The sequence below is a fragment of the Chelmon rostratus genome, chromosome 20, assembly GCF_017976325.1.
Source record: "Chelmon rostratus isolate fCheRos1 chromosome 20, fCheRos1.pri, whole genome shotgun sequence".
NCBI classification, from domain to species: domain Eukaryota; kingdom Metazoa; phylum Chordata; class Actinopteri; order Chaetodontiformes; family Chaetodontidae; genus Chelmon; species Chelmon rostratus.
The window spans coordinates 1729051-1800986 of NC_055677.1; the positions used below are offsets into that span (position 1 = coordinate 1729051).

A 71936-nucleotide genomic window follows, 5' to 3' on the forward strand; every position below is an offset into this window, starting at 1 on the left:
CTGTGTGTCGATGCAGACGAGTTGATGAGTTTTGTATTTACTGAAATGATTATTTATGTCCTAAAGTCTTATTTATTTCATATTGGCATATTTAAGTTCTATAGAAAGCATCTGTGATGTTTTCAGTCCAGCGTGGGAGCTGCTGCTGTCCAGCTAGCTCAGCTCTGACTTACAGAATGATGACTTGAGTCGTAGTTAGCTTTACTCGCTGTTTCCTGTGGCTCTTCACACCATCTGACGCAGACTGAGTGAAAACTACCTGTAAGACAGAAGAGACACAATCACCAGTTTGTTGGCAACATGTGTGTTTTTCCTGCTGTAAATACATGAAAATAAAACATTTTTTTTTCAAACAAATCAAACACATTTCAATGGAAGTAATGTTTTTAACAAACAATCAAATTCTTTATTTCCATCTTTGCCTCTGTAGCATTTCCAGTGTGGATTAGAGTGTTTATAGAAGAGCATGTGGACAGATTCAGCTGACTTCCTCCAATGACGAACAGGAAGTGATCTTTGTGAACCCAGAACTCCTGAAGCAGGACAAACACTTGTCAAAATAAAAGTCTATCAAAATAAAAGTCCATCCAACATTATGTTTTAAAGGCAAAACACCTGTCTGAGCATGTTTCATAAAATGACTCATGATTATTATGAATAAGAAGAAACAGACGAAAATGAAAGTAGCAGAAGTAACAACACGTCTGATTTGATCGTTATTCCAGACTTGAGTGAGATGAGCAGCATGTTATTGATCTGTGTTGACATGAACAGCTGTATGAATGTTGTGGTGACATTTGGATGATGTCTGTAGAATCTGACATTATGATGATCCACAATAACACAATGACAAAGTCACTGGACTGATTTTAGGGCAAAGCTCATTGATTAGGACAGAGTCATGTTGAGCTGCACATTTACAACCTGAACACATCTGATTGGATTAGAAATGGATTTTTATCTTCATCATTTATTCTTTATTCAGGTTGAGGAACTGCAGTTTGTCAGAGATCAGCTGTGCTTCTCTGGCCTCAGCTCTGAAGTCCAACCCCTCCCATCTGACAGAACTGGACCTGAGTGGAAACGAGCTGCAGGATTCAGGAGTGAAGCTGCTGTCTGCTGGACTGGAGAGTCCAGACTGTAGACTGAAGACTCTGAGGTCAGTTCACTGACTCTCTGTTACTATTGTCGATCTTAAATATTAATAATAAACTTTATTGATAAAAGACCTTTTGTACAAAACATGCAGCTCAAAGTGTTTTACATTGAAAACAGAATAAAAACAGGAAACAGAAAATGAATTGAAAGAACGCAGGTAAAGATAAAAGCTGAGTGTTGCAGAGAAAGCAAAACATGTGACAGATCAACTATGAAAAGAGACATTTAAAAACAGAATGAAAATATGTTTAATAAACAACTGAAGCTCATTTCTGTTCAGACACAACTTCCATCAGTCACGTTTTAAATGAGCTTTTGTTGATATTTTCATGTTTGTTGAAGTAAATTTAGTCTTCAGTCACAAAGATTTGTGCTTCTTAAAGAAAGTGTAGAAAATGTTGACTGTTAGTTGTTCAAGTCAATGAATGTTGATGATTTTTGGTAAATGTTCACATCTGGATCCAGAAGATCCTCTGAACTAATATTTGTTTCAATTGATCAAGTTGACTTGATGAAGTGGAAATATTTCTTTAGTTTCTGATGATTTGAATGTGTTTTCACAAAAAATGACTGATGATTGATATTGATCCTTCAGAACACACACACACACACACACACACACACACACACACACACACACACACACACACTCACACACACACTCACACACACAGAGGAACAAATACACACACACACACACACACACACAGAGGAACACGCACACTCACTCACTCACACACACAGGAACACATACACGCACGCACGCACACACACACACACACACACACACACACAGCTGTTTAAAGGATCAATATGTGGACTTGAGTGAGATGAGCAGCATGTTATTGATCTGTGTTGACATGAACAGCTGTATGAATGTTGTGGTGACATTTGGATGATGTCTGTAGAATCTGACATTATGATGATCCACAATAACACAATGACAAAGTCACTGGACTGATTTTAGGGCAAAGCTCATTGATTAGGACAGAGTCATGTTGAGCTGCACATTTACAACCTGAACACATCTGATTGGATTAGAAATGGATTTTTATCTTCATCATTTATTCTTTATTCAGGTTGATTGGCTGCAGTTTGTCAGAGATCAGCTGTGCTTCTCTGGCCTCAGCTCTGAAGTCCAACCCCTCCCATCTGACAGAACTGGACTTGAGAGGAAACGACCTGCAGGATTCAGGAGTGAAGCTGCTGTCTGCTGGACTGGAGAGTCCAGACTGTAGACTGAAGACTCTGAGGTCAGTAGAGGGTTGGAGTCAGTCCATGCTGGTCTCAGCAGGTTTGTTCTAAACACAGTTAGTATCAAAGCACAGATCCAGTATTTCCTGTAAACCTCCAACCTTCTCAGCAGCTGCTTTCCTCAGTGAAGCTGTGAGAGGAGAATGGTGACAGGCTTCAGGATTGGACAGATACACAGAGAGAGAGAACAGTCAGCCAATCAGAGGAGTCAGAATCTTGTTGTGATCATGTGTTTGAGTTGATGTGCAGACGACTGTTGTTGTTGTGTTCATGTCTACAGGAAATAAAGCTGGATTACAGCTGACAGCATCACAAGCTGTATAGAGACAGAGGTCCTCCTTCATCAAACTGTCGTACCATCAAATCTGATCTCAAACTGTTTGTTCTCTCATTTCAGCACTAAAGAATTGATCAGTTAATGTTTGTCACAGCTCTCAGATCAGTGTGACTGAAGCCTGCAAATCTCTGGCTCTCATTTCAAAGAACCATCATTACATTTAGTAACCATGTGGCCGGTGTATGAAAACGTATGAGTGTCTGTAAGTGAGTGAACATCGGCTAAATACTGGCTAACAGTACTTTTTGACTTGGTTAACGTCGACCCATCAAACACAACGCTGTGTTGTTTGTGTAAAATGGGTGAAACATGGAATGAAATGTAGAACTTCTGCAGCAGAACCTCACAGTGGGTGTGATTAGCCTCGTTAAAAACTGCTGAATATTAACTTCATATAATTAGTAGAGTGGCTGAAGTATAGTGTGATAAACTGAGAGGAGTCGGGGGCAGCTAATATTTCATTGATACTTACTTCACTGTCAGGATTTTATTTCCACGGCACTTGACCAGCATCGAGCACAAAGGGCTTTCAAATAAAACACAATGATGGAATATTAAGAAAAATAAAAAATAGAACGACAATATTAAAACTGAGCATTAAAACAAAGCAAGAAGAGAAAACAGTGACGTTAAAACACGTCACGGTCATGTCTGTATACTCTTCATCAGATTTCCACAGAGAGGAACATGTTCATATATAGCTGATCCCTGTCTGTCAGACCAGCTGTACCAGTATATATATGCATCTGTCCATTTGTCCCAATATTTTTATAACAGACTCCATATTTACATGTTTGTCCTGTGATATTTCTAAAGTAGATGAAATATTCAGATGTGACTGAGACTCTGGTTGTTAGCAGCTTTGAACCTTAACAGCAGTAAATGCATCATTCCAGTGAACAGTGAATATCTGTGTCTCTGCAGTGATGATGCGTTCAGGGACTCTCAGCACTTTATTTCCACTGTGTACTTGAGTGAAATGTGCAGAGTAAACAGGCTTGATGGCCAAAGTGTCTGCAGGTGTGTGAGCTTCCAGCTCAGTGTGTTCACTCCAACACGTTAACATGAGAGCTGAGAGGAAGCTGGCTACGCTACACAGCCGCTCCACTTCTGGTCTGAACAGGACTGAAGTCCCTGCTGCCCTTTATACTGGATGTGCTGCATCACTGACTGCCAGCTGATGAAGGAGTCTCTGTAAACTCTGATTCATGACTTCTGTTGTCTGTCTTCTTCTCTCATCAGATGGAAGTGATCGTGATCGAGCGTGAGCGATCAGAAAGGTGATTGGCTGAGAGCCGATCGGCTGCGTCCTGATGATCCAGAGAGGTTGAAGCAGCAGCAGCAGCTTGTGGGTGGAGAGGCTCTGACTGGGCCATGTTACTGGGAGGTAGAGTGGAGAGGAGAGTTTCATCCAGCAGTGACTGACAGAGGAACCACAACAAGTGGAGATGAGTGTCAGTGCTGCAGTGTGAACTGCTCTGAGATCAGCTCCACTGTCAGACACAGTGTCCAGTCCAGCATCCTCCCTGTGTGTTGCTGTGGATGTGACAGAGTATCATCAGTGTATCTGGACTGCTGTGCTGCTGCTCTGTCCTCCTACACAGTCTCTGCAGACACTCCTCCACTCCTTCTGCTCCTCACTCTCACACCTCCTCCACCTGGAACCTGGATCTGGACTTTTTCCTGTGCTTTTTTATTCTTTCAGATATTCCGATCTCAAAGTTCTGATTCTGACAACATGACTGTAGATCAACATTTATTTAAACTGTTTTGCTTTCCTTTGCATTCTCGAGGAATGATGTTAATTGCAGTTAATTTCCACATGATATTTCTGATGAATTTTGGAAGTGGATGTGAAAAAGCAGCATCCAGCCTTCTTGTATAAAGTGGCCTCTCTGAGGTTCTGGAGTGGGTTGCACCAGCTATGCACAAGCTCAGCCTTAGTCTGAATGTAATGTGTAACTTAGTACGGATTAATAATGTTTTCAGGATTGCAGCAGCTGAAATTGTTCCAGCATCATAAGTTACAACTGAAATCTTCCACTTTGTCCTGAGTAGTTCTAAAGTCAGCTGCTCGATCGTGGTTGGCATGGAGAATCGTTTTGAAAGGTGGGATAATTTGGAGGATGAGGAGGAGTGAATTATATGATGGATTACACCCCTTTGTCATTCATGATGACTTTGATTTATTCTGGAGCTTTTGTTTTGCACCAGCAGAGATGCAGATGCCGGTTTCCCCACATCAGAGGACAACATGAACGACTTTGTAAACAGGAAGAGATACCACTGAATCAGCACACAGATTGAGTGTGATGCTGACCTTGTTATTACAAATCCTGCGATCAAACGGCACGAACTCCATCTTTGATCTGAGAGACCTACATGCACTCAAAGAGGAGCTCTCGGTCTGGCCGTGCCGGTCAGTGAACTCTGCACTCATTAACAACACGTTCTTATATTTGTGGCTTGGATATTATGTATGTATGCTCGTTACTGAACTTCTGCCACTTTTAAACTTTTAGTGTGTCTCTTTTGTTGTGTTTGTGATCTGTGCTTTCATTTGTTCACTTGCTGAAAAATGAATGAAGTTAAAAACAAAGTGTTGGATCTAAACAGTCACGTGGAGCTTGAATCATTGACGCTTCTCTCAGCTTCATCTGCTGATGTCAGCAACATGTCATCATTATTCTTTAAATGGAGCAGGCTTTCTTTGCCTTTGATTCTTTGATTTCCCTGTTTGACCCACTCACAGATGATGTTGGTGTCTTTTGACCTTCAAAGCGTTCATTTAATATGAGTGTGTTGTATAATTCTGACTTTTGTCAACAGTAGTGAAACAGTAAAGACCTGTCAGTCAAATCTGACTATTTACATGTTGTTGGGGTGCATTCAGTCTTATTCTCCCTGCTCCACCCAAACCACACCTCCCCTCTACACCTCTCCCACTCTCTCCAAACTAATACAACACTTTAGAAAGCAAAGAATTGTATTCTCCTCTTCAAATCGAATATGTTCACAGCCATCACAACATGTCAGCATGAATTGATTTCAGATAAAGTGTCAAATTTCAGTTCCTGTATGATATTTAATCTTTCATTTCTAGTTTTTCAAAAGAGTTAAAGAAGTCAAAGAGTGACAGCTGGAGGTGTAACTGTAACAGATTGAGTGAAACAGATAATAAAAATATTTGTTAATAAAAACAGTCACATGAGTTTAAAAACAAGGGAATTCATGTATAAATAGGTCATAATTTTGAATGCAAATCTATAAAAAATAATCCTGTGAAGAAGGTTAAAACATTTAATTCCTGTGAAAAATGGTTGAAATATTTAAAAAGGTTAACATGGTTAAAAACTTTGTGAAACATATGAAGATACTTACCTGCAGTCAGAGTTGATCTGTGATCTACCTGTTGAGCCTTTTTTGAAAGCTTGTGATTGATTAGCTATGCCTGCAGAGGCCGGAAGGGGGAGCTCTCGGCCAGGACGCCTCATTGTCAAAGAAGCTGCCAGAGAGGAAGAATCGTGTCCGAGCATCTTTATTAATATCTTCCCTTTTCAGGTACGAAATGAGTATTTATGCTGTCAGACTTTGAAATGTGTTTGCTGAGTTGTTTTGTGTGTGTTTTGTTGAACTCAGCCGAGATGTTGAGTGTTTTAGAAGCGTTATTTCGATGTTTAGACTCTTAATTGGTTCACTGTTTAGCAGCTAGCTAAACTGTGTTCCCCCAACACGGAGCGGCGCGAGGCTAGCATGGATGCTACACACACTGTGTGTTTTCAGTGTGTTCAGCTGAGTAAGAGACACGTGCAGTTTGAGGTTACTAATGAACAGGTGTGCTTAACTTTTACTCACCTTATGTGGGATTAATAATAATGTGTGTGATAAGAAACAAGAAACACGTCGAATAGAAGAGACACATGACAATTAATGTTTTACATATTTGGGTGTGAGTTTGTTGATTAATTAATGGAATTTTTCTTCAACACTTACCTGTTTATTCACCTGTCAAAGAAAAGAAGAAGAGTATGTTGTAAGTTGACTTTGAAAATAGAGTGAAAGTGTATGTTTTGAAATGTATTGTTATTATTTTATTGTATAGTGAAATAAATTTTGTACCTGTGTAAATAATTCATGTTGTCCATGAAGCTGCCAGAGAGGAAGCATATTGTTTCCTTTTCAGGGGAAACATAACCAGCAGAGGTGAACACCACAGAAGAAATCCAGCTCCAGTGTAACTGTCTCAAGTCTCTGTGATTTAGACCTGGACTTCACTCTTTTAGGATCATTTATGGAAGTACTGGGTAGGACTGAAACTATCCGACCCACATGCCCCCACAGCACTCATCTGACCGTGGAATAATCACATGCTTTATATCGTGTTGTTGTTTGTAACTGGACTTATTGTTTGTCACTGTGAACAAAATAAATGTAAGAGCTGCTCTGATTGGTCAGCACACGCTGTCTCTCCTGGTTTCTCTTCCACAGTTTTGTTGTGCGTTTAGTTGCCGAGCCACGCGTGCACACACTCGACTGCAGTTACCGTGGCGACAGTGAGACTTTTCCTCAGCGCAGCCACATCTTGATTGACTTCCTGCCGTCACGGTTTCTCTGCAGCTCTGCGTCCGACCCGCTGAGTTGGTTTCAGAGGTTTTGGAGCAGCGGTGACTCGTCCTCAGACTCCGGCAGCAGGTCAGTCTTCACTCTTTCACTGTTTTTTCCTCTGCAGCAGCTCCAGCAGCTCACTCTGAGGCTCAAGAGCACTTGAGCGGTTCAGCTTGTTCAACAGGAGGATTTCCAGTCAGGAGTCTCAAACGTGACTTGACGATGACAGAATGATTTTTTTACACTTTGAGTGAATGAAAATCATTATTAAGTCGTTCTTTTTTCAATATTCTGACTCATGTGCAGCGATTTTTCCTTTAAAATGTGTTAAATCGTGTTTTATGTGACAGTTGCATGAACATTTGAGAAGAAAGAAAAGCTTCTGTCACCGTTTGAGTGAGTGGATGTTGGAAATGTTTCATCTGGATGTGTCTCGACGGTCAGATGGCAGATCCAGACTCTCCAGCTGAGGTTTCACAGAGGGGGCAGGAGCTCGTTGTTCCCCCTGCTGGCGGCTCTGAACCTGGGCTGAACGGCTGCGCTCCTTCCCTGCGCACAGAGCTCCAGGCGGGGGGGCAGGAGGTCCGGGACGGCCCCGGAGGAGAAGAAGAAGAGGACGAGGAGGGAGGAGCAGACGGAGCCTTTACCAAACCCGGACCTCCTCTGCTGCAGCTCTGCAGAGGTACAGATAACACACTGATTCATAAAGTGAGCCTGCAGTCAAAGTGTGTATTAAAACTGATGATCCTGAACACTGAGGCTGATGCTGTTACCTCCACTGATCATCAGTTATTGTTATTATTGACCTGCTGCTTCACAGTAAAAGCTACCTGTGATGACTGAGTCTAAATCTTTTAACTCTTGTTTTACTCCTAACGTGACTTTAACTGCAGGAACACGACTGATATCACCACCACTGATGAGCTGTCTCTTCCTATGAATGGATTTCATGCACCGACAGCGTTTCAGGAAACAAATATTATCAATACAGTTGATTTTTTTAGCAAACAGTTTTCACTGTGTTGTTGTCACTCTCTGTCTGTTCTTGTACATTTTGTGGTTTTTAAGACTTTGGACTGAAGCGTTGAAGCCAAACTTAGCAGCGAGCGCAGCTGTGAGGCCGACGGCTGCTGATTTTATTGTCTTTATTTTTCCATCAATGGCAGAAGAACAAAATGTAAAATAAAAGAGTGAAAGCAGAATGGTGTGACTGTGTGTTCGGGCACTTCTTCATGTGTTTCTGGTGTTTTTCTGGTTTTCTTTTTGTTTATTTTTGGTGCATTTCCACTGTTTTCTGGTGCGATCCTCAGATGCGACTGGCGATCCTCTCAGGTCTGGGATGTCCCGTCACTTCTCCACATTTGACATGATTTCTCTGAATATCTGTAAAGAAATAAGTTTTCCTGCCTGCCGGCCTGCGCACAGTGAGAGCAGTGACAGACGAGAGTCGGCTCATTTTAAATCAATTAAATATGTTTTAGTCATTATTTTATGTCACTTTATATTGAACGCTTTAGTAGTGAGCAGAGTTCTCAGCGGGATCATGTAGAGTGAGCAGGTTCCTTCTCTGTCATCCCGTCGAGGTTTATTTCTTCATAGGAACCTGCTCACTCTACATGATCCCTTTCTTATCAGTTTTGACCCATTACTGAGGTTGTTGCCTCAGAGTGAGAAACATTTTCAGCAGACAGAACTGATCCAAGCTGAGGTCCAACAGCTGCAGCAGGATTATCCAGCGCCTCCACGGGGAGTCCAAACAGGTGAGATCCGGATGAGGGTTGGAGTGGTGGGTTTTCACACTTGCGTCTCACCAGGAGAGCAAACAGGCAAGGCACAACCGAGGGTGGCTGACTGGATCACCTGAGCACAAAACACACCTGTGCTCAATCAGAGGAGAGACGGGCCCAACCTGTCGGGCCGCCCTGGAGTGATGTCACTGACTAGACAAACAAGAAACACAAGGAAGGAAAAATAGGAGTACAGAAGGAGGGACTGCAGATCTCCACACAGGATCGCTGGTAAATATGAACATATATGTTAATAATTAAGAAAGCACCAGAGCAGTCATGACCCTGAAGAACTAAGAACCAGGTTCTTTAAAGCAACTGCTGCACCGACTTAAAACATTTGTTGCTGCTAATTGTGAAATCCAAATCAGTTTTTTCAGGGACTTGTTCCTGACCACTGAACTGAGTGAATCAGATTTATTGGACTATATGTTGAGACTTGTCTTTATTCAGATGGAGGCAGCTGTGGAGTATTTTTCTCATGACGGCTTCTGTTGTAGTTCCAGCGTTTCTTTTAAAGCTGGCCTCTGTTCCAAAAGTCTCTTTCAGATAGTTTGATTTTTTTAAAGTGTGAACATGAGGATGTCGATGTAGACTTTGAGGCTGAGAGCGAGCATCAGTATCTGTGTGCAGGCTGTTAGTCTGCTATCAGCAGCAGAGGGAGGAGAACTCAAAGGACCGATGATGTCGTAGGACTGTTCACTTTATTGTAAAAGAGCTTTTTAAACAGTGGAGTCCAAGAGCTTTAGGTAACCATCAGTTAGTCCAACAGTATGTAAAGTTAGCGTGTACATTAGGGATGTGGAGATTCACCGATTCATATCGGTGGTCCGATATAAACGTTTGCGATGCGACTGCACCGGTAGAATGAACGTGCATCGGATATAATTTACGGGTGAATTCGCGGTGCATCTCTTCTAGCCTGTCTACACCGGCAAATCCCATTGTTAAATCGACTATTTCTATCTATGTTCTAGTATTTTCAAGGCAACCTGAATGCACCATCGCGTCCCCAGGCAGTGACGCAAGCAGGTGTTGTACACAACAGACAAACGAGGCAAACGAGAAAGACGATAGCCGCAACGAGATATTTAATGCACCAAAAAAAGACACATTAATCAAACGTGTGGCAATACTTTGGGTTTTTTTAAGCGAGGGGGTCAGCTAGACAAGACGCACGCAATTTGCAAACAATGCAGTTCGGCTATCAAGTACGTCGGCAGCACGACGCAACAAGCGTTCCCTCTGAACGAGTGTTCAGTACCGCCGGTGACATAGTAATAATAATAATAATAATAATAATAATAATACATTTTATTTGGAAGCGCCTTTCAGAACACTCAAGGACACTTTACAGAGCGGGTAAAACACAAATAACACAAGATAAATACAAGCAGAATAAAAATAAAAAAAAATAGTGACTGCTCAGCGCAGTTTGCTATTCCCAGAACATGTAGACCAGTTAATTAAGTTATTTCTAAAGAAAAACCTGAAACTAAGCCATATGAGGTAAATCAGTGAGGTGTTTGCAGTAAATGGCATTGTTTGATTGCCAGTAGTTGATGTTTTTTGCTTACATTGTGAGCAGTTAAGAAAGACTTGTTAGGAAATGTTATTTATTGTTCAATTTCTTATAGAAATTACACCAATACGTTTTCCTCCTAATACACAGGAGCACTATGGACATTGCACTTTGGAAAGAAATACCTCTATTTGAGCCCCTTGGTGAGAGTATTGTTTACAGCAGCTGTTACTGGCTGCCAGTTATAGTTTTATTTTTTTACACTTGATTCTGTAAAACATTGTTATTTGATTTTCATTCTTTGTGAGAAATCAGTCAACTTACTGAAACAAGCACATCATTCTGGCAGACAGTAGTATGTGTTGCTGGTCATGTTATCTGCACTATTCACATGGTTAATACTGTGCTTTCTGAAACTGTTTAACTGTGAAGTTTTATACATTTTGTATAATTATAGAGACAGAGAACATAATTGGGAGTTAGGAGTGCTAATTATAAATACAACTGAATGCTCTGTCTACTGAAATATGTCTTTTTTAAAATATGATTTATTGGTTACTCCATAAAAAAACAAATATTAAATACATCCCTCAAATTGATACAGAGAGTAAAGCAGAATTGTGCTATTGAGGTAAAAAACCTGATGTTACTATTACGCTCTCATACTGCAACTAACTGTATTGAATGATCACATCATATCGAAACATCCTTTTATAGTTAAGTCATATCGTTATCAAATCATTTTTGAATCGCATCGTATCGTGAGCAGGAGTGAATCGTATCGCATTGTATCGACGGGAGCTTCAGTGTATCGTAACTGTATCGTATCGGTGTCAGCGCATCGAGATGCATACCGAATCGGCCTCAGTGGTGGAGATATACAACCCTAGTGTACATGTTCATCAAGAAGGAGATCAGGTCTGGTGTTAATTAGTCCACATTTTAAGAAATTAATTATTTTAAATATATTCATAAATTATGAAGTTTTTTCACTCTAGACATGGTGACGGCCCTCAAATCATTAGTGTCGTATTAGAAAAAATAAACATGAGAATCTAAATTTATTTATCACCTCCACACATTTTTGGATTTGAAAGATGAATATCAGCTTTCTGATTGGCCACGTAATTACTCCTAATTATCCATTTTCATGATCATCCATGAAATTCCTGATGATGTTCCTGTAGTTTTCTGTCTTTGTCAGTTAAATATTCAGCAGCTTCATCTTTCATGAGTCTCTGACTGAACTTCTTCAGGCTGACAATCAAATGTGGGCCAGCTTCTCTTTCCTGTCCTGAGTGCATGAGCTGAGTCTGTGAGATGAGTTTTCAGTCCAGCCTGGTAACAAGGCTCAGTGTCAGCAGCATTACACATAGACAGACATCAGTATAACATGACACAACAAATCATAATTCACTGTGTTCATCAGCTGGGAGAGAAAACTGCTTGTTCAGGAACATGTTGCATTCAGGGCACAGCTATATTCTGGTATATTTTAGTGTCCCAGTAGTTCCAGTTTGAGCCTTTAATGTCGAACCATCAATAAATTTCACCGAGCAAAGAGTTGAGTTTTCAGAAACATGAGTTGTTGCAGTGGCGCCAACTTTAAATCACTTTAGTTGGAATGGAAACTGATGATTATTACAGCAAAACCCATTTTAATTCAGTCTGTTCATGAACACATCAGGTTAAACAGCTGATCTGTGAGCAGCACACACACACACACACACACACACACACACACACACAGGTAGGCTGGGAGGTGACTTCCTGTAAATGACGAGGGGAGGAGCAACACTGATCCAGGTGATCGAGGCTCATGAGAACAGGGAGGGAATCCTGAAAGAGAAACTAAAGTCAAAGAGTTCAGACTCCATGTTGAGTGAACAGAGGAGGACGAGAAGTGAAGCTGAAGCAGGTGAGTGTTAATCCAACGTTTCATGACTTTACTGTTAAAGTGTGAGTCAGTTTCCTTCCTGTGGACTGTAGAGGACACAAATGTTAAACTGTGTATGTGTTGCTTCCTGTTCTCTTAGTCTTGTGTCTTAATTCTTGTGTTCTGAGCTCACCGTCAGCGTCACTGTTTTACTCTCAGACTGACCTCAGATCAGAAGATGATGGAGGAAGAGGAGGACAGAGTTAAGTCTTCAGCATCCAGCTGTCTGTCTATGAAGAGTGACCGGTCCAAAGGTCGTCCTCCAGACTTCAGCCATGAACCTGGACCCTCAGACACAAAGTGAGAGAAACACTATTAACTCATTTCTACGACTCACTTTCAGTGACTTCTGTCAGCGCCATGTTTTTTAAATTGTTTTCACATTTCATTAGTGGCACGAGGCAACGCAAGAGCCACTCGCCTCCATAGCTAAAAGCTATAGAGGCGAGTGGCTCGAGCGTAGCATAGCATACGTTATCCCACGCATTTTTCTTCCCATTTTTCATCTTCCGCCAGAATTTCGGCGCATAACTAGTCCCGCAGCTTTGAGAAAACCCTCGCAAACTATATATCAAAATGAATGTCTTTTATAGCTCTTTCGTCAATAATTCGCAAAGTTGTTCGCAAAAAACTGTGAAGAATTTCCCATAAGAAATGAATGGGGAAATTTCCTCAAATTTCAGCCTTTTTCAATTGTCCCCAGCTCGGCCATACTTTCTCCTAGAGACTTCATTCAAACTTTAAACGTAGATAATTTTGTCGGCTCAAAATGAACCTCGGCACATTTTTTGATATCTCTTACGGTTTTCGAGCTATGACCATCTGAAGACCATCAAGTTTCTCACAAAAATGCTCAGAATCTCTCCCCCTAGAGTGGATGACATCATCAGTTAGAGTGAAAGAGCCAGTGAGAAATCGCCTGAAATTTTTTTCTAAAACTGCCGTAGAATCCAAACGGTGAATAGACACATAATTTTTGGATCTTTTTGTAGAGTAACCTTTCTTCTTTCATCAAAGTTCAATTTTAAAGGGTTAGCCCCCACCAAATTTAAATAAAGAGGGATCTTGCACCAGCTGCCCTGCACACACATCTTCAGGACAACCAGCCTGAGAATGATTAAAACCATTAAGATCAAAGCCCTTCCTTGAACTGCCACCTTATTGTGGTGGAGGGGTTTGAGTACCCAGATGATCCTAGGAGCTATGTTGTCTGGGGCTTATTGCCCCTGGTAGGGTCTCCCAAGGCAAACAGGTCCTAGGTGATGGGTCAGACGAAAAGCGGTTCCACAGCCCCTATGAAAATAAATAGAACAAGGACCATTACGTCGCCCGAATTGGCATTACTGGGGCCCCACCCTGGAGCCAGGCCTGGGGTTGGGGCTCGCAGGCGAGCTCCAGTAGGCCCATCACCCATAGGAGGGATCAGAAGGGGCCGATGCGGTGGGATTTGGGTAGTAGTCGTGGGCGGGGGCCCCGATGGCCCAATCCCTGGACTCAGAATCTGGCAATGGGGACATGGAATGTCACCTCGCTGGGGGGGAAGGAGCCCGAGCTAGTGCGGGAGGTTGAGCGGTACCGGCAAGAGATAGTCGGGCTCACCTCAACGCACAGTCTGGGTTCTGGAACCCAACTCCTTGAGAGAGGCTGGACTCTCTTCTACTCTGGTGTTGCCCGCGGTGAGAGGCGGCGGGCTGGTGTGGGCTTGCTTATGGCTCCCCACCTTAGCCGCCATGTGTTGGAGTTTTCCCCGGTGAATGAGAGGGTTGCTGCCCTACGACTTCGGGTTGGGGACAGGTGCCTCACCGTTGTTTCGGTGTAGTACCCACCCTTCTTGGAGTCTGTGGGAGGGGTGCTGGAAAGTGCTCTGACTGGGGACTCTGTCGTTCTACTGGGGGACTTCAACGCTCACGTGATGCAGCGACAGTGTAACCTGGAGGGGAGTGATTGGGAGGAACGGCCTCCCCGATCAGAACGAGCGGTGTTCTGTTATTGGACTTCTGTGCTCGTCACAGTTTGTCCATAGCGAACACCATGTTCAAGCATAAGAGTGTCCATCAGTGCACGTGGCACCAGGACACTCTAGGCCGAAGGTCAATGATCGACTTTGTGGTCGTGTCATCTGACCTTCGGCCATATGTCTTGGACACTCGGGTGAAGAGAGGGGCTGAGCTGTCAACTGATCACCACCTGGTGTTGAGTTGGATCCGCTGGCAGAGGAGAAAGCTGGACAGACTTGGCAGGCCCAAACGGGTAGTGAGGGTCTGTTGGGAACGTCTGGCGGAACCCTCTGTCAGAGGGGTTTCAACTCGCACCTCCAGGAGAGCTTTGACCAAATCCCGAGAGAGGTTGGAGACATTGAGTCTGAATGGACCATGTTCTCCACCTCCATTGTTGACGCAGCTGTTCGGAGCTGTGGCCGTAAGGTCTCTGGTGCCTGTCGTGGCGGCAGTCCCCGAACCCGGTGGTGGACACCGGAAGTAAGGGATGCCGTCAAGCTGAAGAAGGAGTCCTATCGAGTGTGGTTGGTTCGTGGGACTCCTGAGGCAGCTGACGGGTACCGGCAGGCCAAGCGTGCTGCGGCACAGGCAGTTGTTGAAGCAAAAACTCGGGTATGGGAAAAGTTCGGGGAGGAGGACTATCGGTCGGCCACAAAGAAGGAGGAAGCAGTACCCTGCCAACACTGTTTACAGTGGAGGTGGGGAGCTGTTGACCTCGACTGGGGATATTGTCAGGCAGTGGAAAGAGTACTTTGAGGATCTCCTCAATCCCATTGCCATGCCTTCCGTAGAGGAAACAGGGGCTGGGGACCCAGAGGTTGGCTCATCCATCACTCAGGCTGAGGTCACCGAGGTAGTTCGGAAGCTCCTCGGCGGCAAGGCACCAGGGGTGGATGAGATCCGCCCTGAGTACCTCAAGTCTCTGGATGTTGTCGGGCTGTCTTGGTTGACACGCCTTTGCAACATCGCGTTGCAGTTGGGGACAGTGCCCCTGGACTGGCAGACCGGGGTGGTGGTCCCTCTATTCAAAAAGGGGGACCGGAGGTTATGCTCCAACTACAGGGGGATCACACTTCTCAGCCTCCCTGGTAAAGTCTATTCCAGGGTGCTGGAGAGGAGAATTCGGCCGATAGTCAAACCTCGGGTTTAGGATGAACAATGCGGTTTTCGTCCTGGTCGTGGAACACTGGACGAGCTCTACACCCTACGCAGGGTGCTTGAGGGTTCGTGGGAGTTTGCCCAACCAGTACACATGTGTTTTGTGGACTTGGAGAAGGTCTCTGTATGACCGGAGCAGGAGCTTGGTTCGCATTGCCGGCAGTAAGTCACACTTGTTCCCAGTGCATGTTGGACCCCGGCAGGGCTGCCCTTTGTCACCGGTTCTGTTCATTATTTTTATGGACAGAATTTCTAGGCGCAGCCAAGGGCCGGAGGGAGTCTGGTTTGGGGACCACAGGATTTCATCTCTGCTTTTTGCGGATGATGTTGTCCTGTTGGCTTCTTCAAACCAGGACCTCCAGCATGTGTTGGGGCGGTTTGCAGCCGAGTGGGAAGCGGCCGGGATGAGAATCAGCACCTCCAAGTCCGAGGCCATGGTTCTCGACCGGAAAAGGGTGGCTTGTCCCCTCTGGGTTGGAAGAGAGCTCCTGCCTCAAGTGGAGGAGTTCAAGTATCTTGAGGTCTTGTTCACGAGTGAGGGAAGGATGGAGCATGAGATTGACAGGTGGATCGGTGCGGCAGCAGCAGTAATGCAGTCGTTGTACCGGTCTGTCGTGGTGAAGAAGGAGCTGAGCCGAAAGGCAAAGCTCTCGATTTACCTGTCAATCTACGTTCCTACCCTCACTTATGTTCATGAACTTTGGGTCATGACCGAAAGAACGAGATCTCGGATACAAGCGGCTGAAATGAGTTTCCTCCGCAGGGTGGCGGGGCGCTCCCTTAGTGATAGGGTGAGGAGCTCTGTCACTCGGGAGGAGCTCAGAGTAGAGCCGCTGCTCCTCCACATTGAGAGGAGCCAGCTGAGGTGTGTTAGCTCCGTTAGTGTTAGCTCTGTTAGCTCCGTTAGCATTAGCTCCGTTAGCTCGGTTAGCGCCGTTAGCTCTGTTAGTAAAAGGAAACTTTGGATGATAATAGAGATGGTTCATTTCCATTCAATTCATTCATGTTTATTGATTCAGTTAATAAGACCAGCAGCCCCCTCGTGCCACTGTCAAAATTTCAGCGGCGCCAGAATTGTCTAGTTGTTTTTATTGTTTTCATTTTGTGGTTTTGTATTAAAAATGTTACTAAAAATGTGTTTTTAAATTTAACAAACGTGTTTTGTTTTTAGTTTTTTTTCACTTTATTATTATTAATTATTCTCTGATTTACTGAAACACACACATGCACATGCAACATGCAGTGAGACACACAGGTGCAGTGGGCTGCTGCATCAGGCGTCCGGGGGAGCATATGGAGTGCCTTGCTCAAGGGCACATCAGCCGGCTAATGGAGGGGGGGAGTAGATACTCCACCACACCTAAGTTTCTCTGCCAGTCCGGTGGGGGAATCGATCGGTCACAAGCCGCTTCTCCAACCTCTAGGCCACGGCTGCCCCCTGTTTTGTGACATGAAGAGAAATCATTGGAGGCATCTTCATCTTAGAATGTGTGACAGCTGTCAGTCACAGAGAAAAGCTCTGATCTAATCTAAGAGGACTAATGCAGACTTTTAAAGGTCCTCATTATGGACAGGAGCAGCAGTTTGTGTTTTTAGAGCTTCATGAATGGTTTTCATCAGAGAATTGATCAAGGATTCATGTGATAGAAATAAAAACATGTTGGTGTTTGCAGAGTTCAGTACAGCAGACAGAGAGCAGAGTCTCCAGCATCCAGCTGTCTGTCAATGAAGAGTGACCGATCCAAAGATTATCCTCCATACTTCAGCCATGAACCTGGACCCTCAGACACAAAGTGAGACTCTGTTTTTACTGCAAACTGACCTGATGGGAGATGATGCATTGAGGATGAAGATAAAATATCTAGATTTCTATTCATGATGCAGAACTTTTGGTGCAGAAAGTGTTTCAAACTCAGATCGACCTTATTTTATTTCTGCAGTAAAACTGTTGAGAAGCTTCATTTCAGCATTTACACCTCAGGAACATTCATATATTTCTGCCCTCACATTGAAGCTGCTGTGAACATTTGCAACGATTCAGAATGTGAAAGAATCTGCTTCACATGTGAAATTCACTTTCTCATATTTGATCTGAGAATCATTTATTGGTTTGACTCTTCATCAGATCAGCTGTTATGACCAGATGCATGTTGAATCACTTTGTGTCATAATTGTACAACATATGATAAAAAGTGATTTGTAGAAGAGCTTTGCTCACCGTGATCAACACTTTGAATCATTAGTAAGTGAACCTTTGAGTTCAGACTCTCTCCATCAGATATTGTTCCTAAAGGTCAGGAACAAACATCCATGGACAGAACTTGTGTAAAAGTCATCAGCGCACGAGAAAGAGACACTTCTAATGTCAGTTTAAAGTGAACTAACACAGCGTCGCACAAATCTTCATATTTTCAACAACCATCAGTGATTGAGTTTAGTTATAAAGAAATGTCTTTCAGAGAGAGGAAGAGGAGTCATGTTTCTGTGGAGGAGCAGCCGTCCTGCTGTGTTTTGTGTCAGGACGTCCTGAAGGATCCAGTCTCTACCAGCTGTGGACACTGGTTCTGCAGACAGTGCATCACCTCATACTGGGACCAGTCTGCTTCATCAGGAGACTCCTCCTGTCCCCGGTGTGGAGACAGATCCAGAACGAGAGCTGGACTGCAGACAGCCAGTCAGACCTGTACTGTGCAAAGTAAGACTGTCCATCCACACATGTTGAAACTGTGACCTTCTACAATTCATGACATTTATTTTACAATGAGAGCATTCAACACAAAAACTGCAAGAAACATGTGAGAACATCATCTTCATCAAATACGCTGAACTGCTCCAAGTGCTACATTTAGTTTCTGAGTTTTCAGGCTGACGGCTTGAACATTGGACCACTTTCACACCAAAGTGATCAGGTGTATGCAGGGTTTGTAAACGCAGGTAAACGTGCATTCAGAGTCAGGAATGAACTGGAAACACATGGTGGTTTCTTCAAAATCTTTCCTGAGATGATGATGATGATGATGAGATAGAAATGGAGTGCCACCAGTTGCCAGTTGTGTCTGATGTCAGGCAATATTTACATGCTAATGTCTGGAGCTTCATCATCATCGCATCAGAAAAGCAGCAAAAGTGATCGTCCACCTGGGCGTCACGTTTCCACCGCTGCCGATCGGAGCCGGAGCCCATAAATACACCCAACGACTGCAGAGTCGTTTGAACTGGGAATGGATGCTGATTGAACCCTTTCACACTGAAGACAAAGCCAGATGTTCGTGGCTCTTAGTGGGTTTTTGTCCAGTGTGAAAGAGGCTTCAGTGAAACACTAATATGGTTCTCACTTCAACAAGTAGACGGTGACCAGATTAGACTGCTGGGAGTTGCTTCGATTTGCTGCTGAGTTAAATGATTCATTGCCTTTTTCTTAGAAAAGTGACAAATTCACACAATCTCAACTGAGAAACCACAGTCAGTCAGTCAAATATGGAGCTCAGTGGAGGAGAATGAGGTGTAGCAGTGCAGCAGAATCACTCGGTCGATCTCCACCCCGACTCTGAAGGGTGGGTTAGCTGAAGGTGTCAGGTCACATTCTGAGAGGAGAAAGTCTGTCTGTTGAATCTCAGGTGAGTCTCTTGGTCTTGGTGTCCTTGGAGACAGAGACAGTCCGACTGTATCAGCTGCACAGCACAGCCATCCCAGTGAGACAGAGAGTTTGTCATATTACCTTTCAGGCCTAATGAAGAAAAATTCCCTCAGTTACCACATGAGCTTGTAAACGCTGCAGTCTGGACAGTATTAAAGCACCATGAAGCATAAAGTCAGGTATTATTGATGATAACTCACATTGTCAGAGACGCACACTGTTGGAACAGAAGATACTGATAACAAAGACTGAATAGTGGAGCAGCTGAGTGGGTGGAGTAACTGTCCACATGGTAAAGTCTACCACTTAAGTTAATTTAAACACAAGATACTTGTGCTCAAAAAGAGGATTCATTCTCAGTGAAGAACCTTGGAGCCCTAATCTGCCTCTATACCTGCCAAAGAGCAGTGATTCCTAACACGTCTCTGGGGTCATCAGGTGGAAACCTCCCTTCAACGGTGTTTCGCCTACTTAGTCCCACGACACCTCCAGGAGGCTAGGCGGTGAACTCCGGCATCCCAGAGTCACCCCCCCTATTGCCAGTTCACACTGCTCCTACACAATCCAAACAGCACTGCCACGTTCAACTGACCCAGAGATGTTCCAGGTAGTGGCCAGTACTAATGCTACCATTTAGCTAATGCTAATGCTAACCGCTAAGAAGAATAGAAGAAGACAATACAGTTCCGATGCCACCATTTAGCTAATGCTAATGCTAAATGCTACCCGCTATCTACTAAGAGGAACAGAAGAAGACAATACAGCTAGATTCACCTATACTTTATTGTTAACTGCTAGATGCCAATACTAACTGCTAAGATACTATCATACTACCACCGCTTTAGCTATTGTTAGCTGCTACAATGCTACTACAGGCCTAGATGTCACATGTAACTGCCAACTGCCGCACTACCATCATCTACCCCTGCCTCTCACCAACTGCACCAATAAAAGCGGGGTGGGAATACAAACCCTGGTTCGGGTAGGGGGTAGAAAGTAAAGAGGTAGAGTCAACGATGAAAGCAGGGATCGGCTACAGACCCTTGTTCGGGTAGGGGGTAGAAAGTTTAGAGGGTGCTGAAGGTGGAGGCCTAAACCACAGACTAGATTTAACAGCCTCTTCTAACATTTCCTTCAAGAAGCAAACAAAACAGGAAAACAACCAAAAAAGAACAAAACAAGCCAACTCTGTATCTTACAACGCAAACTCACCTGAACAGGCCACATGGTCCCAAAGAGAGACTCTAGCTGGGCACACCCCCACCTTTTCTAAACTTCCTCTTACTGGATCTCTTCCTATTGGGAGAGCGAGAAGATGGGGCGGGGAAAGCAGAGCAGAGGTGTCTTGTTCAGACTTTAACCTCTTCTCCTGCCGGATTAGGCATGCATGTCCTCTGCCCCCCCCCCCCCCCCCACCGCCCCTATTTCACCCCCCAACTACTATTATTTCTCCTGATCCATATCGACTGACTAGACCTAGCAGCCTCATCTGACATCTCCCTCACTGTCTTCCTTAAATTTTGCCCTTGCACTCCCAGCTCCCTCAACAGTGAAACAGCTGACCCTGCAACAAAACCTCTACACCCCACTTCAACCGGACAGACCCTGGTCTTCCATCCCCTCTACTCAGATTCTGTCTTTAAATCTGCATACTTAGTCTTCTTCCTTTCATAAGCTGCCTCCACTGAACTTTCCCAAGGGACTGTTAACTCAATAAAACACACAGTCTTTTTACTCATGGGCCATAAGACAATGTCCGGCCTCAGATTACTATAAACTATTTCCTGGGGCACAACTAGCTTTCCTCCCAAGTCGACCTGCATTTGCCAATCATCAGCCCCTACCAGGCAGCCACCTACCTGCCTTCTCCCTGACTTAGCAGCTCTATTTTTCTCCCCCTCTCGAACAAACTGCACACCTAACCTCTCCTTTCTAGAACTTCCAGAATTCACCTGTTTCCTTCTCTCTTCAGTGCCTGCGGCTAAGCTTCTCAGCACCTGATTATGCCGCCATGTATACCGGCCTTGTGATAAGCTAATTCTACAACCTGACAAAATGTGTTTTAAGCTTGCTGTACCTGAGCAGAGTGGGCACGATTGATCGCCCTGTACCCAGAGACTTAGGTTCTGCGGGGTTGGCAACTGCTTTTGCCCCCCTTAACAACTCCTCCTGCCTACGCACCTGTTCCACTACAAGCTTTCTTTTCTCCTTTAGACCTGCTTTATTCCACACTGGTTTGCCTGGGCCAAGCCCCAAGCCTCCCCGGCCAAATTGAACATTTCCTACTATTTCTGCATGCCTAAGAGCTGCCTCTGCCTCCTGCACTGCTGCCCCTGGGTTCCATTTCCTCCCCCCAGAAGGGTTCGGAACCACATTGCTAACTAACATGTCCTTACTCCCAGATAATAAAAGTTCTGTCCTAACCTTAGTGCATTTAAACTCCTCTGTTAGACTGGTTACTGCAGCTGAAGCATTCCTTTCCCATACAAAGCTACATTGCTTTAGCACCTGGGAGCACCCAACCATTTTCTAATATAAGAGCTAACTAGCCTTTCCATTCTCTCTGCTACAGATAATGGGACTTCATATACTGACATTGGCCACATTAACCTAGGATACAAGCCAAACTGCAAGCACCACAACCTCAGTTTTCCTGGGAGCCCTGATTTATCTATTCTCTCCAGCCCTTCTGCAACATCCTTTCTAAATTGCACAACCTGTTCAACATCATTCAGGTCCACATTGTACCACCGTCCTAGACTCTTGACTGATTTCTCCCTAATTGTTGGGATTTCCTCACCATCTATAGCAGGGGTGGGCAAACTTTTTCACTTGTGGGCCACAAAGGGTTCTAAAATTTGACTGGGGGGCCGGACCAGGAGCAGATGGATGGAGTGTTTTGGTAATCCACCTCATAAGAGAAAATAAAATATCATGAGATATGTAGAACACATGTGCTTTAATTTCAATTGAAAATAAACAAAAGCATTACAACTAAATATCTGTCTTTGAAGTCCCACAGAACTGAGCTATTTATTGAAATGACTCTTTTTATTATTTTAAAGCACTGAAAGTTGTGTTATCCTTAAGGATATTATCATCATCAGTCTCCTCCTGACTGTCTTCATTTAAAAAACGGTAGGAGATGCAGGTCTACTTGTCCTCTCCTTCTATTCAATCATCCCTAATGCCAAAACTCAACAACGAGCAGCGCGAGGACGGAACAGTGACAACGCGCCAGTATGTGGAGCGCGTTATATTTGATCGCGCTGCATTTGCGCACTTGGTTTTGAGAACGTACGTGCACCTGAGCACCACATATGTGCATCCCTTAACAGACAGAACAAATTAGTTTCAAATGCATTTTTTACATAACACAACGGAGAAACGTACTTTTAATTTCAGTGGGAACAGTGTTGTTGGTCTCCCTTTTTATCCAGCGCATCAAAGTCTGGAGTCAGTTTTCTTGCTGTATCATAGTCTTTAAACACCGCCTGATCGGTGTTCAGTCAAAAATATTTAGTTGTCCACTCCTTATTAAAAACTGGACATTCTTAGCTCCGCTCATCTTTACAGAAGGGCTGAGGGTCGAAGAGTAAAGCGCAAACGTGGAGTAATACGCTTCACCTCAACAAAGCTCAATTTATCTAGAGTGCGCCATCTATTGGGAAAAAGCCAGAATTGCAGGGAAAATAAAACATTTACAAGGTTTATTGATATAATTTGTTCAAGTTCGGCGGGCCGGATTAAATTTTGTAACGGGCCGCATATGGCCCTCAGGCCGTAGTTTGCCCATGCCTGATCTATAGCAAACTTCCTATCACTTACTTTCCCTCTGTATATTGAAATACTTCTTGACTTACTAGGCTTAATCTTCATACAAGCCCACTTGAGATTCTGATTGACTTTATCTAACAACCTCCTTGTACATGGCACTGTTGAAGTTAGCAGTGTCATATCATCCATATAAGCCCTAATTGGTGGAAGACGCATTCCATTCTGCCGTCTCTCCCCATCTACGACCCACTTGGAAGCCCTAATAATTACCTCCATAGCCATTGTGAAAGCTAGCGGGGAAACTGTACATCCTGCCATAATACCAACCTCTAATCTTTGCCAGCCTGTTGTGAGCTCTGCGATACTTGCACACACAGTCTGATGTCTTGGAAATATGCTTTCACCAAGTTAACAACTATCTCCGGCACTTTAGAGTAGTGAAAGGAACTCCAAATAAGGCTATGTGGTACTGACCCAAACGCATTAGCCAGATCTAAAAATACAACATTCAAGTCTCGTTTCTCTCTCTTAGCTGTCTGAATCTGATGCCAAATCATGCCAGTATGCTCTAAGCATCCCGCAAATCCTGGTATCCCTGCTTTTCGTATCATCGTATCTATCATACCATTCCTTTCTAAGTAATTAGCCAGCCTCTGTGCTACGATACTAAAGAAAATCATTCCCTCAACATTTAGGAGAGAAATCATCCGAAACTGGCTAAGGTCCGATGACTTCTTCTCCTTAGGGATGAAGACAACTCCTGCCCTGCACCATGCTCTTGGAATACTTTGTTCAATCTCTGATTTCGTTGCCTTAAGTTGCCCTCCTTTTTCTTGATTAAACAAGCCTTTCACAAAATTGAACGAGTTGCTGTGCTGAGACGTCGGTCATCCTCTAGCAGGTAGTTTTATACAGGCGGACTGGGCTGTGTGGTCTGAACATGTGCTGGATGTAGGATGAGCCTGAGCCATTGGCAGCATAGTAGGCGAGTACCAGAGTCAATAATTCGCAAAGTTATGCGCAAAAAACTGTGAAGAACTTACCATAAGAAATGAATGGGAAATTTCCTCAAATTTCAGCCTTTTTCAATTGTCCACTGCTTGCTCAAAATGAACCTCGGCACATTTTTTGATATCTCTTACGGTTTTCGAGCTCTGACCGTCTGAAGACCATCAAGTTTCTCAAAAAATGCTCAGAATTTTTCCCCCTAGAGTGGATGACCTCATCAATTAGAGTGAAAGAGCCAGTGAGAAATTGCCTGAAATTATTTTCTAAAACTGCCATAAAATCCAAACAGTGAATAGGAGACACATAATTTTTGGATCTTTTTGTAGACAAACCTTTCTTCTCTCGTCAAAGTTCAATTTTAAAGGGTTAGCCCCCACCAAATTTAAATAAAGAGGGATCTTGCACCAGCTGCCCTGGTCTGCTGCTCCATTTAAACCCATACAATCTCCTGTTTTCTGAGTCGCAGCCTGCCGGAGTGTGTCTGTTTAAATCAACCCTCTAGTCATTTTTCTAAAGAATATCTGGACATAAAACACACGTACATCTGGCCCAGACTTGTCCGCATCTCACAGTGTAATCGTTTTTTTGATAGCAGCTACGGTTTTGTCACAATCACAAGTTGTTCGGAAGAAACCAACAGCGAAAAAGTAGCTGTTCAGGAACAGGTCAAAAGTGGGAGAGCTAGAGAGGTAATTATCAGCAGGTGGGGCAGAAGTTACACACGCACACACACATACACATTCAGACACACATATACCAGACACATCTCCATGTTGGAACTGGTTGGGCTGCTTGTTCAAAATACTTGGGACAATTTGATAAATGTGTAGTTCAAGCAGACACACACACAAAAACAGACGAAGACACACACATACGCAGTCACACACAAATACAGTTAAATACACACAAACAGCCTCATACATAGACAGACACAACGCTGTTAGCTCTATTAGCTCTGTTAGCATTAGCGCCATTAGCTCTGCTAGCTCTATTAGAAATGTTAGCACTGTTAGCTCTGTTAGCACCATCAGCTCTGTTAGCATTAGCGCCATTAGCTCTATTAGCGCTGTTAGCTCCATTAGCATTAGCTCTGTTAGCTCCTGTGCTGTTGAATGACAAATAAATGAAGCTTGTACTTTGTATCCGTCAGAAATGTTTTTATCTAACTAAATGTCTGTGGTTTGGAGTTTACTCACTCCTGCGCTCCTGTTTGAATGTTCAGGTATCAGCCTTTTTTACTGTTTCCTGTTCCTATAATCATATTGGAGCTTTGTTCATTTGCTTCTAATGTAAACACATTTCCTGCTGCTGCTTCATGTTTAAGTTTTCCACTGGCAAACCAGTGGGAGGCTTTCACGATGAAGCAGCTGTATAAAATGCAGTGTATTTTTTTATTAGTTCAGTAGATGCATTTTAGATTTTGGTGGGAGGAAGGAACAGCCACAGTGAGCTGTTTAGATGAAGCGCTGCCGAGGGAGAGAAACTGTACTCATGAACCTTTACTTCTTCATATATTCTTGTATTGCTTTTTTTATTGATAATGAAAACAATCTTCAGATTGTCAGATTTTCTTTGTTTTCTCAAATTTTTCTTTCTTTTTTTAGTGACTGGTGATCTTCAGGAAGTTTTAGATGAATATAAGATCAGTCTGAGGAGGAGATGTGAATGTGTAACTGAAGGAAGTGATGAACCAGGAAGTGGAACCCTCCTCAACAGGATCTACACTGAGCTCTACATCACAGAGGGACAGAGTGAAGAGGTTAATACCCAACATGAGGTGAGGCAGCTTGAGACAACTTCCAAGATGGAGACCCTCCATGAGACTCCAATCAAGTGCCAGGACATCTTTAAAGCCTTACCTGACCAGCGGAGACACATCAGAGTCGTTCTGACGAACGGCGTCGCTGGCGTTGGAAAAACCTTCTCAGTGCAGAAGTTCAGTCTGGACTGGGCAGAGGGCTTGGAAAACCAAGACGTCAGCCTGGTGGTTCTGCTTTCGTTCAGGGAGCTGAACTTGATCAAAGATGAGCAGTACAGTCTTCTGACGCTGCTCCATGTTTTCCATCCAACATTAAAGAAGGTGACAGCAGAGAAGCTCGCTGTCTGTAAGCTTTTGTTCATCTTTGACGGCCTGGATGAAAGCAGACTTTCACTGGATTTCCACAACAATGAGGTTTTGTCTGATGTCTCGCAGAAGTCATCAGTCAACGTGCTGTTGACAAACCTCATCAAGGGGAATCTGCTTCCCTCGGCTCTCGTCTGGATAACTTCCAGACCCGCGGCGGCCAATCAGATCCCTCCTACATGTGTTGACAGGGTAACAGAAGTACGAGGCTTCACTGATGCCCAGAAGGAGGAGTACTTCAAGAGGAGATTCAGTGATGAAGATCTGTCCAGCAGAATCATCTCACACATCAAGACGTCCAGGAGCCTCCACATCATGTGTCAAATCCCAGTCTTCTGCTGGATCACTGCTACAGTTCTGGTTCACATGTTGACTTTAGACCAGAGAGAAGAGCTGCCCAAGACCCTGACTGACATGTACTCCCACTTCCTGCTGGTTCAGACAAAGAGGAAGAAGCAGAAGTATGATGAGGGACATGAGACGAATCCACAGGAGCTGATGGAGGCTGACAGGGAAGTTCTTCTGAAGCTGGGGAGGCTGGCGTTCGAACATCTGGAGAAAGGAAACATCATGTTCTACCAAGAAGACCTGGAGCAGTGTGGTCTTGATGTCACTGAGGCCTCTGTGTACTCTGGAGTTTGTACAGAGATCTTCAAAAGAGAGTGTGTGATCTTCCAGAAAACAGTTTACTGCTTTGTTCATCTGAGCATTCAGGAGTTTCTGGCTGCAGTCTACATGTTCCACTGTTACACCAGCAGGAACACAGCGGTACTGGAGGGTTTCCTTAAAGACTGGAAACCCATCGACTCAAAGCCAAGTTGTTTTTTGAAGAACATTAAATATTTTCGAAACATTGTTAGCCACCACCCATCCCTGGATGTCTTTCTGAGGAGCAACATGGAGAAATCTCTTGAAAGTAAAAATGGCCACCTGGACCTGTTTGTTCGCTTCCTTCATGGCCTCTCTCTGAAGTCCAACCAGAGACTCTTAGGAGGCCTGCTGGGTCAAAGAAAAAACAAGTCAGAAATCATCCAGAGAGCCATCAACAACCTGAAGGAGATGAACAGTGATGATATCTCTCCTGACAGAAGCATCAACATCTTCCACTGTCTGATGGAGATGAACGACCGCTCAGTACATCAGGAGATCCAAGAGTTCCTGAAGTCAGAGAACAGATCAGAGAAGAGACTCTCTGTGTTCCAGTGCTCAGCTCTGGCCTACATGCTGCAGCTGTCAGAGGAGGTTCTGGATGAGTTGGACCTGAAGAAGTACAACACATCAGAGGAGGGACGATGGAGACTGATTCCAGCTGTGAGGAAATGTAGAAAGGCTGAGTAAGTCCAGATGTGATTATCAACACTGTTCAGAAACGTAAAGCTGAAGCCATCAGTGTTAAAGATACACACTTTACACACATAACTTCACACTATAAGAGTTTAACCCTGATTCCAAAAAAGCCAGAACACTTTATAAAACGTAAATAAAACAGAATGCAGTGATCTGCAAATTATTTTCTATTTTTATTTTAATTAAATATAAAGACAAGATATTTAATGTTCAAACCAATGAACTTGTTTCTCACAACAGTCACTGTAGAGGTTAGATATGCAGAGAAAACAGCAGCACACGTTTCCACTGTGATTTTGACTGAATTAGCAGCCACAGTCTTTGTGTATGGAGCTCCTGATTAACTCAGACAGCAGCTCATGACACAGTCAGCTCCTGGGACGCCTCCAGGTTCATTCTGCCAGTGAAGGAGAGCTCAGCAGGTTCAGTTCAGTGGAGGATCTCCATCATCAACCAGCTCAGTTATAGTCTTTGTTCCAAAACATTCACTGCAGCCAGCTGAACTCCACTTGATACAACTATGACCCAGAAAATTATAACAATACAATCTTTAGTCATTATTACAACAAAAATGTTGATACGCTGTGTGAAACATGAACAGAATGCTGATCCTTTCTGAGAGAAACTGACCGGAAAACAGCACAAAGTCAATATATTTACTGTCTGAGCTCATCAGTTCATTGATTTCTGTAAATATCTGCTGATTCTGAATCTGATGCAGCAACACGTTTCAATCCAGTTGTGACAGGAGCAACTAAAGACTGGGAAAGATGTGGAACGCTCCAAAAACACCTGTTTGGATCATTCCACAGGTAAACAGGTTGATTGGTAACAGGTGATAGTATCATGATTGAAAGGCTCAGTGGTTCACAGCGAGGATGGAGCGACAGGATTGGATAAAGAGATTAATACCTGAACTCAGGAACACTTCAGGAAACTGTTGTCAGGAATCAGTTTGATTGGAAATGATTGATTCTGGTTTGATTGATGTTTTTCACAGAGTTCAGACCTTTTGAATCGGGGTTGTCTGATATTAATCAAATAGGAGTCATTAAATTAATTTCATGGCAGATGAAAAGCAGATGGAGAGACACAAGATGTAACAAAGATTCACAAAATACACAGACACATGACTGAGGTAAATACATGTGACTGCAGTTAATAAAGTTCAACAAACACAAATCAGAGCAGCCTGTTCATCAAACTATGACACATATTTACATTAGAGACATTTTGTCTGAAGCTGAAATTTGTGCTTCAATATGTTGCTCAAGGAAAGTTTGACATGTGGACAAGAGGAGCTTCAAACCACAAACCTGGTGATCAATGGCTGAGCAGCTGAGGCTGACCAACCGACAGCATGTTCAGTTTATATTCTCTGTCATCACAGACTTTCACGCTGTGGACTCTCAGAGACTCACTGTGAAGTCGTGGCCTCAGCTCTGAAGTCCAACCCCTCCCATCTGAGAGAGCTGGACCTGAGCTACACCAAGCTGCAGGATTCAGGAGTGAAGTTGCTGTCTGCTGGACTGGAGAGTCCAAACTGTAGACTGGAGACTCTGAGGTCAGTTCTTGTTTTTTTGTTCTTGTCCAGTGTTTATCGGCCAAATGTAAATCCATTCCAGGAGTTTTAAGTTTTCTTCAGTTCTCTTGTTTTCTTGGTTTGTCTGAGCACAAATCACAACAGCTCTTTTTCAAAGTTTAACAGTCTGAACAGTTTGACTCAGAGTTCAGTCTAGACTTAATTTGTGTTGGTTTTATGAATGACACACACACACACACACACACACACACACACACTGTGTGAAGCACATTTCCTAACGCAGGTGTTTGAAGTATCGTGTCTGATCTGTCACCAGCGACAGGTGACACTTCAACATATCGTGATGCTTCCATTCAGAAAAAGTCGTCACTTTGTGTTCTGACTCAACCAGTAAACAGGAGCATAAATAATAAACTTTATTAATACAAGAAGCCAGCAGGACACATTTAAGATGACGAGAAGATCCGTCTCACTTTGCTCAGTGCACATTTGATCCAGTTATAGATAGATAGATAGATAGATAGATATACTTTATTTATCCCAAGCTGGGAAATTGCAGTGCAGCAGCAGCATTACACACAGTGAAATAAGTGAAAATAAGGCTATAAAGAACAAACTATACATAATAAAAATATAAAAATAGCGAGCAGTAAAAAGGTTATATACATAACAAAATAATAAAATAGCCAAATAGTAAACAGTAGTAAAAGTATTGCACAAAAGGAATATCAAATGCAAATGGCAGTGAAAATAAAGTGTACCGTGACTGTAAGAACAAACTATATATAATAAAATATCGAAATAGCAGCAGTAAAAAATTATATACATAATAATAAAATATCAAAAGCAAACAGTCGTGGTAAGAAGTATTGTATTATTATTATTATCTTCAGCTGTTATTGTACAGTGTAATGACATGTGGCAGGAAAGATTTCCTGTATCTGTCCCTTCGACAGCGGAGCTGTAGCAGCCTGTGGGAGAAGGTGCTCCGCTGTCTGTCCACTGTGTGATGGAGAGGCTGCTGATCATTGTCCATGATGGATAGCAGTTTATTCAGCGTCCTCCTCTCCACCATAGAGATGATTGAGGATGAAGCTCACAGTCAGTCAGCTGTGTGTCGATGCAGACGAGTTGATGAGTTTTGTATTTACTGAAATGATTATTTATGTCCTAAAGTCTTATTTATTTCATATTGGCATATTTAAGTTCTATAGAAAGCATCTGTGATGTTTTCAGTCCAGCGTGGGAGCTGCTGCTGTCCAGCTAGCTCAGCTCTGACTTACAGAATGATGACTTGAGTCGTAGTTAGCTTTACTCGCTGTTTCCTGTGGCTCTTCACACCATCTGACACAGACTGAGTGAAAACTAACTGTAAGACAGAAGAGACACAATCACCAGTTTGTTGGCAACATGTGTTTTTCCTGCTGTAAATACATGAAAATAAAACATTTTTTTTTTCGAACAAATCAAACACATTTCAATGGAAGTAACGTTTTTAACAAACAATCAAATTCTTTATTTCCATCTTTGCCTCTGTAGCATTTCCAGTGTGGATTAGAGTGTATATAGAAGAGCATGTGGACAGATTCAGCTGACTTCCTCCAATGACGAACAGGAAGTAATCTTTGTGAACCCAGAACTCCTGAAGCAGGACAAACACTTGTCAAAATAAAAGTCTATCAAAATAAAAGTCCATCCAACATTATGTTTTAAAGGCAAAACACCTGTCTGAGCATGTTTCATAAAATGACTCATGATTATTATGAATAAGAAGAAACAGACGAAAATGAAAGTAACAGAAGTAACAACACGTCTGATTTGATCGTTATTCCAGACTTCTAGAGTGAGATGAGCAGCATGTTATTGATCTGTGTTGACATGAACAGCTGTTTGAATGTTGTGGTGACATTTGGATGATGTCTGTAGAATCTGACATTATGATGATCCACAATAACACAATGACAAAGTCACTGGACTGATTTTAGGGCAAAGCTCATTGATTAGGACAGAGTCATGTTGAGCTGCACATTTACAACCTGAACACATCTGATTGGATTAGAAATGGATTTTTATCTTCATCATTTATTCTTTATTCAGGTTGAGGAACTGCAGTTTGTCAGAGATCAGCTGTGCTTCTCTGGTCTCAGCTCTGAAGTCCAACCCCTCCCATCTGACAGAACTGGACCTGAGTGGAAACGAGCTGCAGGATTCAGGAGTGAAGCTGCTGTCTGCTGGACTGGAGAGTCCAGACTGTAGACTGAAGACTCTGAGGTCAGTTCACTGACTCTCTGTTACTATTGTCGATCTTTAATAATAATAATAAACTTTATTGATAAAAGACCTTTTGTATAAAACATGCAGCTCAAAGTGTTTTACATTGAAAACAGAATAAAAACAGGAAACAGAAAATGAATTGAAAGAACGCAGGTAAAGATAAAAGCTGAGTGTTGCAGAGAAAGCAAAACATGTGACAGATCAACTATGAAAAGAGACATTTAAAAACAGAATGAAAATATGTTTAATGAACAACTGAAGCTCATTTCTGTTCAGACACAACTTCCATCAGTCACGTTTTAAATGAGCTTTTGTTGATATTTTCATGTTTGTTGAAGTAAATTTAGTCTTCAGTCACAAAGATTTGTGCTTCTTAAAGAAAGTGTAGAAAATGTTGACTGTTAGTTGTTCAAGTCAATGAATGTTGATGATTTTTGGTAAATGTTCACATCTGGATCCAGAAGATCCTCTGAACTAATATTTGTTTCAATTGATCAAGTTGACTTGATGAAGTGGAAATATTTCTTTAGTTTCTGATGATTTTAATGTGTTTTCACAAATAATGACTGATGATTGATATTGATCCTTCAGAACACACACACACACAGGAACACACACACACTCTCACACACACTCACACAGAGGAACACACACACACACTCTCACACACACTCACACAGAGCAACACACACACACACTCTCACACACACTCACACAGAGGAACACACACACACACTCTCACACACACTCACACAGAGCAACACACACACACACACACAAGAACACGCGCACACACAAACACACAGAGGAATATGGAGTAACACACACACACACACAGACATAGAGGAACACACACACTCACACACACACACAGACATAGAGGAACACACACACACACACACACAGCTGTTTAAAGGATCAATATGTGGACTTGAGTGAGATGAGCAGCATGTTATTGATCTGTGTTGACATGAACAGCTGTATGAATGTTGTGGTGACATTTGATAGATAGATATACTTTATTTATCCCAAGCTGGGAAATTGCAGTGCAGCAGCAGCATTACACACAGTGAAATAAGTGAAAATAAGAATATAAAGAACAAACTATACATAATAAAAATATAAAAATAGCGAGCAGTAAAAAGATTATATACATAATAATAAAATAGCCAAACAGTAAACAGTAGTAAAAGTATTGTGACGAACTGTGTAGAGAGGAACCCAGGAGCGGAAACGGAGAAGGTTTGAACAAGGTTTATTGCACAAAACAGGGAAATGGTGAATGTGATCCAAACAACAAAAGGAGGCTTCAGAGAGTGCTGGGCTGTGTGGGCACGGAGGCACTGGAAGAAAAAACAAAGAGACAAACAATTACTCCACACGAGAAAATCACGAGAAGGTAGTTAATATAAATGTTACCACAAGAGAGTCGTGAAGCCACTGGTACCACGGTACGTAGTAGTATACTCTGGCGTCGAGGAGCGTCTCAGTGGAGTATAAATAGCGTCCTTGATTAGGAAGTGAATGCAGGTGCGCCTGATCACTCCTCGACGCCGCTGGGGGAAGGGAGCCTCAGGAAACAAAAGTAAAGTAAGGAAAAAACACAACAAAACAGGAAGTGGTCTTTCAAAATAAACAAAACGGAAGTACCAACCGCCACAAGTATTGCACAAAAAAGAATATCAAATGCAAATGAATATCAAAATAAGAATATCAAAAGCAAATGGCGGTGAAATAAAGTGTACCGTGACTGTAAGAACAAACTATATATAATAAAATATCGAAATAACAAGCAGTAAAAAATTATATACATAATAATAAAATATCAAAAGCAAACAGTAGTGGTAAGAAGTATTGTATTATTATTATTATCTTCAGCTGTTATTGTACAGTGTAATGACATGTGGCAGGAAAGATTTCCTGTATCTGTCCCTTCGACAGCGGAGCTGTAGCAGCCTGTGGGAGAAGGTGCTCCGCTGTCTGTCCACTGTGTGATGGAGAGGGTGCTGATCATTGTCCATGATGGATAGCAGTTTATTCAGCGTCCTCCTCTCCACCACAGTCTCAAACGACTCAAGTCTGAGTCCAAGAACAGAGCCAGCCTTCTTGATGATCTTATCAAGTCTGTTGGTGTCGCTGGCTCTGATGCTGCTGCCCCAACAAACAACAGCAAAGAAGATGGCGCTGGCAACAACAGACTGGTAGAAGATCTCCAACATTTTGCTGCACACGTTGAAGGATCTCAGTTTCCTCAGGAAGTAGAGTCTGCTCATCCCCTTCTTGTACACAGTCTCTGTGTTGGGTTTCCAGTCCAGTCTGTTGTCGATCACCACTCCGAGGTATTTGTAGTCCTCCACCTCCTCCACCACCTCCCCTTTGATCCGTAGTGGCTGTGAAGGCGTCTTCTTCCTCCTGAAGTCGATCACCATCTCTCTGGTCTTGCTGATGTTCAGCCTCAGGTGGTTCTGTTTGGACCACTCAACAAAGTTGTCTATCAGTGTCCTGTACTCCCCCTCCTCTCCCTCTCTTATACACCCGACAACAGCTGAGTCATCAGAGAACTTCTGCAGGTGACATGACTCAGAGTTGTATTTAAAGTCAGTGGTGTATAAGGTGAAGAGGAAGGGAGAAAGCACAGTCCCCTGTGGAGCTCCTGTATCACTGACCACCACATCAGACAGCCCGCTGCCCAGACGGACAAACTGTGGCCGGCCTGTCAAGTAGTCAGTAATCCAGGAGATCACTGCGTCGTTGACACCCATCCCCCGCAGCTTCTCACCCAATAGCAGAGGTTGAATGGTGTTGAAGGCACTGGAGAAATCAAAGAATGTGATTCTTACAGTGCCTCCTCCACCATCAAGATGCATGTGGGCTCGTTGCAGCAGGCAAATGACAGCGTCATCGACTCCTAAATGGGGCTGATAGTCAAACTGCAGGGGGTCCAGGAATGTCCTCATCTGTGGATTCAGCTGGGCTAGGACCAATCTCTCCAGGACTTTCATCACATGGGATGTGAGGGCAACTGGTCTGTAGTCAGCTGGGTCAGATGGCCTCGGCTTCTTGGGGACTGGAACCAGGCAGGACGTCTTCCACAGCCTCGGGACTTTCTCCTGACTCAGGCTCAGGTTGAACAGATGTTCCAGTACAGGAGACAGCTGGCTAGCACAGGTCTTCAGGATCCTAGGCGTGATGCCATCAGGGCCTGCTGCCTTTCGCTGGTTGAGTCTTTCCAGCTGCCTCTTTACCTGGCCTGAAGTCACCGTTGGGTGGTTAATGCTGGTGTCCTCAGTGGGGGAAGGGGAGGAGGAGGAGAAGGAGGGGGGACAGATGGAGGGGTGATGTGCAGGAGAATGCTGGAGGTTGGTGCGAGCCATTTGGGACAGTGTGGGTGTGTGGGAGGCAGGGGGCGTCTGAGAGGTGGCAGGAGGTGAGCTAAACCTGTTAAAAAACTGGTTGAACTGATTTGCTCGTTAGCTCGATAGTTCCGAGTTACAAAAAGCAGGGAAAGTAGAAGAAAAACACGGAGAAGGGTAGCAAACTTAAGTCCAGACATTGTCACAACTCTAACAAACAAGTTGTGATTGATCAGAAAAACAGAAAAAAGAACGAACGGACAAATAAACGAAACTTAAAAAACACAACGGGAGCTGCTGCTACAGGCTGCCACCTGGGACGGCGCCAAAAGCATGATGATGTCTGTAGAATCTGACATTATGATGATCCACAATAACACAATGACAAAGTCACTGGACTGATTTTAGGGCAAAGCTCATTGATTAGGACAGAGTCATGTTGAGCTGCACATTTACAGCCTGAACACATCTGATTGGATTAGAAATGGATTTTTATCTTCATCATTTATTCTTTATTCAGGTTGAGGAACTGCAGTTTGTCAGAGATCAGCTGTGCTTCTCTGGTCTCAGCTCTGAAGTCCAACCCCTCCCATCTGACAGAACTGGACCTGAGTAACAACAACCTGAAGGATTCAGGAGTGAAGCTGCTGTCTGCTGGACTGGAGAGTCCAAACTGTAGACTGAAGACTCTGAGGTCAGTTCACTGACTCTCTGTTACTATTGTCGATCTTAAACAATAATAATAAACTTTATTGATAAAAGACCTTTTGCACAAAACATGCAGCTCAAAGTGTTTTACATTGAAAACAGAATAAAAACAGGAAACAGAAAATGAATTGAAAGAACGCAGGTAAAGATAAAAGCTGAGTGTTGCAGAGAAAGCAAAACATGTGACAGATCAACTATGAAAAGAGACATTTAAAAACAGAATGAAAATATGTTTAATGAACAACTGAAGCTCATTTCTGTTCAGACACAACTTCCATCAGTCACGTTTTAAATGAGCTTTTGTTGATATTTTCATGTTTGTTGAAGTAAATTTAGTCTTCAGTCACAAAGATTTGTGCTTCTTAAAGAAAGTGTAGAAAATGTTGACTGTTAGTTGTTCAAGTCAATGAATGTTGATGATTTTTGGTAAATGTTCACATCTGGATCCAGAAGATCCTCTGAACTAATATTTGTTTCAATTGATCAAGTTGACTTGATGAAGTGGAAATATTTCTTTAGTTTCTGATGATTTTAATGTGTTTTCACAAATAATGACTGATGATTGATATTGATCCTTCAGAACACACACACACACAGGAACACACACATACTCACAGACACACACACACACACACTCTCCCTCTCTCACACACACGCACACACACACACACACACACACATACACACACACACACACACAGCTGTTTAAAGGATCAATATGTGGACTTGAGTGAGATGAGCAGCATGTTATTGATCTGTGTTGACATGAACAGCTGTATGAATGTTGTGGTGACATTTGGATGATGTCTGTCGAATCTGACATTATGATGATCCACAATAACACAATGACAAAGTCACTGGACTGATTTTAGGGCAAAGCTCATTGATTAGGACAGAGTCATGTTGAGCTGCACATTTACAACCTGAACACATCTGATTGGATTAGAAATGGATTTTTATCTTCATCATTTGTTCTTTATTCAGGTTGAGGAACTGCAGGTTGTCAGAGATCAGCTGTGCTTCTCTGGCCTCAGCTCTGAAGTCCAACCCCTCCCATCTGACAGAACTGGACCTGAGTAACAACAACCTGCAGGATTCAGGAGTGAAGCTGCTGTCTGCTGGACTGGAGAGTCCAGACTGTAGACTGAAGACTCTGAGGTCAGTTCACTGACTCTCTGTTACTATTGTAGATCTTTAATAATAATAATAAACTTTATTGATAAAAGACCTTTTGTACAAAACATGCAGCTCAAAGTGTTTTACATTGAAAACAGAATAAAAACAGGAAACATAAAATGAATTGAAAGAACGCAGGTAAAGATAAAAGCTGAGTGTTGCAGAGAAAGCAAAACATGTGACAGATCAAATATGAAAAGAGACATTGAAAAACAGAATGAAATTATGTTTAATGAACAAGTGAAGCTCATTTCTGTTCAGAAACAACTTCCATCAGTCACGTTTTAAATGAGCTTTTGTTGATATTTTCATGTTTGTTGAAGTAAATTTAGTCGTCAGTCACAAAGATTTGTGCTTCTTAAAGAAAGTGTAGAAAATGTTGACTGTTAGTTGTTCAAGTCAATGAATGTTGATGATTTTTGGTAAATGTTCACATCTGGATCCAGAAGATCCTCTGAACTAATATTTGTTTCAATTGATCAAGTTGACTTGATGAAGTGGAAATATTTCTTAAGTTTCTGATGATTTTAACCCTATAATGCCTGACCCAAGAAATAATGACCAAAAAATTCTATTTTTTTGAATTTGAAAACTTTATTTGGCCCTTTAACAATTAAAAAAACTTGCAAATATGTTTTTTTGTTTGTATCGTTTTGAGCAAAGTTTTTAACATATGGTAATGCACAACATTTCAGAAATGCATGTATCAAATATGATACCCACGGCATTATAGGGTTAATGTGTTTTCACAAATAATGGCTGATGATTGATATTGATCCTTTAACACACACACAGCTGTTTAAAGGATCAATATGTGGCCTTGAGTGAGATGAGCAGCATGTTATTGATCTGTGTTGACATGAACAGCTGTATGAATGTTGTGGTGACATTTGGATGATGTCTGTAGAATCTGACATTATGATGATCCACAATAACACAATGACAAAGTCACTGGACTGATTTTAGGGCAAAGCTCATTGATTAGGACAGAGTCATGTTGAGCTGCACATTTACAACCTGAACACATCTGATTGGATTAGAAATGGATTTTTATCTTCATCATTTATTCTTTATTCAGGTTGAGTTGCTGCAGTTTGTCAGAGATCAGCTGTGCTTCTCTGACCTCAGCTCTGAAGTCCAACCCCTCCCATCTGACAGAACTGGACCTGAGTGACAACAACCTGCAGGATTCAGGAGTGAAGCTGCTGTCTGCTGGACTGGAGAGTCCAGACTGTAGACTGAAGACTCTGAGGTCAGTTCACTGACTCTCTGTTACTATTGTCGATCTTAAACAATAATAATAAACTTTATTGATAAAAGACCTTTTGTACAAAACATGCAGCTCAAAGTGTTTTACATTGAAAACAGAATAAAAACAGGAAACAGAAAATGAATTGAAAGAACGCAGGTCAAGATAAAAGCTGAGTGTTGCAGAGAAAGCAAAACATGTGACAGATCAACTATGAAAAGAGACATTTAAAAACAGAATGAAAACATGTTTAATGAACAACTGAAGCTCATTTCTGTTCAGACACAACTTCCATCAGTCACGTTTTAAATGAGCTTTTGTTGATATTTTCATGTTTGTTGAAGTAAATTTAGTCTTCAGTCACAAAGATTTGTGCTTCTTAAAGAAAGTGTAGAAAATGTTGACTGTTAGTTGTTCAAGTCAATGAATGTTGATGATTTTTGGTAAATGTTCACATCTGGATCCAGAAGATCCTCTGAACTAATATTTGTTTCAATTGATCAAGTTGACTTGATGAAGTGGAAATATTTCTTTAGTTTCTGATGATTTTAATGTGTTTTCACAAACAATGACTGATGATTGATATTGATCCTTCAGAACACACACACACACACACACACACACACACACACACAGCTGTTTAAAGGATCAGTATGTGGACTTGAGTGAGATGAGCAGCATGTTATTGATCTGTGTTGACATGAACAGCTGTATGAATGTTGTGGTGACATTCAAGGGGTTCAAGGAGTCTTTATTGTCCCCGTGGGGCAAATTGATCTACAGCCAGCAGTAACAAAAACAGGCAACAATCACAAAAACAACAACATATTGCACAGAGGAAATAATCGATGGGACAGTACATTAATCAGTCACTTGTTCAGAAGACCTATGGCAGCAGGGACAAAAGAGTACTTAAGTCTGTTGGTCCTGCATCTTGGCAGGATGAACCTGCGGCCTGACGGGAGCAGCACAAACTCACCAACCAAAGGGTGACACTCGTCAGTGAGAATGGAGCGGGCCTTATTCAGGGTCCTGAGCTTGTACATGTCAGCAAGATCATTGAGGTCAATGCCTGCAATTCTGCTGCACACTCTCACTATACCCTGCAGTCTGTTTTAGTTCTTGAGGGAAAGTAAGCCGTGCCAGCAAATCAAAGAAAATGTCAGAACAGACTCAATAAAACAAGAATAAAACATTCTCATAAAAGTGCAGTCAACATTAAAACTCCGCAATTTCCTGAGGAAATACATGCGTTGATGGGCCTTCTTGCAAACAGCATCGACATGGAGATCAAAAGACAGCCTGTCATCAATGTTAGTACCAAGATATTTATAGTTATGGACCAGCTCAACGGTTTGATCCTCAATGACGAGAGGAGGAGTGGCTGACAGATGTTTGCGGAAGTCTGTCACCATTTCTTTGGTCTTTGACACATTAATACACATAAAAGATGAGGAACACCAGTCTGTGAATTCCTTCACTACAGGGCCATGGTCAGGGTCGTCACTGCTCAGTAAGGACACGATTACTGAGTCATCTGCGAATTTCAAGATGTGACGCCCCACATGTTGGCTACGGCACTCGTTCATGTTCAAAACAAACAGTAATGGTGAAAGGACGCAGCCCTGAGGTGATCCAGTGGAGGAGACGAGAGTGTCTGAAAAAACACCATTTACCCTCACACGTTGTGGTCTTTCTGTTAAAAAGTCCATTAGCCAGGCTATTAGACCAGGATCAATGCTGTGGAAGTCCCTCAGTCTCTCTGCTAAAATGTGTGGCTGTATGCAGTTAAAAGCTGATGAAAAGTCAATAAATAAAAGACGAGCAAAAGTCTTGGCTCCCTCAAGATGAGTCAAGACAAGATTTAAAAGGGTGGCTAATGCATCCTCAACACGTCTGCCTGACCTGTAAGCGAACTGCAGTGGGTCCAGGTTATCTTGAACAGAGGTCAGAAGTGCTTCCTTGACAATCTTCTCAAAAGATTTCATGACTAGGGAAGTTAATGCCACGGGTCTAAAATCATTTAGTGATTTGGGGGATGCAGATTTTGGAACTGGGACAATAATGGAGTCTTTCCAAAGTGAGGGGACCTTATGAAGCTGGAGGGACATTGAAAAAATAAAAGTAAATATGTCTGACAGCTGGTCAGCACAGTTCTTAAGAACACGCCCTCCAATGCCATCCGGGCCAGGGCTTTTCCTTTCCTTGACTCCCCGGAAAAGTTTACACACTTTGCCCCTGTCGACAACGATATTCTGAGAGGAGACAACATTTTTAAAAACCGACAGTTCCTCATTAAAAATACAGTTGTTAAAACGGTTGTAAAAATTGTTGAGTTCATTCGAAAGCACCAGATCAGGCTTCCTAGTAAGAGAGACATGGCTCTTCTTTGACATTTGGATGATGTCTGTAGAATCTGACATTATGATGATCCACAATAACACAATGACAAAGTCACTGGACTGATTTTAGAGCAAAGCTCATTGATTAGGACAGAGTCATGTTGAGCTGCACATTTACAACCTGAACACATCTGATTGGATTATCAATGGATTTTTATCTTCATCATTTATTCTTTATTCAGGTTGAGTTGGTGCAGTTTGTCAGAGATCAGCTGTGCTTCTCTGGCCTCAGCTCTGAAGTCCAACCCCTCCCATCTGACAGAACTGGACCTGAGCTACAACAACAAGGTGCAGGATTCAGGAGTGAAGCTGCTGTCTGCTGGACTGGAGAGTCCAGACTGTAGACTGAAGACTCTGAGGTCAGTTCACTGACTCTCTGTTACTATTGTCGATCTTGAATAATAATAATAAACTTTATTAATAAAAGACCTTTTGTACAAAACATGCAGCTCAAAGTGTTTTACATTGAAAACAGAATAAAAACAGGAAACAGAAAATGAATTGAAAGAACGCAGGTAAAGATAAAAGCTGAGTGTTGCAGAGAAAGCAAAACATGTGACAGATCAACTATGAAAAGAGACATTTAAAAACAGAATGAAAATATGTTTAATGAACAAGTGAAGCTCATTTCTGTTCAGACACAACTTCCATCAGTCACGTTTTAAATGAGCTTTTGTTGATATTTTCATGTTTGTTGAAGTAAATTTAGTCTTCAGTCACAAAGATTTGTGCTTCTTAAAGAAAGTGTAGAAAATGTTGACTGTTAGTTGTTCAAGTCAATGAATGTTGATGATTTTTGGTAAACGTTCACATCTGGATCCAGAAGATCCTCTGAACTAATATTTGTTTCAATTGATCAAGTTGACTTGATGAAGTGGAAATATTTCTTTAGTTTCTGATGATTTTAATGTGTTTTCACAAATAATGACTGATGATTGATATTGATCCTTCAGAACACACACACACACACACACACACACACACACACACACACACACACACACACAGCTGTTTAAAGGATCAATATGTGGACTTGAGTGAGATGAGCAGCATGTTATTGATCTGTGTTGACATGAACAGCTGTATGAATGTTGTGGTGACATTTGGATGATGTCTGTAGAATCTGACATTATGATGATCCACAATAACACAATGACAAAGTCACTGGACTGATTTTAGGGCAAAGCTCATTGATTAGGACAGAGTCATGTTGAGCTGCACATTTACAACCTGAACACATCTGATTGGATTAGAAATGGATTTTTATCTTCATCATTTATTCTTTATTCAGGTTGTGGGGCTGCAGTTTGTCAGAGATCAGCTGTGCTTCTCTGGCCTCAGCTCTGAAGTCCAACCCCTCCCATCTGACAGAACTGGACCTGAGTGGAAACGAGCTGCAGGATTCAGGAATGAAGCTGCTGTCTGATCTGGTGGAGAGTCCAGACTGTAGACTGAAGACTCTGAGGTCAGTAGAGGGTTGGAGTCAGTCCATGCTGGTCTCAGCAGGTTTGTTCTAAACACAGTTAGTATCAAAGCACAGATCCAGTATTTCCTGTAAACCTCCAACCTTCTCAGCAGCTGCTTTCCTCAGTGAAGCTGTGAGAGGAGAATGGTGACAGGCTTCAGGATTGGACAGATACACAGAGAGAGAGAACAGTCAGCCAATCAGAGGAGTCAGAGTCTTGTTGTGATCATGTGTTTGAGTTGATGTGCAGACGACTGTTGTTGTTGTGTTCATGTCTACAGGAAATAAAGCTGGATTACAGCTGACAGCATCACAAGCTGTATAGAGACAGAGGTCCTCCTTCATCAAACTGTCGTACCATCAAATCTGATCTCAAACTGTTTGTTCTCTCATTTCAGCACTAAAGAATTGATCAGTTAATGTTTGTCACAGCTCTCAGATCAGTGTGACTGAAGCCTGCACATCTCTGGCTCTCATTTCAAAGAACCATCATTACATTTAGTAACCATGTGGTCTCACACATACAAGCTCATTTTGAGCAGAGAAAGCAGTTTTTCCACTGTGTACTTGAGTGAAATGTGCAGAGTAAACAGGCTTGATGGCCAAAGTGTCTGCAGGTGTGTGAGCTTCCAGCTCAGTGTGTTCACTCCAACACGTTAACATGAGAGCTGAGAGGAAGCTGGCTACGCTACACAGCCGCTCCACTTCTGGTCTGAACAGGACTGAAGTCCCTGCTGCTCTTTATACTGGATGTGCTGCATCACTGACTGCCAGCTGATGAAGGAGTCTCTGTAAACTCTGATTCATGACTCCTGTTGTCTGTCTTCTTCTCTCATCAGATGGAAGTGGTCTCAGTAAGCGTGTGAGCGATCAGAAAGGTGATTGGCTGAGAGCCGATCGGCTGCGTCCTGATGATCCAGAGAGGTTGAAGCAGCAGCAGCAGCTTGTGGGTGGAGAGGCTCTGACTGGGCCATGTTACTGGGAGGTAGAGTGGAGAGGAGAGCTTCATCCAGCAGTGACTGACAGAGGAACCACAACAAGTGGAGATGAGTGTCAGTGCTGCAGTGTGAACTGCTCTGAGATCAGCTCCACTGTCAGACACAGTGTCCAGTCCAGCATCCTCCCTGTGTGTTGCTGTGGATGTGACAGAGTATCATCAGCTCTGTCCTTCTACACAGTCTCTGCAGACTCTCCTCCACTCCTTCTGCTCCTCACTTACACACCTCCTCCACCTGGAACCTGGACTTTATATACTCATTAGTATAAATGTACATATATGTATTTGACAAAGATGGCGCCTTTGTGTATGGCGAGCCGTCCACCTCTGCTCTGTGTTTTGTTGCTCCTGCTCTTAATTTCACTTTTTGTAAATAATGTGTCACCGTTGCTGGTGTATGATCGATAAAGTCTACGTTCTACGACTGTAGTGGACAGTCAAAGATGCTCCCACCGTTCCTGGCGTCTGTGCCCCACTACCTGCGGCGTCTACCTGTTCCTCCGCCCCGCAAACGTCGTCACAGAAAGCGGGGGAAACGAAGCGGAGTCCTTGTTCGACTGAGAGTCTGCCTGGCACAGTCCTCGGAGTACGATCATCGTCACCTGCTGCGGTTACCCCGGGAATTTGACGGCTTCATTGTGCGGTGCTCCTCGGAGGTCAGCTGGCTCCGATCAGCTGTTCCAGATGCCGGCTACACACATCCCAGCCGCCCGTGGCGGGTCAGCATCTACAGACGAGGCTCCTTGCAGGAAAATCTCCGTCCTGTTGCTCGTGGTTCCAAGCGAACCGACCACACGCCAGTGCGCGTCCCCCTCATTAATACGAGGTCTTTGACAAATGAAACTTTTATCCTGAACGATTGCTTCTCAACACACGTGCTGGATTTCCTCTTGTTGACGGAGACGTGGATTAACCCGGTGACGACAGCACGTTCACTGAGCCCCCCCCCCCTCGCTGTTCTTTCCTCATTACACGTACGTCCTCGTTCGACATTATCTCGACTAATGGACACTGCCCCCGCGTGTTGTTCAGTACCATTAATTCCGTTGTGAGCCCCCACTCTCGTCCTCTGTCTGACGCCACTGTTTCTACATGTGAGGACTTCTTGCGCTTTTTCGTTGACAAAGTGATGTCTGTGAGAGCGCTGAGCAGCGGCAGCATCAGACCAGACCAGACCAGTCTGCTACAACCCCACACTCCTCAGCGTTTGACCACTTTGAGCCCATCTCCCTCTCATCACTTGCTGATGTAGTGAAACACATGAAAACAACAAATTGCCCTTTGGATGTTTTCCCAACAAAATTGCTTAAAGAGGTGTTCTCTACTGTTGGGCCTGTCCTCTTGGTTTTAATGAACACTTGCCTTAGCTCAGGATGTGTTCCGGCTTCTTTTAAACATGCTGTTGTGAGACCACTTCTTAAAAAAACACATCTGGATGCTAATGTTTTATCTCATTTTAGACCTGTTTCTAACGTGCCTTTTATCTCAAAAGTCCTTGAGAAAATTGTTTTTGTCCAGTTACAGGCATTTTTAGAAAATAATTTTATCCTGGAAAAATTCCAGTCTGGGTTCAGATCACGGCAGAGCACAGAGTCTGCACTGCTTAAAGTACACAATGACATAACTGTGTTTGTTGATGCCAAACGTCCTGTTGTCCTTGTGCTGCTTGACTTAACGGCAGCATTTGATACAGTGGACCATTCCATTCTCTTGTCCCGCTTAAATAATTATGTTGGTATCCGTGGTACTGCACTCAAGTGGTTTGATTCTTACCTAAACAACAGGACTTTTTCTGTCATGATTGGTGACCTGTCCTCCTCTGTTGCCTCTTTGTTTTGTGGAGTTCCCCAGGGCTCTATTTTGGGACCTTTGCTTTTTTCACTTTATATGTTGCCGCAGGGCGTCAATTATAGCGAGACATAATTTAGCATTTAACTGCTACGCTGATGACCTCCAGCTGTATTTACCAGTGTTCCCAACCAAAAGTGTTGCTCTTCAGTCCCTCACAGACTGCATGACAGTGACATAGATTTAAAAAAATGTACTTTTTGTTTTTAAAGCCCTCAGCGGCCTAGCTCCTATTTATTTGACAGAGCTTCTCTCTGTCCGAAACCCAAACAGGGCGCTAAGGTCCACAAATCTAGGTGGATCAAGCCTTTTCTGTCGCTTGGCCCAGACTCTGGAACAAACTGCCCCCTGACATGCGCACCATCACAGACTTTGGCCTCTTCAAAACTCGGCTCAAAACACATCTTTTCAGACTGGCTTTTAATACACAGTAATGTGGTGACATTTTATTTTATCATCTTATTTTATTAGATTTTATCTGTTTGTTATTTCCCTGGTGTGTGTTCTGTTGTTGTTTTCTTTTAATCTGTTTTCATTTCTAATTTTACAGTTTGTTTTTAACTAGAAAACACTTTGGTCACCTTTAGTGTTGTAAAGTGCTATATAAATACATTTTGATTGATTGATTGATTGATTGATATATAGCCAGCTTGTATTTTGTATTTCTCTTTCTGTTGCTATTTTTTCCAACTGCTATTACCTGCTGCTGTAATACCCAAATGTCCCCAGCTGGGGATTAATAAAGTCATCTATCTTAAGATGGAGTTTACACACTAATAATGTTTTCAGGATTGCATCAGTTAAAATAGTTCCAACATCAGTATAAGTTACAACTTAAATCTTTCACCTAGTCCTCAGTAGATGTAAATATGTTCTGGTTGGCATGGCGAATGGTTTCGAGAGGAGGATAAGAAAGAGCAAATTTTACCAGCTGTTTCAGGCTGGCAACGCGTTCTCTGTGATAGATTCCACCCCTTTGACAGTCCCTCCCTATAAGTGTGTCTGACACTCAGATATTTTCTCCCATTTCAAAACAGGGTTGGTGATTCACTTCAAGGGCATAAATCTACTGTGTGTGGAGCGATGAGAGCAGTCGCATTGTGTCAGCACTTCAACTGTAATGTTTCCAACTCAACAAAACATCATCCGTCACCCCTAAGCACTACCCCTAACTTCCGTGTTCTGTCCGCAAAGCGTCCGACGGATCTGATCGCTGCCATTGTAGACAATCCATACAGCTCCATCAGGCGCGTTCAGTCTACGTTTCAGAATCAGGTCTCCGTTCTGCTCAGCACAGAATATGCTCCCATATGCTGTAACGGACGACGTGTCAGTCTGCAGAGAGCAGAACGAGCCAGACAGGATGTCAGACACAGGAACGGAGGTTTTCAAAATAAAACACCCTGTGCAGACTCCTGTCTATAATAAAGAAAAATTTAAAACAGACAACAAAAGAAACCATTAAACTCCGAAGCCGCGCCGAAGGTTTGAAGTGTTTGAAGTGTGACCATCTGCAGCTCGGTGTCCTGTTGGGTCTGCTGTTTGACCAGGTGGCTTCTTTTTAAGTCCGACCACAGACAGGAGCCCTGTATTCTGACAGCGTGATGCATGCGATGAGATATAAGGGTCAATGAGGCCAGACAGGTGTGAAGAGGTGAGTCCATTTAAAAAATACATGACGTGAAAAAATGACATTTTCAGTGTTCAGCGCTCAAACGTGTCCAGCACACGAGACACAGCTTGAATGGTAGAAAGAGGGAAGACAAAACAAAATGCAAGTAAAAACATGTTGAATCACATCATGTGTGAAAACACAGTGTCTCATAAAACTGACAAATCCAACATGTGATGGAGAGTTTCAGCAAAATGTCAGAAAAATCTGAGTCTTCTGGCCCAGAAATGAGCAAATCTTCTCTTTTTTTCTCCAAACATTCACAAACTGACATCCTGCAAGCACGATTTGAAAACTTTGACCCAAAACCAGCTTCCAGCCGACAATTAGCACAAAATAAAAACGAACAAAGATTATTTAGTCCCAAAGAATCAATAACATCATCCCCAAAAACTGCAAACTGATTAAAAATGTGTCTCCTGTGCTGAGATGAACTGTGTTTGTGTTTCCTGTCAGTCATCATTTGCTTTGATGCAGTTTAGTTGTAACTTCAACAAAACAGATTATTTCCATCATTTAAATGCTGAAGCACCAACATCTTGACAGAAAAGCCTTTTTAATTCAGTCTGTTCGAGCCAAAAGAAACACTGATAAACACATCATGTTAAACAGCTGATCTGTGAGCAACACACACACACACACATACACACACACACACACAGATGCTGCCTGGTGATGTCCTGTAAATGATGAGGGGAGGAGCAACACTGATCATGTGACCCAGGCTCATGACAACAGGGAGGGAATCCTGAAAGAGAAACTAAAGTCAGAGAGTTCAGACTCCATGTTGAGTGAACAGAGCAGACGGAGGGGAAGTGAAGCTGAAGCAGGTGAGTGTTAATCCAACGTTTCATGACTTTACTGTTAAAGTGTGAGTCAGTTTCCTTCCTGTGGACTGTAGAGGACACAAATGTTAGACTGTGTGAGAGAGAGACCATGTATGACCATGTATTAATCACATTGTGGGGACTCGCCGTCCTTATGGGGACAAAACGGAAGTCCCTGTAATGTAAATCATGAACTTTTAGGGTGAAGACTTTGGTCAAGTTCAGGTTTAGGCAAGCAGTGGTCATGGTGATGGTTAGGATTAGTCTCCAGGAAATGAATATAAGTCGTTTTAATGTCCCCAGAAATGATGGAAACATGATTGTGTGTGTGTGTGTGTGTGTGTGTGTGTGTGTGTGTGTGTGTGTGTGTGTGTGTGTGTTACTTCCTGTTCTCCCAGTCTTGTTTCTTGATTCTTGTGTTCTGAGCTCACCGTCAGCGTCACTGTTTTACTCTCAGACTGACCTCAGATCAGAAGATGATGGAGGAAGAGGAGGACAGAGCCGAGTCTTCAGCATCCAGCTGTCTGTCTATGAAGAGTGACTGGTCCAAAGATCTTCCTCCAGACTTCAGCCATGAACCTGGACCCTCAGACACAAAGTGAGAGAAACACTATTAACTCATTTCTACGACTCACTTTCAGTGACTTCTGTCAGCGCCATGTTTTCATTGTTTTCATTGTTTTCATTGTTTTCGTTGTTTTCACTGTTTTCATTGTTTTCATTTTGTGGTTTTATATTAAAAATGTCACTAAAATGTATTTTTAAATTTAACAAACGTTTTGTGACATGAAGAGAAATCATTGGAGGCGTCTTCATCTCAGAATGTGTGACAGCTGTCAGTCACAGAGAAAAGCTCTGATCTAATCTAAGAGGACTAATGCAGACTTTTAAAGCTCCTCATTATGGACAGGAGCAGCAGTTTGTGTTTTTAGAGCTTCATAAATGGTTTTCATCAGAGAATTGATCAAGGATTCATATGACAGAAATAAAAACATGTTGGTGTTTGCAGAGTTCAGTACAGCAGACAGAGAGCAGAGTCTCCAGCATCCAGCTGTCTGTGTATGAAGAGTGACCGGTCCAAAGATCTTCCTCCAGACTTCAGCCAAGAACCTGGACCCTCAGACACAAAGTGAGACTCTGTTTTTACTGTAAACTGACCTGATGGGAGATGATGCATTGAGGATGGAGATAAAATATCTAGATTTCTATTCATGATGCTGAACTTTTGGTGCAGAAAGTGTTTCAAACTCAGATCGACCTTATTTTATTTCTGCAGTAAAACTGTTGAGAAGCTTCATTTCAGCATTTACACCTCAGGAACATTCATATATTTCTGCCCTCACATTGAAGCTGCTGTGAACATTTGCAACGATTCAGAATGTGAAAGAATCTGCTTCACATGTGAAATTCACTTTCTCATATTTGATCTGAGAATCATTTATTGGTTTGACTCTTCATCAGATCAGCTGTTATGACCTGATGCATGTTGAATCACTTTGTGTCATAATTGTACAACATGTGATAAAAAGTGATTTGTAGAAGAGCTTTGCTCACCGTGATCAACACTTTGAATCATTAGTAAGTGAACCTTTGAGTTCAGACTCTCTCCATCAGATATTGTTCCTAAAGGTCAGGAACAAACATCTATGGACAGAACTTGTGTAAAAGTCATCAGTGCACGAGAAAGAGACACTTCTAATGTCAGTTTAAAGTGAACTAACACAGTGTCGCACAAATCTTCATATTTTCAACAACCATCAGCGATTGAGTTTAGTTATAAAGAAATGTCTTTCAGAGAGAGGAAGAGGAGTCATGTTTCTGTGGAGGAGCAGCCGTCCTGCTGTGTTTTGTGTCAGGACGTCCTGAAGGATCCAGTCTCTACCAGCTGTGGACACCGGTTCTGCAGACAGTGCATCACCTCATACTGGGACCAGTCTGCTTCATCAGGAGAGTCCTCCTGTCCCCGGTGTGGAGACAGATCCAGAACAAGTCCTGGACTGCAGACAGCCAGTCAGACCTGCACTGTGCAAAGTAAGACTGTCCATCCACACATGTTGAAACTGTGACCTTCTACAATTCATGACATTTATTTGCAGAGTTTGTCAGATTTTCTTTGTTTTCTCTAATTTTTCTCTCTTTTTTTAGTGACTGTTGATCTTCAGGAGGTTTTAGATGAATATAAGATCAGTCTGAGGAGGAGATGTGAATGTGTAACTGAAGGAAGTGATGAACCAGGAAGTGGAACCCTCCTCAACAGGATCTACACTGAGCTCTACATCACAGAGGGACAGAGTGAAGAGGTTAATACCCAACATGAGGTGAGGCAGCTTGAGACAACTTCCAAGATGGAGACCCTCCATGAGACTCCAATCAAGTGCCAGGACATCTTTAAAGCCTCACCTGACCAGCAGAGACACATCAGAGTCGTTCTGACGAACGGCGTCGCTGGCGTTGGAAAAACCTTCTCAGTGCAGAAGTTCAGTCTGGACTGGGCAGAGGGCTTGGAAAACCAAGACGTCAGCCTGGTGGTTCTGCTTTCGTTCAGGGAGCTGAACTTGATCAAAGATGAGCAGTACAGTCTTCTGATGCTGCTCCATGTTTTCCATCCAACATTACAGAAGGTGACAGCAGAGAAGCTCGCTGTCTGTAAGCTTTTGTTCATCTTTGACGGCCTGGATGAAAGCAGACTTTCACTGGATTTCCACAACAACAAAGTTTTGTCTGATGTCTCACAGAAGTCATCAGTCAACGTGCTGTTGACAAACCTCATCAAGGGGAATCTGCTTCCCTCGGCTCTCGTCTGGATCACTTCCAGACCTGCAGCGGCCAATCAGATCCCTCCTACATGTGTCGACAGGGTAACAGAAGTACGAGGCTTCACTGATGCCCAGAAGGAGGAGTACTTCAAGAGGAGATTCAGTGATGAAGATCTGTCCAGCAGAATCATCTCACACATCAAGACGTCCAGGAGCCTCCACATCATGTGTCAAATCCCAGTCTTCTGCTGGATCACTGCTACAGTTCTGGACCACATGTTGACTACAGACCAGAGAGGAGAGCTGCCCAAGACCCTGACTGACATGTACTCCCACTTCCTGCTGGTTCAGACAAAGAGGAAGAAGCAGAAGTATGATGAGGGACATGAGACGAGTCCACAGGAGCTGATGGAGGCTGACAGGGAAGTTCTTCTGAAGCTGGGGAGGCTGGCGTTTGAACATCTGGAGAAAGGAAACATCATGTTCTACCAAGAAGACCTGGAGCAGTGTGGTCTTGATGTCACTGAGGCCTCTGTGTACTCTGGAGTTTGTACAGAGATCTTCAAAAGAGAGTGTGTGATCTTCCAGAAAACAGTTTACTGCTTTGTTCATCTGAGCATTCAGGAGTTTCTGGCTGCAGTCTACATGTTCCACTGTTACACCAGCAGGAACACAGCGGTACTGGAGGGTTTCCAAAAAGACTGGAAACCCAGCGACTCAAAACTAAGTTATTTTTTTGAGAACATTAAATATTTTCGAAACTTTAATAGCCACGACCCATCCCTGGATGTCTTTCTGAGGAGCAACATGGAGAAATCCCTGAGGAGTAAAAATGGTCACCTGGACCTGTTTGTTCGCTTCCTTCATGGCCTCTCTCTGGAGTCCAACCAGAGACTCTTAGGAGGCCTGCTGGGTCAAACAGACAACAGTCCAGAGATCATCCAGAGAGCCATCAACAACCTGAAGGAGATGAACAGTTACAACATCTCTCCTGACAGAAGCATCAACATCTTCCACTGTCTGATGGAGATGAACGACCGCTCAGTACATCAGGAGATCCAAGAGTTCCTGAAGTCAGAGAACAGATCAGAGAAGGAACTCTCTGTGATCCAGTGCTCAGCTCTGGCCTACATGCTGCAGCTGTCAGAGGAGGTTCTGGATGAGTTTTACCTGAAGAAGTACAATACATCAGAGGAGGGACGACTGAGACTGATTCCAGCTGTGAGGAACTGTAGAAAGGCTCTGTAAGTCCAGATGTGATTATCAACACTGTTCAGAAACGTAAAGCTGAAGCCGTCAGTGTTAAAGATACACACTTTACACACATAACTTCACACTATAAGAGTTTAACCCTGATTCCAAGAAAGTCATACCACTTTTTAAAACGTAAATAAAACAGAATGCAGTGGTCTGCAAATTATTTTCTAATTTTATTAAATTAAATACAAAGACAAGATATTTAATGTTCAAACCAATGAACTTGTTTCTCACAACAGTAACTGTAGAGGCAACATATGCAGAGAAAACAGCAGCACACGTTTCCACTGTGATTTTGACTGAATTAGCAGCCACAGTCTTTGTGTATGGAGCTCCTGATTGACTCAGACAGCAGCTCATGACACAGTCAGCTCCTGGGACGCCTCCAGGTTCATTCTGCCAGTGAAGGAGAGCTCAGCAGGTTCAGTTCAGTGGAGGATCTCCATCATCAACCAGCTCAGTTATAGTCTTTGTTCCAAAACATTCACTGCAGCCAGCTGAACTCCACTTGATACAACTATCACCCAGAAAATGATAACAATACAATCTTTAGTCATTATTACAACAAAAATGTTGATACGCTGTGTGAAACATGAACAGAATGCTGATCCTTTCTGACAGAAACTCACCTGAAAACAGCACAAAGTCAATATATTTACTGTCTGAGCTCATCAGTTCATTGATTTCTGTAAATATCAGCTGATTCTGAATCTGATGCAGCAACACGTTTCAAACACGTTGTGACAGCAGCAACTAAAGACTGGGAAAGATGTGGAACGCTCTAAAAACACCTGTTTGGATCATTCCACAGGTAAACAGGTTGATTGGAAATGATTGATTCTGGTTTGATTGATGTTTCTCACGGAGTTCAGACCTTTTGAATCGGGGTTGTCTGATATTAATCATCATTAAATTAATTTCATGGCAGATGAAAAGCAGATAAAGTGACACAAGATGTAACAAAGATTCACAAAATACAGACAGACACATGACTGAGGTAAATACATGTGACTGCAGTTAATAAAGTTCAACAAACACAAATCACAGCAGCCTGTCCATCAAAATATGACACATATTTACATTAGAGACATTTTGTCTGAAGCTGAAATTTGTTGTTTATTATGTTGCTCAAGGAAAGTTTGACATGTGGACAAGAGGAGCTTCAAACCACAAACCTGGTGATCAATGGCTGAGCAGCTGAGGCTGACCAACCGACAGCATGTTCAGTTTATATTCTCTGTCATCACAGACTTTCAGACTGTCGACTCTCAGAGACTCACTGTGAAGTCGTGGCCTCAGCTCTGAAGTCCAACCCCTCCCATCTGAGAGAGCTGGACCTGAGCTACACCAAGCTGCAGGATTCAGGAGTGAAGCTGCTGTCTGCTGGACTGGAGAGTCCAAACTGTAGACTGGAGACTCTGAGGTCAGTTCATGTTTTTTTCCTCTTGTCCAGTGTTTATCTCCCAAATTTAAATCCATTCCAGGTGTTTTAAGTTTTCTTCAGTTCTCTTTTTTTCTGGGTTTGTCTGAGCACAAATCACAACAGCTCTTTTTCCAAGTTCAACAGTCTGAACAGTTTGACTCAGAGTTCAGTCTAGACTTAATTTGTGTTGGTTTTATGAATGACACACACACACACACACACACACACACACACACTGTGTGAAGCACATTTCCTAACGCAGGTGTTTGAAGTATCGTGTCTGATCTGTCACCAGCGACAGGTGACACTTCAACATGTAGTGATGCTTCCATTCAGAAAAAGTCGTCACTTTGTGTTCTGACTCAACCAGTAAACAGGAGCATAAATAATAAACTTTATTAATACAAGAAGCCAGCAGGACACATTTAAGATGACGAGAAGATCCGTCTCACTTTGCTCAGTGCACATTTGATCCAGTTATAGATAGATAGATAGATAGATAGATAGATAGATAGATAGATAGATAGACTTTATTTATCCCAAGCTGGGAAATTGCAGTGCAGCAGCAGCATTACACACAGTGAAATAAGTGAAAATAAGACTATAAAGAACAAACTATACATAATAAAAATATAAAAATAGCGAGCAGTAAAAAGTTTATATACATAACAAAATAATAAAATAGCCAAATTGTGACGGCGGGTGCAGAGAGAGACCCAGGAGCGGAAACGGAGAAGGTTAACAAAAGTTTATTTAGCAACAACAGGCAATAACTGAAACAATCGCTGGCAGCGCGAGGTCCAAACAAAACACGAACTCAGAGAGGTCCAGAGAGTGCTGGGCTGTGTGGGCAAGGGAGGCACTGGAACAAAAAGAGAAGAGACAAACAATAAATCAAAAAAGTTCAGCAAGCTATCAAAACGTACTATACCACAGGAGACTGAGACCAACTGATACCACGGTACGTGGAAGTATACTCTGGCGTCGAGGAGCGTCTCCGCAGAGGTTAAATAGGCGTCCTAATTTCAGGAAGTGAACTCAGGTGTGCCCAATCACTCCTCGACGCATCGGGGGGAAGGGAGCCTCAGGAAAACAAAACGTAAAGTTACAGCCCACAAAACAGAACACAGGAAATGGACCTTCAAAATAACAGCACAGACAATACCAACCGCCACAGTACCCCCCCCTCAACGAACGCCTCCAGGCGTTCTACCCGGCTTGTCCGGGTGAGCGGCATAAAAGTCCCGAAGGAGAGAGTCATCCAGAATGAGTCCCCTGGAGACCCAGGAACGCTCCTCTGGACCGTAACCCTCCCAATCCACCAAGAACTGGAAACCACGGCCGCGTGGACGGACATCCAAGATCCGTGACACCGTGTAGGCGGGATGACCATCAATGAGGCGGGGGGGAGGTGGGGCGGCGGCCGGCGGGCTGAGCTCGCTGGAATGCACCGGCTTCAACAGGGAAACATGGAAGGTGGGGTGGACCTTCATAGAGTCTGGTAGCTTGAGCCTGACGGCAGACGGATTAATGATCTTCAACACCTCGAAAGGACCGACAAAACGGGGAGAGAGCTTACGTGACTCGACATCCAACGGAAGATCCCGTGACGACAACCACACCTGCTGACCCGGTCGGTACTCGGGGGCGGAGACGCGGCGAGCGTCGGCCAGCCGTCGGTTCCTCTCCGTGGAGCGGGTGAGAGCAGCTCTGGCAGACTGCCATACCTCCTTAATCCTCCGGAGGTGCTCCTTCACAGAAGGGACGGATACCGCAGTCTCCTGCTCGGGAAACAAGGGAGGTTGATAACCCAAACAGCACTGAAACGGTGACATACCTGTGGCCGAACAGGAGAGGGAGTTGTGGGCATATTCTATCCAAGGCAGGTGTGTACTCCAAGAGACGGGATGATGAGCAGCCACGCAGCGAAGAGCGGACTCCAGATGTTGGTTAGCTCGCTCTGTCTGGCCGTTACTCTGGGGATGGTAACCAGAGGACAGACTTGCCGTGGCCCCCACCGCCTTACAGAACTCCTGCCACACCTGGGAAGCGAACTGTGGACCCCGGTCCGAGACCACGTCGAGGGGAATTCCGTGAAGCTTGAACACATGAGTCACGAGTAGACTAGCAGTCTCGAGGGCAGAAGGCAGTTTAGGCAGAGGAACATAATGCACAGACTTGGAAAAGCGATCAATAATAGTTAAGATGACAGTGTTACCTTCAGATGGAGGAAGACCAGTAACAAAGTCCACGGCGATGTGAGACCATGGGCGGCTTGGGACGGGCAAGGGGTGCAGTAACCCCGCAGGGGGATGATGAGAAGCTTTTCCCCTGGCACAGACAGAGCAAGCGGCAATAAATGCACGGGTGTCGCGGTACATCCTCGGCCACCAGAAGCTCTGACGGAGGAACTGGAGGGTGCGGTGGAAACCAGGGTGACAGGTAAGTCTAGAGGAGTGAGCCCACTGGAGAACTTGCGACCGGACCGAATCCGGGACAAACTTGCGATCGGGGGGACCGGAACCAGGGTCCGGTTGTTGCTTCTGCGCCTGGAGCACGAGGGATTCGATCTCCCATGTAGCCATACCCACGATGCAAGCCGGTGGGAGGATGACATCCTGATGTTCCGAGTCCAGGGGAGGGGCATAGAGACGGGACAGGGCGTCGGGCTTAGTGTTACGGGAACCGGGGCGATAGGAGAGGGTGAAATTGAACCGGCTCAAAAACAGAGCCCATCTGGCTTGGCGGGGATTAAGCCTCTTCGCGGTGCGTAAGTAGGCGAGGTTTTTATGATCAGTCCAGATCAAAAAGGGAACCGTAGCGCCCTCCAGCCAGTGCCTCCATTCTTGAAGCGCCCAAACCACAGCCAGCAACTCTCTATTCCCGACGTCGTAATTCCGCTCGGCCTGGGATAAGCGGCGGGAAAAGAAAGCACAGGGATGCAGTTTGTGAGTCTGAGGGTCTCTCTGGGAGAGGATGGCACCAGCACCGGAGTCGGAAGCGTCTACCTCGACCACGAACTGACGAGTGGGATCGGGGTGTTTGAGCACCGGGGCAGAGGTAAACAGTGCTTTAAGCTGGGCGAAAGCCTGTTGGGAATCGGGAGACCACTGGAAGGGGATTTTCACAGAAGTAAGTCTAGTGAGGGGAAGAGCTACCTTACTGTAGTCACGGATAAATCTGCGGTAGAAGTTAGCGAAGCCGAGAAACCTCTGCAACTCCTTCCGGGTGGTGGGAACGGGCCAATCCGTGACAGCTTGGATCTTGGCAGGATCGGGTCTTAGCTGACCCTTGGCGATGATATAGCCGAGGAAACCCACTGAGTCAGAGTGAAACTCGCACTTCTCCGCTTTAACAAACAATTTATTCTCAAGAAGTCTCTGAAGCACTAGTCTTACATGCTGTCTATGTTCCTCTAGATCTCGAGAGAAAATCAATATGTCATCTAAATAAACGAAAACAAACCGGTTTAACATGTCTCTGAGGACATCGTTAATGAGAGCCTGGAAGACAGCGGGGGCGTTGGTGAGACCAAAAGGCATGACTAAATATTCGAAATGACCTAACGGTGTGTTGAAAGCTGTCTTCCACTCATCACCCTCCTTTATCCGGACGAGGTGATAAGCGTTACGCAGATCAAGCTTGGAGAAGATGGTGGCGGAGCAGAGTGGTTCGAAGGAGGGGTCGATGAGAGGGAGAGCGTACCTGTTCTTAACGGTGATGTCGTTAAGTCCACGGAAGTCGATGCAGGGGCGAAGGGAGGCGTCCTTCTTCTTAACAAAAAAGAAGCCAGCCCCTAACGGAGAGGATGAGGGGCGGATGAGTCCAGAGGCTAGAGAATCCTGGATGTATGTCTCCATGGCTTCCCTCTCGGGGCGTGACAGGTTATACAGCCGACTAGAAGGGAGAGGAGCACCAGGGAGGAGGTCTATGGAGCAATCGTAGGGGCGATGAGGAGGCAGGGACAGGGCTAACTCTTTACTGAACACAGGGGCTAGGTCATGGTACTCGGGAGGCACGGAGGTAAGGACAGGGGGCGTGGGAGGTGGTGGAGAAACACGGGAAGAAAAGGGGTTGGCCGAACGAAGACAGTGGGCATGACAGAATGGGCTCCAGGTGGAGATACTAGCTGTAGTCCAGTCTATCTGGGGGTTATGTTTAAGCAACCAGGGGAGGCCCAACACCAGGGGAATCTGAGGGGAAGGAATGACGAAGAATTGGATGTCTTCTCTATGATTCCCAGAGATTATGAGCGTGACCGGGACCGTACGTTGAGTGACCTGAGCTATACGTCGGCCGTCTAAGGCGGTTACATTTCTGGGCACCGGGAGGGATTCAAGGGGGAGCTTAAGCTGGGTGGCTAGTTCGGTGTGGATGAAGCTCTCGTCTGCCCCTGAGTCAATCAGAACCCTCATGGGAAGCGACTCACGACCCCAAAGCAGACAGGAGGGCACGGTAATACGGGAGGGAGAGCTGGGATTAGGGGATGTCTGACTCACCAGTGCGCTCTCCGTCACGGGTGAGCCTGCCCTTTTGGCGTCTGAGGGCAGTTAGCGAGAAAATGACCTCCCTGGCCACAGTAGATGCAGAGCCGCTGGCTGAAACGTCGCTGCCGCTCGCTGGGGTGGAGACGGGTCCGACCCAACTGCATGGGCTCCGAAGGGTGAGAGGAGGACGTGGAGGGAGCAGCGGAGTGGCCGGAGGATCCGCCACTGGCTGAAGGGGGAGCGAGGGAAGCTGGCTCGTGAACATGAGAGAGGCGAGTCTGGGCTTTCTCTCTCTGTCTTTCTCTCAAGCGGTTATCTATGCGTATGGCGAGGGAGATTAATGACTCTAAGGAATCGGGTTCATCTCTGGAAGCTAATTCGTCCTTTAACTCACTAGAAAGACTCCGTAAGAAAACACCTCGTAGCTCTAACTCCCCCCACCCGCTCTCTGAAGCTGCGATACGGAAGTCAATAGAGTAATCTGCCACTGATCTCGCTCCCTGCGCCAAGGAGAATAGGCGTTTAGCAGTTTCCTGCCCCTGTCGTGAATGATCAAAAATACGACTAAGTTCCCTCGAGAAACTGTCGAAAGACGAGAGAATGGGGGAGTGCTGTTCCCATAACGCTGTAGCCCACTGCGCTGCCCTGCCCCGTAACAAATTAACTGTATAAGCTATCTTAGCTCTATCAGAAGGATAACTAAGGGGTTGTTGATCAAATACTAGTGAACAGCGCAAGATAAACCCCCCAGCATTACCAACTTCACCTGAAAAGGGTTCGGGGGCCGGCACATACGGCTCACGCTGAGAGACAGACAGAGAGGTAGATTGGGCTGCAGCGGTTGCCGGTGGGGGTGGCGCTGGTGTGGGACTTGGGGAGGAAGGAGAGCCACGGGTGTCCGTGCGGCTGAGGTAAGCGGTGAGGTCACGGACTTGGACGCTGAGACCTTGTACTGCCTCCATTACTCCCCGCAGCATGTCCTCGTGCTGGCCGAGACGTAGTCCTTGATGGGCGAGCGCCGCTCGAAAGGGGTCCGAATCCGCTGGGTCCATGATTGGCCAGAGTATTCTGTGACGGCGGGTGCAGAGAGAGACCCAGGAGCGGAAACGGAGAAGGTTAACAAAAGTTTATTTAGCAACAACAGGCAATAACTGAAACAATCGCTGGCAGCGCGAGGTCCAAACAAAACACGAACTCAGAGAGGTCCAGAGAGTGCTGGGCTGTGTGGGCAAGGGAGGCACTGGAACAAAAAGAGAAGAGACAAACAATAAATCAAAAAAGTTCAGCAAGCTATCAAAACGTACTATACCACAGGAGACTGAGACCAACTGATACCACGGTACGTGGAAGTATACTCTGGCGTCGAGGAGCGTCTCCGCAGAGGTTAAATAGGCGTCCTAATTTCAGGAAGTGAACTCAGGTGTGCCCAATCACTCCTCGACGCATCGGGGGGAAGGGAGCCTCAGGAAAACAAAACGTAAAGTTACAGCCCACAAAACAGAACACAGGAAATGGACCTTCAAAATAACAGCACAGACAATACCAACCGCCACACAAATAGTATACAGTAGTAAAAGTATTGCACAAAAGGAATATCAAATGCAAATGGCAGTGAAAATTAAGTGTACCGTGACTGTAAGAACAAACTATATATAATAAAATATCGAAATAACAAGCAGTAAAAAATTATATACATAATAATAAAATATCAAAAGCAAACAGTCGTGGTAAGAAGTATTGTATTATTATTATTATCTTCAGCTGTTATTGTACAGTGTAATGACATGTGGCAGGAAAGATTTCCTGTATCTGTCCCTTCGACAGCGGAGCTGCAGCAGCCTGTGGGAGAAGGTGCTCCGCTGTCTGTCCACTGTGTGATGGAGAGGCTGCTGATCATTGTCCATGATGGATAGCAGTTTATTCAGCGTCCTCCTCTCCACCATAGAGATGATTGAGGATGAAGCTCACAGTCAGTCAGCTGTGTGTTGATGGAGACGAGTTGATGAGTTTTGTATTTACTGAAATGATTATTTATGTCCTAAAGTCTTATTTACTTCATATTGGCATATTTAAGTTCTATAGAAAGCATCTGTGATGTTTTCAGTCCAGCGTGGGAGCTGCTGCTGTCCAGCTAGCTCAGCTCTGACTTACAGAATGATGACTTGAGTCGTAGTTAGCTTTACTCGCTGTTTCCTGTGGCTCTTCACACCATCTGACACAGACTGAGTGAAAACTAACTGTAAGACAGAAGAGACACAATCACCAGTTTGTTGGCAACATGTGTTTTTTTCCTGCTGTAAATACATGAAAATCAAACATGTTTTATTACAAACAAATCAAACACATTTCAATGAAAGAAACGTTTTTAACAAACTCAAAAGTGCAACAATCAAATTCTTTATTTCCATCTTTGCCTCTGTAGCATTTCCAGTGTGGATTAGAGTGTATATAGAAGAGCATGTGGACAGATTCAGCTGACTTCCTCCAATGACTAACAGGAAGTGATCTTTGTGAACCCAGAACTCCTGAAGCAGGACAAACACTTGTCAAAATAAAAGTCTATCAAAATAAAAGTCCATCCAACATGATGTTTTAAAGGCAAAACACCTGTCTGAGCATGTTCCATAAAATGACTCATGATTATTATGAATTAGAAGAAACAGACGAAAATGAAAGTAACAGAAGTAACAACACGTCTGATTTGATCGTTATTCCAGACTTCTAGAGTGAGATGAGCAGCGTGTTATTGATCTGTGTTGACATGAACAGCTGTATGAATGTTGTGGTGACATTTGGATGATGTCTGTAGAATCTGACATTATGATGATCCACAATAACACAATGACAAAGTCACTGGACTGATTTTAGGGCAAAGCTCATTGATTAGGACAGAGTCATGTTGAGCTGCACATTTACAGCCTGAACACATCTGATTGGATTAGAAATGGATTTTTATCTTCATCATTTGTTCTTTATTCAGGTTGAGGGACTGCAGTTTGTCAGAGATCAGCTGTGCTTCTCTGGCCTCAGCTCTGAAGTCCAACCCCTCCCATCTGACAGAACTGGACCTGAGTGAGAACGACGTGCAGGATTCAGGAGTGAAGCTGCTGTCTGCTGGACTGGAGAGTCCAAACTGTAGACTGGAGACTCTGAGGTCAGTTCACTGACTCTCTGCTACTATTGTCGATCTTTAATAATAATAATAAACTTTATTGATAAAAGACCTTTTGTACAAAACATGCAGCTCAAAGTGTTTTACATTGAAAACAGAATAAAAACAGGAAACAGAAAATGAATTGAAAGAACGCAGGTAAAGATAAAAGCTGAGTGTTGCAGAGAAAGCAAAACATGTGACAGATCAACTATGAAAAGAGACATTTAAAAACAGAACGAAAATATGTTTAATAAACAACTGAAGCTCATTTCTGTTCAGACACAACTTCCATCAGTCACGTTTTAAATGAGCTTTTGTTGATATTTTCATGTTTGTTGAAGTAAATTTAGTCTTCAGTCACAAAGATTTGTGCTTCTTAAAGAAAGTGTAGAAAATGTTGACTGTTAGTTGTTCAAGTCAATGAATGTTGATGATTTTTGGTAAATGTTCACATCTGGATCCAGAAGATCCTCTGAACTAATATTTGTTTCAATTGATCAAGTTGACTTGATGAAGTGGAAATATTTCTTTAGTTTCTGATGATTTGAATGTGTTTTCACAAATAATGACTGATGATTGATATTGATCCTTCAGAACACACACACACACACACACACACACACACACACACACACACAGCTGTTTAAAGGATCAGTATGTGGACTTGAGTGAGATGAGCAGCATGTTATTGATCTGTGTTGACATGAACAGCTGTCCGAATGTTGTGGTGACATTCAAGGGGTTCAAGGAGTCTTTATTGTCCCCGTGGGCAAATTGCTCTACAGCCAGCAGTAACAAAAACAGGCAACAATCACAAAACAACAACATATTGCACAGAGGAAATAATAGATGGGACAGTACATTAATCAGTCACTTGTTCAGAAGACCTATGGCAGCAGGGACAAAAGAGTACTTAAGTCTATTAGTCCTGCATCTTGGCAGGATGAACCTGCGGCCTGACGGGAGCAGCACAAACTCACCAACCAAAGGGTGACACTCGTCAGTGAGAATGGAGCGGGCCTTATTCAGGGTCCTGAGCTTGTACATGTCAGCGAGATCATTGAGGTGAATGCCTGCAATTTTGCTGCACACTCTCACTATACCCTGCAGTCTGTTTTTGTTCTTGAGGGAAAGTAAGCCGTGCCAGCAAATCAAAGAAAATGTCAGAACAGACTCAATAAAACAAGAATAAAACATTCTCATAAAAGTGCAGTCAACATTAAAACTCCGCAATTTCCTCAGGAAGTACATGCGTTGATGTGCCTTCTTGCAAACAGCATCAACATGGAGATCAAAAGACAGCCTGTCATCAATGTTAGTACCAAGATATTTGTAATTATGGACCAGCTCAACGGTTTGATCCTTGATGACAAGAGGAGGAGTGGCTGACAGATGTTTGCGGAAGTCTATCACCATTTCTTTGGTCTTTGACACATTAATACACATAAAAGATGAGGAACACCAGTCTGTGAATTCCTTCACTACAGGGCCATGGTCAGGGTCGTCACTGCTCAGTAAGGACACGATTACTGAGTCATCTGCGAATTTCAAGATGTGACGCCCCACATGTTGGCTACGGCACTCGTTCGTGTACAAAACAAACAGTAATGGTGAAAGGACGCAGCCCTGAGGTGATCCAGTGGAGGAGACGAGAGTGTCTGAAAAAACACCATTTACCCTCACACGTTGTGGTCTTTCTGTTAAAAAGTCCATTAGCCAGGCTATTAGACCAGGATCGATGCTGTGGAAGTCCCTCCGTCTCTCTGCTAAAATGTGTGGCTGTATGCAGTTAAAAGCTGATGAAAAGTCAATAAATAAAAGACGAGCAAAAGTCTTGGCTCCCTCAAGATGAGTCAAGACAAGATTTAAAAGGGTGGCTAATGCATCCTCAACACCTCTGCCTGACCTGAAAGCGAACTGCAGTGGGTCCAGGTTATCTTGAACACAGGTCAGAAGTGCTTCCTTGACAAACTTCGCAAAAGATTTCATGACTAGGGAAGTTAATGCCACGGGTCTAAAATCATTTAGTGATTTGGGGGATGCAGATTTTGGAACTGGGACAATAATGGAGTCTTTCCAAAGTGAGGGGACCTTATGAAGCTGGAGGGACATTGAAAAAATAAAAGTAAATATGTCTGACAGCTGGTCAGCACAGTTCTTAAGAACACGCCCTCCAATGCCATCCGGGCCAGGGCTTTTCCTTTCCTTGACTCCCCGGAAAAGTTTACACACTTTGCCCCTGTCGACAACGATATTCTGAGAGGAGACAACATTTTTAAAAACCGACAGTTCCTCATTAAAATTACAGTTGTTAAAACGGTTGTAAAAATTGTTGAGTTCATTCGAGAGCACCAGATCAGGCTTCCTAGTAAGAGAGACATGGCTCTTCTTTGACATTTGGATGATGTCTGTAGAATCTGACATTATGATGATCCACAATAACACAATGACAAAGTCACTGGACTGATTTTAGGGCAAAGCTCATTGATTAGGACAGAGTCATGTTGAGCTGCACATTTACAACCTGAACACATCTGATTGGATTAGAAATGGATTTTTATCTTCATCATTTATTCTTTATTCAGGTTGATTGGCTGCAGTTTGTCAGAGATCAGCTGTGCTTCTCTGGTCTCAGCTCTGAAGTCCAACCCCTCCCATCTGACAGAACTGGACCTGAGTGACAACGGCCTGCAGGATTCAGGAGTGAAGCTGCTGTCTGCTGGACTGGAGAGTCCAGACTGTAGACTGAAGACTCTGAGGTCAGTTCACTGACTCTCTGTTACTATTGTCGATCTTAAACAATAATAATAAACTTTATTGATAAAAGACCTTTTGTACAAAACATGCAGCTCAAAGTGTTTTACATTGAAAACAGAATAAAAACAGGAAACAGAAAATGAATTGAAAGAACGCAGGTAAAGATAAAAGCTGAGTGTTGCAGAGAAAGCAAAACATGTGACAGATCAACTATGAAAAGAGACATTTAAAAACAGAATGAAAATATGTTTAATGAACAACTGAAGCTCATTTCTGTTCAGACACAACTTCCATCAGTCACGTTTTAAATGAGCTTTTGTTGATATTTTCATGTTTGTTGAAGTAAATTTAGTCTTCAGTCACAAAGATTTGTGCTTCTTAAAGAAAGTGTAGAAAATGTTGACTGTTAGTTGTTCAAGTCAATGAATGTTGATGATTTTTGGTAAATGTTCACATCTGGATCCAGAAGATCCTCTGAACTAATATTTGTTTCAATTGATCAAGTTGACTTGATGAAGTGGAAATATTTCTTTAGTTTCTGATGATTTTAATGTGTTTTCACAAATAATGACTGATGATTGATATTGATCCTTCAGAACACACACACACACACACACATACACACAGAGGAACACACATACACACTCTCACACACACTCACACAGAGCAACCCACACACACACACACACACACACACACACACACACACACACACAAGAACACGCGCACACACAAACACACAGAGGAATATGGAGTAACACACACACACACACAGACATAGAGGAACACACACACTCACACACACACACAGACATAGAGGAACACACACACACACACACACACACAGCTGTTTAAAGGATCAATATGTGGACTTGAGTGAGATGAGCAGCATGTTTTTGATCTGTGTTGACATGAACAGCTGTATGAATGTTGTGGTGACATTTGATAGATAGACAGACTTTATTTATCCCAAGCTGGGAAATTGCAGTACAGCAGCAGCATTACACACAGTGAAATAAGTGAAAATAAGAATATAAAGAACAAACTATACATAATAAAAATATAAAAATAGCGAGCAGTAAAAAGATTATATACATAATAATAAAATAGCCAAACAGTAAACAGTAGTAAAAGTATTGTGACGAACTGTGTAGAGAGGAACCCAGGAGCGGAAACGGAGAAGGTTTGAACAAGGTTTATTGCACAACACAGGAGGCAAAACAGGGAAATGGTGAATGTGATCCAAACAACAAAAGGAGGCTTCAGAGAGTGCTGGGCTGTGTGGGCACGGAGGCACTGGAAGAAAAAACCAAGAGACAAACAATTACTCCACACGAGAAAATCACGAGAAGGTAGTTAATATAAATGTTACCACAAGAGAGTCGTGAAGCCACTGGTACCACGGTACGTAGTAGTATACTCTGGCGTCAAGGAGCGTCTCAGTGGAGTATAAATAGCGTCCTTGATTAGGAAGTGAATGCAGGTGCGCCTGATCACTCCTCGACGCCGCTGGGGGAAGGGAGCCTCAGGAAACAAAAGTAAAGTAAGGAAAAAACACAACAAAACAGGAAGTGGTCTTTCAAAATAAACAAAACGGAAGTACCAACCGCCACAAGTATTGCACAAAAAAGAATATCAAATGCAAATGAATATCAAAATAAGAATATCAAAAGCAAATGGCGGTGAAATAAAGTGTACCGTGACTGTAAGAACAGTAGTGGTAAGAAGTATTGTATTATTATTATTATCTTCAGCTGTTATTGTACAGTGTAATGACATGTGGCAGGAAAGATTTCCTGTATCTGTCCCTTCGACAGCGGAGCTGCAGCAGCCTGTGGGAGAAGGTGCTCCGCTGCCTGTCCACTGTGTGATGGAGAGGGTGCTGATCATTGTCCATGATGGATAGCAGTTTATTCAGCGTCCTCCTCTCCACCACAGTCTCAAAAGACTCAAGTCTGAGTCCGAGTACAGAGCCAGCCTTCTTGATGATCTTATCAAGTCTGTTGGTGTCGCTGGCTCTGATGCTGCTGCCCCAACAAACAACAGCAAAGAAGATGGCGCTGGCAACAACAGACTGGTAGAAGATCTCCAACATTTTGCTGCACACGTTGAAGGATCTCAGTTTCCTCAGGAAGTAGAGTCTGCTCATCCCCTTCTTGTACACAGTCTCTGTGTTGGGTTTCCAGTCCAGTCTGTTGTCGATCACCACTCCGAGGTATTTGTAGTCCTCCACCTCCTCCACCACCTCCCCTTTGATCCGTAGTGGCTGTGAAGGCGTCTTCTTCCTCCTGAAGTCGATCACCATCTCTCTGGTCTTGCTGATGTTCAGCCTCAGGTGGTTCTGTTTGGACCACTCAACAAAGTTGTCTATCAGTGTCCTGTACTCCCCCTCCTCTCCCTCTCTTATACACCCGACAACAGCTGAGTCATCAGAGAACTTCTGCAGGTGACATGACTCAGAGTTGTATTTAAAGTCAGTGGTGTATAAGGTGAAGAGGAAGGGAGAAAGCACAGTCCCCTGTGGAGCTCCTGTATCACTGACCACCACATCAGACAGCCCGCTGCCCAGACGGACAAACTGTGGCCAGCCTGTCAAGTAGTCAGTAATCCAGGAGATCACTGCGTCGTTGACACCCATCCCCCGCAGCTTCTCACCCAATAGCAGAGGTTGAATGGTGTTGAAGGCACTGGAGAAATCAAAGAATGTGATTCTTACAGTGCCTCCTCCACCATCAAGATGCATATGGGCTCGTTGCAGCAGGTAAATGACAGCGTCATCGACTCCTAAATGGGGCTGATAGTCAAACTGCAGGGGGTCCAGGATTGTCCTCATCTGTGGACTCAGCTGGGCTAGGACCAATCTCTCCAGGACTTTCATCACATGGGATGTGAGGGCGACTGGTCTGTAGTCAGCTGGGTCAGATGGCCTCGGCTTCTTGGGGACTGGAACCAAGCAGGACGTCTTCCACAGCCTCGGGACTTTCTCCTGACTCAGGCTCAGGTTGAACAGATGTTCCAGTACAGGAGACAGCTGGCTAGCACAGGTCTTCAGGATCCTAGGCGTGATGCCATCAGGGCCTGCTGCCTTTCGCTGGTTGAGTCTTTCCAGCTGCCTCTTTACCTGGCCTGAAGTCACCGTTGGGTGGTTAATGCTGGTATCCTCAGTGGGGGAAGGGGAGGAGGAGGAGAAGGAGGGGGGACAGATGGAGGGGTGTTGTGCAGGAGAATGCTGGAGGTTGGTGCGAGCCATTTGGGACAGTGTGGGTGTGTGGGAGGCAGGGGGCGTCTGAGAGGTGGCAGGAGGTGAGCTAAACCTGTTAAAAAACTGGTTGAACTGATTTGCTCGTTAGCTCGATAGTTCCCAGTTACAAAAAGCAGGGAAAGTAGAAGAAAAACACGGAGAAGGGTAGCAAACTTAAGTCCAGACATTTTCACAACTCTAACAAACAAGTTGTGATTGATCAGAAAAACAGAAAAAAGAACGAACGGACAAATAAACGAAACTTAAAAAACACAACGGGAGCTGCTGCTACAGGCTGCCACCTGGGACGGCGCCAAAAGCATGATGATGTCTGTAGAATCTGACATTATGATGATCCACAATAACACAATGACAAAGTCACTGGACTGATTTTAGGGCAAAGCTCATTGATTAGGACGGAGTCATGTTGAGCTGCACATTTACAACCTGAACACATCTGATTGGATTAGAAATGGATTTTTATCTTCATCATTTATTCTTTATTCAGGTTGAGTCGCTGCAGTTTGTCAGAGATCAGCTGTGCTTCTCTGGTCTCAGCTCTGAAGTCCAACCCCTCCCATCTGACAGAACTGGACCTGAGCTTCAACATCAACCTGCAGGATTCAGGAGTGAAGCTGCTGTCTACTGGACTGGAGAGTCCAAACTGTAGACTGACTCTCTGCTACGATTGTCAATCTTTAATAATAATAATTAACTTTATTGATAAAAGACCTTTTGTACAAATCCTGCCGCTCAAAGTGTTTTACATTGAAAACAGAATAAAAACAGGAAACAGAAAATGAATTGAAAGAACGCAGGTAAAGATAAAAGCTGAGTGTTGCAGAGAAAGCAAAACATGTGACAGATCAACTATGAAAAGAGACATTTAAAAACAGAATGAAAATATGTTTAATGAACAAGTGAAGCTCATTTCTGTTCAGACACAACTTCCATCAGTCACGTTTTAAATGAGCTTTTGTTGATATTTTCATGTTTGTTGAAGTAAATTTAGTCTTCAGTCACAAAGATTTGTGCTTCTTAAAGAAAGTGTAGAAAATGTTGACTGTTAGTTGTTCAAGTCAATGAATGTTGATGATTTTTGGTAAATGTTCACATCTGGATCCAGAAGATCCTCTGAACTAATATTTGTTTCAATTGATCAAATTTACTTGATGAAGTGGAAATATTTCTTAAGTTTCTGATGATTTTAATGTGTTTTCACAAATAATGACTGATGATTGATATTGATCCTTCAGAACACACACACACACACACACACACACACACACACACACACACACAGTAACAGACACACACACACACACACACACTCTCCCTCTCTCACACACACGCACACACACACACACACACACACACACACACAGCTGTTTAAAGGATCAATATGTGGACTTGAGTGAGATGAGCAGCATGTTATTGATCTGTGTTGACATGAACAGCTGTATGAATGTTGTGGTGACATTTGGATGATGTCTGTAGAATCTGACATTATGATGATCCACAATAACACAATGACAAAGTCACTGGACTGATTTTAGGGCAAAGCTCATTGATTAGGACAGAGTCATGTTGAGCTGCACATTTACAACCTGAACACATCTGATTGGATTAGAAATGGATTTTTATCTTCATCATTTATTCCTTATTCAGGTTGATTGGCTGCAGTTTGTCAAAGACCAGCTGTGCTTCTCTGGCCTCAGCTCTGAAGTCCAACCCCTCCCATCTGACAGAACTGGACCTGAGTCACAACAACCTGCAGGATTCAGGAGTGAAGCTGCTGTCTGATCTGGTGGAGAGTCCAGACTGTAGACTGAAGACTCTGAGGTCAGTAGAGGGTTGGAGTCAGTCCATGCTGGTCTCAGCAGGTTTGTTCTAAATACAGTTAGTATCAAAGCACAGATCCAGTACTTCCTGTAAACCTCCAACCTTCTCAGCAGCTGCTTTCCTCAGTGAAGCTGTGAGAGGAGAGTGGTGACAGGCTTCAGGATTGGACAGATACACAGAGAGAGAGAACAGTCAGCCAATCAGAGGAGTCAGAATCTTGTTGTGATCATGTGTTTGAGTTGATGTGCAGACGACTGTTGTTGTTGTGTTCATGTCTACAGGAAATAAAGCTGGATTACAGCTGACAGCATCACAAGCTGTGTAGAGACAGAGGTCCTCCTTCATCAAACTGTCGTACCATCAAATCTGATCTCAAACTGTTTGTTCTCTCATTTCAGCACTAAAGAATTGATCAGTTAATGTTTGTCACAGCTCTCAGATCAGTTTGACTGAAGCCTGCAAATCTCTGGCTCTCATTTCAAAGAACCATCATTACATTTAGTAACCATGTGGCCGGTGTATGAAAACGTATGAGTGTATGTCAGTGAGTGAACACCGGCTAAATACTGGCTAACAGTACTTTTTGACTTGGCTAACGTCGTCCCATCAAACACAACGCTGTGTTGTTTGTGTAAAATGGGTGAAACATGGAATGAAATGTAGAACTTCTGCAGCAGAACCTCACAGTGGGTGTGATTAGCCTCGTTAAAAACTGCTGAATATTAACTTCATATTATTAGTAGAGTGGCTGAAGTATAGTGTGATAAACTGAGAGGAGTCGGGGGCAGCTAATAATTCATTGATACTTACTTCACTGTCAGGATTTTATTTCCACGGCACTTGACCAGCATCGAGCACAAAGGGCTTTCAAATAAAACACAATGATGGAATATTAAGAAAAATAAAAAATATAACGACAATATTAAAACTGAGCATTAAAACAAAGCAAGAAGAGAAAACAGTGACGTTAAAACACGTCACGGTCATGTCTGTATACTCTTCATCAGATTTCCACAGAGAGGAACATGTTCATATATAGCTGATCCCTGTCAGACCAGCTGTACCAGTATATAAATGCATCTGTCCATTTGTCCCAATATTTTTATAACAGACTCCATATTTACATGTTTGTCCTGTGATATTTCTAAAGTAGATGAAATATTCAGATGTGACTGAGACTCTGGTTGTTAGCAGCTTTGAACCTTAACAGCAGTAAATGCATCATTCCAGTGAACAGTGAATATCTGTGTCTCTGCAGTGATGATGCGTTCAGGGACTCTCAGCACTTTATTTCCACTGTGTACTTGAGTGAAATGTGCAGAGTAAACAGGCTTGATGGCCAAAGTGTCTGCAGGTGTGTGAGCTTCCAGCTCAGTGTGTTCACTCCAACACGTTAACATGAGAGCTGAGAGGAAGCTGGCTACGCTACACAGCCGCTCCACTTCTGGTCTGAACAGGACTGAAGTCCCTGCTGCTCTTTATACTGGATGTGCTGCATCACTGACTGCCAGCTGATGAAGGAGTCTCTGTAAACTCTGATTCATGACTTCTGTTGTCTGTCTTCTTCTCTCATCAGATGGAAGTGATCGTGATCGAGCGTGAGCGATCAGAAAGGTGATTGGCTGAGAGCCGATCGGCTGCGTCCTGATGATCCAGAGAGGTTGAAGCAGCAGCAGCAGCTTGTGGGTGGAGAGGCTCTGACTGGGCCATGTTACTGGGAGGTAGAGTGGAGAGGAGAGCTTCATCCAGCAGTGACTGACAGAGGAACCACAACAAGTGGAGATGAGTGTCAGTGCTGCAGTGTGAACTGCTCTGAGATCAGCTCCACTGTCAGACACAGTGTCCAGTCCAGCATCCTCCCTGTGTGTTGCTGTGGATGTGACAGAGTATCATCAGTGTATCTGGACTGCTGTGCTGCTGCTCTGTCCTCCTACACAGTCTCTGCAGACACTCCTACACTCCTTCTGCTCCCCACTCACACACCTCCTCCACCTGGAACCTGGACCTGGACTTTTTCCTGTGCTTTTTTATTCTTTCAGATATTCCGATCTCAAAGTTCTGATTCTGACAACATGACTGTAGATCAACATTTATTTAAACTGTTTTGCTTTCGTTTGCATTCTCGAGGAATGATGTTAATTGCAGTTAATTTCCACATGATATTTCTGATGAATTTTGGAAGTGGATGTGAAAAAGCAGCATCCAGCCTTCTTGTATAAAGTGGCCTCTCTGAGGTTCTGGAGTGGGTTGCACCAGCTATGCACAAGCTCAGCCTTAGTCTGAATGTAATGTGTAACTTAGTACGGATTAATAATGTTTTCAGGATTGCAGCAGCTGAAATTGTTCCAGCATCATAAGTTACAACTGAAATCTTCCACTTTGTCCTGAGTAGTTCTAAAGTCAGCTGTTCGATCGTGGTCGGCGTGGAGAATCGTTTTGAAAGGTGGGATAATTTGGAGGATGAGGAGGAGTGAATTATATGATGGATTACACCCCTTTGTCATTCATGATGACTTTGATTTATTCTGGAGCTTTTGTTTTGCACCAGCAGAGATGCAGATGCCGGTTTCCCCACATCAGAGGACAACATGAACGACTTTGTAAACAGGAAGAGATACCACTCAGTCAGCGCACAGATTGAGTGTGATTCTGACCTTGTTATTACAAATCCAGCGATCAAACGGCACAAACTCCATCTCTGATCTGAGAGACCTACATGCACTCAAAGAGGAGCTCTCGGTCTGGCCGTGCCGGTCAGTGAACTCTGCACTCATTAACAACACGTTCTTATATTTGTGGCTTGGATATTATGTATGTATGCTCGTTACTGAACTTCTGCCACTTTTAAACTTTTAGTGTGTCTCTTTTGTTGTGTTTGTGATCTGTGCTTTCATTTGTTCACTTGCTGAAAAATGAATGAAGTTAAAAACAAAGTGTTGGATGTAAACAGTCACGTGGAGCTTGAATCATTGACGCTTCTCTCAGCTTCATCTGCTGATGTCAGCAACATGTCATCATTATTCTTTAAATGGAGCAGGCTTTCTTTGCCTTTGATTCTTTGATTTCCCTGTTTGACCCACTCACAGATGATGTTGGTGTCTTTTGACCTTCAAAGCGTTCATTTAATATGAGTGTGTTGTATAATTCCGACTTTTCTCAACAGTAGTGAAACAGTAAAGACCTGTCAGTCAAATCTGACTATTTACATGTTGTTGGGGTGCATTCAGTCTTATTCTCCCTGCTCCACCCAAACCACACCTCCCCTCTACACCTCTCCCACTCTCTCCAAACTAATACAACACTTTAGAAAGCAAAGAATTGTATTCTCCTCTTCAAATCAAATATGTTCACAGCCATCACAACATGACAGCATGAATTGATTTCAGATAGTTAAAGTGTCAAATTTCAGTTCCTGTATGATATTTAATCTTTCATTTCTAGTTTTTCAAAAGAGTTAAAGAAGTCAAAGAGTGAAAGCTGGAGGTGTAACTGTAACAGATTGAGTGAAACAGATAATAAAAATATTTGTTAATAAAAACAGTCACATGACTTTAAAAACAAGGGAATTCATGTATAAATAGGTCATAGTTTTGAATGCAAATCTATAAAAAATAATCCTGTGAAGAAGGTTAAAACATTTAATTCCTGTGAAAAATGGTTGAAATATTTAAAAAGGTTAACATGGTTAAAAACTTTGTGAAACATATGAAGATACTTACCTGCAGTCAGAGTTCATCTGTGATCTACCTGTTGAGCCTTTTTTGAAAGCTTGTGATTGATTAGCTATGCCTGCAGAGGCCGGAAGGGGGAGCTCTCGGCCAGGACGCCTCATTGTCAAAGAAGCTGCCAGAGAGGAA

The 71936-nt window shown here is 43.5% G+C and overlaps 4 protein-coding genes and 1 long non-coding RNA gene across 6 annotated transcripts in view; all 5 read left to right on the forward strand.

Annotated features, from left to right (window-relative positions):
• Window positions 1-1097: 1097 nt before the first annotated feature.
• Window positions 1098-5613, forward strand: LOC121623671. The gene is made up of 2 exons (XR_006007844.1): window positions 1098-1159; window positions 3992-5613. It is a non-coding gene; the product is annotated as an uncharacterized LOC121623671 (long non-coding RNA).
• Window positions 5614-11434: 5821 nt separating this feature from the next.
• On the forward strand, window positions 11435-29345 carry LOC121623620 (protein NLRC3-like). Its single transcript, XM_041960965.1, has 5 exons — window positions 11435-12899; window positions 17428-17547; window positions 18214-18449; window positions 25781-27635; window positions 29039-29345. Exons 1-5 carry the CDS (start codon window positions 12778-12780, stop codon window positions 29280-29282), a joined length of 2577 nt encoding a protein of 858 aa, XP_041816899.1. The 5' UTR covers window positions 11435-12777; the 3' UTR covers window positions 29283-29345.
• Window positions 29346-35360: 6015 nt separating this feature from the next.
• On the forward strand, window positions 35361-40707 carry LOC121623667 (ribonuclease inhibitor-like; the record flags this gene model as incomplete). The annotated part of the gene is made up of 4 exons (XM_041961031.1): window positions 35361-35512; window positions 36511-36684; window positions 37781-37954; window positions 40536-40707. Coding segments are annotated over 4 exons (672 nt in total), but the record flags the coding sequence as incomplete, so codon positions are not given.
• A 6400-nt stretch (window positions 40708-47107) lies between these two features.
• On the forward strand, window positions 47108-52447 carry LOC121623622 (protein NLRC3-like). Of its 2 annotated transcripts, XM_041960970.1 has the most exons (6): window positions 47108-47165; window positions 47620-47760; window positions 48172-48291; window positions 48958-49193; window positions 49308-51162; window positions 52309-52447. In XM_041960970.1, exons 2-6 carry the CDS (start codon window positions 47639-47641, stop codon window positions 52316-52318), a joined length of 2343 nt encoding a protein of 780 aa, XP_041816904.1. In that variant the 5' UTR covers window positions 47108-47165; window positions 47620-47638; the 3' UTR covers window positions 52319-52447. The 2 variants fall into 2 exon arrangements, with proteins under 2 accessions (XP_041816904.1, XP_041816905.1); XM_041960971.1 differs by lacking the exon at window positions 52309-52447 and having other exon boundaries at window positions 49308-51166.
• A 14320-nt stretch (window positions 52448-66767) lies between these two features.
• LOC121623657 (ribonuclease inhibitor-like) overlaps window positions 66768-71936 on the forward strand; it is a gene marked incomplete at its 5' end in the record, with an annotated part of 44485 nt that continues 39316 nt past the window's right edge. Inside the window, 2 exons of the mRNA XM_041961022.1 lie at window positions 66768-66910; window positions 67894-68079. Of these exons, the coding sequence (XP_041816956.1) occupies window positions 66768-66910; window positions 67894-68079 (329 nt within the window). The remainder of the gene's footprint in view (window positions 66911-67893; window positions 68080-71936) is intronic.

Coding starts and splice junctions, on each gene's coding strand:
- LOC121623620 (XM_041960965.1), top strand. CDS start 12,778: ATGATGGAGGAAGAGGAGGACAGAGTTAAGTCTTCAGCATCCAGCTGT. Junction 12,900..17,427: donor CCTGGACCCTCAGACACAAA/GTGAGAGAAACA, acceptor TGGTGTTTGCAG/AGTTCAGTACAGCAGACAGA. Junction 18,450..25,780: donor TCAGACCTGTACTGTGCAAA/GTAAGACTGTCC, acceptor TTCTTTTTTTAG/TGACTGGTGATCTTCAGGAA.
- LOC121623622 (XM_041960970.1), top strand. CDS start 47,639: ATGATGGAGGAAGAGGAGGACAGAGCCGAGTCTTCAGCATCCAGCTGT. Junction 47,761..48,171: donor CCTGGACCCTCAGACACAAA/GTGAGAGAAACA, acceptor TGGTGTTTGCAG/AGTTCAGTACAGCAGACAGA. Junction 49,194..49,307: donor TCAGACCTGCACTGTGCAAA/GTAAGACTGTCC, acceptor CTCTTTTTTTAG/TGACTGTTGATCTTCAGGAG.